A 72,089-nucleotide genomic window follows, 5' to 3' on the forward strand; every position below is an offset into this window, starting at 1 on the left:
GACGAAAAAAGTGAAAACGCTTTTTATCCCCCCACTTTTGGGGGCAAAAAAAAAAGTGTTTATCTATTAAAGAATACTAAACATTAAAAATAATTTCTTCATATGAATTTTCCCCCTTTATTTGAAAAACTTTTATACATTAAAAATATTTTAAACATTTAACTAAAATTTAATGAATTTTAAAATAAAAAAAAATTTTTTGGGCATCATCTTTGCCACTGAAAGTACAGCTTCCTTGTTTCACCACATCGTAAGTCAGCATAGAGACCCTTCAGATCCTTCAACACTGCCTTTCCTCAAATATCTCATCTCTTTTAAAGTATACTATTTCTTAATTGTTACCATACACAAACACTGTACGTTCATTCCACATTATATTCCATTAGGATCACTTATATCAGTCTTATCTTGTAATTTTTCATCGTCAGATACATTGATAAACCGTCAGATAAATTACATTGATAAACCGTCAGATACATTACATTGATAAACCGTCAGATACATTGATAAACCGACTATTTGTAGATGTTGTGGTATATTGTAATTGTGACATGTATGTAATGTTCATTTTACAATTTAATCCCTTTAGTATCAAGTATATGGAGCTTGAGAAACAATTTTTTTATATTGATAGCAACTTATAAGCAACTTTTAACATTGTATTTTATCAGGCGTTCAACACAGTAAAATAAATTTAAAAATTGTATTTTATCAGGCGTTCAACACAGTAAAATAAACTTATTACATCAAGTCTATAATAATAATATTATATACGAATAAAGAATATTGTTGAGAATCATAAGAAACATCAACTTTAATGATAAGTATTCATTTACTTTGAACATCCTCTATTATAAAAAACTATAGTCGAATTGTGTGTACGATCTGTCCGTCATCTTGACCTGAATCAATAATAAAATGTCTCTTGAAAGCTGAATCTTCCTTTTCTGTGACGTTTGGTCAATTCTAATCAAGATTTAATGTAAATAGAGGATATTGAATGAGGGTTAGTTCAATATTGAATCAGTTGAATATATTGCGAGCTTCTGGCGAGCATTATTCAACACTTTCAATAAATTCATTAATGAACCTCCACGAATATAATATTGTTTTTATCACATACCAAAAAATAAAGTTTGTTTAATGTGAAAAAAGTAACATTTTTTCATTGACGCCCCTATAGTGTAACGAGATGTTTGTATAACGCAAGTAACGTCCCATCAAAATATATGCACGGAGTCGCAAAAGCGGCTCGGGTATGTGATAAAAGTACCTAATGCAATTAACATACGTTTTTAAATCCTCAATTTTAATAAGCAGCTTGAACTTTTAGTCCAAGAAATTTGTGAAAAAATTGTGCACCTTCTGTGAAAAGCATGAAACTTGGCATGGTGTCAAGGAATGGTATTTCAAGTTATTTCAGCCTGGGATCCACTTTTAAAAAATCCAAGATGGCCGCCAAAATCCAAGATGGCCGCCAAAAGGTAAAATCTGCAAAGGGCATGCCAAAATGAAGTTATTTATGATTAGAAAATGATATAAATTGACATTATAGGTCAAAAATAGTAATTTCTTGGAAAATGCTTAAGTAGCATTGGTAGAAAATTCAATATGGCTTCAAAATCCAATATGGCTGCCATTAAATGATGTTATTTTGACAAATTTCTATAATAAAGGTAATTTGTATCTTCAACACTTTTCATACATGTAACAAACTAAAAAAGTGGCATTCCTGCATAAAAACTGCATACACAGATGTACATTTACAGACAAAAAAACTTGCATTTATGGATAAAACCATGCGAGCACATTATTTAGCTTGATATTTCAAAGAATAGGGAGCAAGTGATAGTGTGCACCAAAGGCGTCAGCTTTACAAGTTTTTCATGCAAGTTGTTTTTGTATTAAAATACATGATGGATACGTTAAACGCTAATACACTTATTTTTTAGCATAATAGAAGGTAACCGTTAAATGTCAATAACTCTTTCATGGATTTTGACAGAATTATGTCCCTTTTAAATATAGAGAATTCTTCATAATCTAGGTTCTTGTTTAGCTATAAAGCACCAAGAACAGTCTAACACTTTATGATATCCTACCAATAGCTCTTGTCAATGTGCATGATTCTGATACCATGCAAAACCGCTGATTTTTATAATGATCCCCAGTAACCTTATTACCAAAAAATAATACACAAAAATTAAAGTTAAAATCAATACAAAACTAGTTCCTTTATGCGAAAATAACATATCGTAGAATCACCAAAACAAAATGACTAATACATTTTTTTGCGCATCAACATCTACAGCCAATAGAATGAGGGCTCAGAATGCGTCCACGCGCTTCTGTAGATGTTAATGCATGAAAAGTGTGAATTAATCCTCTGTTGTATTGTATATTTTAGTGCACACAATTCCTTTGCTTATTTGAACCAAATGTTCAGTATGATTTATACTAGTAAGTGTCGGAGACAGAAGGGTTTCTTCTGTCAATTATTTTTAATAAATTTAGTTTGCATCATCCTTGTGATCGTCTTACTGCAGCTGTGAGTTCTTTTTCATTAGTAAATTCAGCAGCATATTTTGTGTCATAGATAACAGAATCAGACTCTTTTTATGTCATTATTTTGGCAAGGTCTTGTGAATAAACAAGAAAACAGAATGATATTGAACGCAAATATCTTTGGTTTTTCTGTAATCAAACTTAAGTGTTTGGCATTATTAAGATTAGTAATTCGTGACTTTATATGAGATCAAGTTTAGACTTTTGCAGCTCTTTCTGTTTGATAATTTTGATACGAGATTCCAATTGTAAGATTGAGATACTAACTTACTGCGAATTTCGGGGGTGCATTCCAGGGGCAACGCTCTTAAATTTCTTGTTAAGTTCTCCCTTTTATATTTTAAAGCAGTTGAAATGTACATAATAATATGTATTTTCCACAACTGTCATAAAAGGACTGTACACAAGAACTAGTGAAATCATGACTCACTTAGCTTAATTCATGAGGTTGTCATTTCTTCAGTTTTTGTTTTTGTTTTTTTATTTACTCTTACAAGAATCACAATAACAATGAACAATTGACCTTAACTTGACAGACATTCAGTACTAAATAAATAGGTGTTAATTATAAGTAATTGACTAAAGTTTTCTTGTTTATACTGATTAGTATTAGTTGATAACACTTTAAACATTACCTTGCTTAAGTTAGTATAAAGTACGCTGATGTACAACTGTTGAAATATCATTATTTCTAACATCTTCAGCAATTTACTAGCCTTATTCTCATAATTTCATTATCTGCCCGTGAATAAAAATTTCTTTGCTAATTTTGGGTAATTTCAAGTTCAAGCAACTTGCAATCAAACTAAACTGAGCCTTATTCCAATGATATGATATGTAGCTGACCTCCTATTGGGTCATTGTGCAAGACTGGTTTAACTTCCATTTTTTGTTTTAAATATTCTTTTGTTTCTTTTGAATTTTCGTAAATCAAGTAAAAATGCTTCTAAAAACATAAATCTGAGCAATTCAATTATGAGCATGTTTCAATATGAATCGGATTCTTTAAAACAGTTTCATAACTAAATGGGTTTTAGTCACAAAAACATATTTCTTCCAAAACTATGCATGGTCACCCATGTGAAGTTTCATTGAAATCCCACCAGTAACTTGACCTATGGAAGCCGGACAATATTTTTTCATTTATAGCTCTGGTGACCATTATTTGCAGCAAAGAAACGAATGTGCTGGTGATGTGTGGTGCACAACTAGGGATAGTTCTGCCTCTCTCCTGTAAAGTTTGGTTGATATTCAACCAGTAGTTTGACCAGTGAAGGCCGGGTCAGAGATATTTTCTGCTTTTTAGCTCTGGCGGCCATTTTGTGCATCGAAGCGGAATGTGACGGTGATGTCCACAACTTGGGGATAAGTACTGATAACTCCTGTAACTCCCACATGCAGTTTGACCTGTGAAGGATGGACAAGCTAAATCCGGACGAACAGAACAGACAGACGGCAAAGGCAAATACAATACGTCTCCAAAATTTTCTTCAAATTGTTTGGTTAAAAAACCTGTAATATAATGTATTTGTGCTATTTTTATACTAATTTGAAAATGATTACAGCCGGTAAGCTAACATATTCTGAAAAAATTCACATATGGTGGCCATCTTGGATTTCGGCAAGCATGTTGGATATGCAAAACCCAGATCCAAGACTTGGTTATAAATAAATATGCAATACCATAATTTTTTAAAATTGGTCTTATTTTATACTGTTTCTGTAATGACGACAACAGCTTGAAAACTATTAAATTCTGAAATTTTAATATGGCGGCCATTATGGATTTTGGCAGCCATCTTGGATCTGCACAACCTGGATCCGAGGCTTTAAATATATATAAATGTGTAATATAATAAAGTGGTGATATTTCATACTGACATGTAAAGAATACAAGTAAAAACTTTAATAATTTTTGAAAAAAAAATAAATAAATGGCGGCCATCTTGGATTTTGGCGGCCATTTTTGAATTTGCACAACCTGGATCAAAGGCTCTGAATATAAATTAATCTGTAATATAATGAACTGATGCTTTTTTATATTAATCTAGGCATGCCTACAGCTGAAATACCCAAATATTCTGAAAATTTTAATATATGGCGGCCATCTTGGATTTTGGCGGCCATATTGGATTTTAAAAAAGTGGATCCCAGGCTAAAATGAATTGAAATACTATTTCCTGCCACCATGCCAAGTTTCATGCTTTTCACAAAAGGTGCACAATTCACCCTTTTTATGCACGGATTTCTTGGACTATTTGGAGTTAACCCATGAAGATTATGTTACAGTAAATTCTTTGTCCGCCGAGTCATGTAACATAATAAACTATTCCTAATGACGTCAATTAGACAAGTAAAGTGCTGACAAAGTTGACAAACTAGATACAATGTACATAGAATAGCAATGCCAGTGTAATCAGAGAGTTTCTTTTTATAATATACACAAAGGAGACAGAAATATATACCTCTATCAGAGCAGTTAATAAAAGAGCTATGTTATAATTCAATGGACTAGACACAACAGTCTGTCAAAAGGAAAATGTCATAAGATCAATTTTCAGCTTAACTGAGGGCGGGAGATCAAATATTCTTTATATACATTTATTATTCCATATAAATTTAACACGTTTTTGAGTTTGAACGAAGTCAATGAACTTTTACTTCCTGTTTTCGCAAGACTGGTTTTAGTTTAGATAAAAAAGTTTTCAAAAATGGTTTAAGTTTAGATAAATAAGCTCCCGGTCGAAATAATTTTAATCGCAATCCAATTGCACACCAAATCTTCACATTTCTACTAATAAAACAGTTTTTTGTTGCTGATGTGCCTTGTAATATTTGGTATCCTACTGGGCTCCTTGTCGGTGGTCCTGTGTTGGGGGATGCGTTCGTTGACTGCCGCCCTTCCTAGTTTGGCATATCTTATTATTCATATTTAATACACTGAATTAGTTGGCTTTAATGGCAATTAATGGTGACGTTCTTAATTTTATAAAGGTAGACCTTGCTTTCTTTACCGGTAATTCTTCTTGTTTCGCAATTAACATGTCATTTTTTTATCTGTGATTTTACAAAAGTTTATAATATATGTCTAAACATCACATACTGATCTTTATATCAATCTATGGAATGTATGTTTCTTTATTTGTTTATTTGCAACCCGTTTTATGCACAACATTGTTTACTTTAGTGATCATTGATGTTACAAAATAAGCAAACTGGAATTTATTTTGAATAAGCTTGTATCTTTTGCCATATGCATGCCATAAGTAAAATATGCCAAATTTGATCCAATAATAATCTAGTTTTTAATATCATCATCATGCACATTTACGTACTTTTCTCATAGTCTATTTATTGATCCGCCGGTCACGACAATGAATATTGTAGACTATTTTAGTCAATAAAATGTGAATCTATTTTATCTCAGCAAACAAAATTGTAGTTATTGCAAAAGTGACACAACAAAAACAAACGAAATGTTTGTAGGCTTTGATAATATTATTATTTATGCTACTTTGTACGGAATTCCATAAACGACAGCCTACTGTTTACTGTCAACTGCCTACTGCCAACTGCTTACTGTCAACTGCCTACTGTCAACTGCTTACTTTCAACTGCTTAATGCTTACAGCGACTGTTTAATGCTTTCTGTTCATTGATGAATGCCAACTGTTACACCTGTCAAATATCCGATTATCTGCCTGAAAGTAAATGTTGGCTTTTACGTACTTCTTCCAATGTGTTTATATGTTACAATGAGGCCGTTTGAAACAGTATTGGTCAAGGAATTACAGTACACTGTATCATTTATGAAGACTTTGACTGAAACCTTGGAACTCGTTACATTTATACATGTACATGTATAATTCTCGTTATACTAAGCAGAAATATAAGTATATATCTTTTGCAGGCATCTGGAACTTTTTCCAAATCATAGACCTGTAAACTTTATAAAAATGTTATCAAACCAAATATTACAAGTTTTTTCTGTCATTAAATCTTGTTCGGTAATTTTGAGCTACCAAATATAACTGCTTGCTTAATTATTTATACATGTATATCCCTGTTCAAGCTTGTAAAAGACAGTCATTTAGATACATCTACCATATAACATGTATTTGTTCATTAAATGATATTGACCCTACTCTATAACTATAGTGCTTAATGATATTTTTAAACGGAGGCCTTGTAATTTCAAGAACGTCGTTGTTTTTACATTTAAATTACAACGGTCAGTTTTATGTTCGCATTTTTAAAATAATGCTATCATGTTTTGTTAAAAAATTATCTAGATAATGGTGCTCAAAACATAGATATATAGATTTTCTGACAAAATTATTTTATATACCAGTCACATCTCGGATTACCAGTAGTTTATTCTGATAATCGTTAAACGTACTGGGAGAGTAATCACACTTCATGATTCAAATCATACATGGAACCGTTTAGTTCTATCTAAAAAAGTTAATACTTGTTCTGGTGATTGTAGACCGTACATTTAAACCTTAATTCTACAAAGCCTTAGATTTGACTCAAGAAAATGTTTCTTTAGTAGATGTTAAAAAAATATTCGACAGAAGCATGCTGACTAACATGTAAATTATTGTGTTATAATTGGAAAGTCGATGCATAATAAAATCATTGAAAGATCTTTGAGTTACGTGGGCATTACTATCCAGCTAGCTTACGGAACGTCGGTGGTTCTACTCGGGTGCCCGCTCGTGCCTGAAATAATGCACGGAAGGGCACCTGAGGTCTTCCTCCACCAGTAAAGCTGGAAAGTCGCGATATGACCTATACTGTGTCGATGTGACGTAAAACCCAAAACAAACAAACAACAACGTGGGCATTATTATTTAATACAAAGGAATGTTAGTATTTGTTTAACGATATGATGAACTGCGGTATCCTAAATTTGAGGCATGTAATGCCTTCCGCATGAAATTCTTAAGTTTTTGCAGCATTGCCTGTGTTACATTCTGATTTTTATAACTTGTGATAAAGGCATTAAAACCACAGAAAAGAAAACAGACTAATCAATATAATATTATTGCTGGACGGCCGTCATTTTATTTCATTGTCTTAAGAAAAGAGAGTTTAGGTTAACTTGTAAAGTTGTTTTGAAGAAAAATATTCAGTTAACTTTCCAGATGTTGGAGCTTCAGATGTATTTCTTATGGAACTAATAATAAAACGTAATCTTCATCTTCCTAATACATACTTTTCGCGATCCTGATGGACTAAGACACTATTTAAATGTGGACAATGTTGAATATTGTTTTTTCCAACTTGGTCATATTACAACATTCAACAAACAAACTTTGCTTTATGGTTAACGCATGTCATAATTTTGTTTTCCGGGGAGCTAAACATAAACAAAATTACAAGAAAATTATGATATTTTATTTTTAAAGAACTTTTTTTATTTACAATTAAAATGAAAAACAAAATACACTTAAACACCACAAAAAAGTATGTTTAGTTCCAATAATGATCCTAGTAAGCTAATATTTTCTTGTATACATCGTTAAAAATAAAAATTATGACACGCTTGTAAAAAATCAAAATCTATATTAAATATTTGTAAAGTTTCGGGGAAAGTAATTAATATAAAAGCAGAATTATAATTAAAAGTTCTGTTATGAATTATATAATTGTTATGAGATTAATCATATTAATGTAAATATACTCTGCAATATAAATTGATATACACATTGTAATAAAGGTAACTTAAAAATGCTTCATATTATACAATAAAAGCTCCACACTATCACGATGTCTTAGAACTGTTTACCTAAGTTGTCAAACTTCTAGAACCCTGATAGAAATAGTAATGAATTTCATTAGATGATTCTGGCAAATACGAAGGCAGATTTGCTCATTGGTTTTACTTGCGGTAATTGCAAAAAGAAATAGAAAATATAACCAACCTTAAAGTTCACTTTTAAGTGTGTTTGTTAACAAGATAATTATAAAAATTATATAAAAGATGGATTTTAAACAAACACGTCAAAAAATATATTGTAACATTAACATGATCATTTTGTCTATCAGAAATTTTTTAAGTAAATTTAAATAGTTAAGAATCTATTATTTTTCAGAATTTTTCAATAGCACAATGGCTTTTCATAACAGTAAAATAAGCTGATAAACTGTAATTTATCACGTTATGTTTGCACTCTTTATGTCATCGAAATATTGAACGTTTTTGAAACAATTTGAATACAGTCAAGTTTGTCTTTGTTTATGCTTTCAGAAGGAAGCCGAGTTAAACTGGTCTATAAGAACCAATATATTTATGTAGTCCTTTTCCTCTTCCATTGTAATTTCAATATTTTCATACAGGTGTATTGGTTCTGTTGCTTGTCTGTGAAATCAATGAAAGTATAGGCTGTTCCTCCATTGAAATATTTGTCAGATTTATCATCCTCTGTACTGGAATAAAATTGATTCTATAATTAACGTTCAAAGCACATATCTTTGCAACATAAACTATCAAGAGAGCAATCAACTTAACAAAAATGCATAACATAACATCTAATACGGAATTACACATTTATAAGCTATAACTAACAGCCAATGAAAACTGAACCAAAATGATCTCGTAAATGAACTCACACATGTTTGATTATGAGAGAATGTTGAGCCTAAATTTCGCCAGTGATTTCACCAGAATATTTCAGATATTCTTCTAGAAATGTTGTCAAATGAAAGTTTAATAAACTATGAAATTCTAAATAAAATAAGGGAGTGTTGACATAATGGTCCAGATCTCCGCCTCTCAACCGAGGAATAGTGGGCTCAGGCCCGTCCATGTTGATTGTTGAACACAGATTCTTTGTGAATAATTTATTATTAAGTTGATTTACCCTAAAATGAATCCTATATTTGACAATTTATGAATCACCTGTGCAAGAGGCACGTGGAACCATTTCATAACATAATCAAAGCAGTGTGCAATGGTGGGACGTACACAAGTCATTGCAATGAATTCGAAATTACAAATTATTAGGCTATAAAATAATCCTTTTTAATTTACTTACCATTGTTTTCCGCAAAGTTTTCCTTCAACAAAATGGCGGGCGCACATGTGTGTACATTCGGAATCCTTCTATTTGATCCATACATAGACTTAGACTGTCAATAAGCAGTAAGCAGTCGGCAGTGAGCAGCAGGCTGTCCAGTTAGCAGTAGGCAGTGAGCAGTAGGCTGTCGTTTATGGAATTCCGTAACTTTGAGACCTTAAATACAGTTTATGCAGGCGTCAATCAAGATACAAAAGAATTGGCTAAAACTTATTTCATGTTTATTGTTGACATTTGTAGAAAAAAAGAAGAAAAATATAAACATAATTATAGAAAAATACATTAAATGTTATTTTCATGTAACAAAACATAAGACAATGACTGTTACCAAAAAGACATCATCCTGCTACTCGAAGAAAACATGTTATTAAAACTGCAATGTAGACAGTAAGACAGTCATACGGAAAACACACGTATGGATTATCTACAGCTTGTTCGTGTATTTTTACCTATTACATGTGTTAAAAGTCAGTAAAGTTTGTTTATTTTTTGACATTTTAAAATGTGAACTTGAAATATTTCCGGAGTGAAATAATGTTCTGATTAAATAAGAAAACCCAATCACTAGTTTTATGGATGAAGATGAAACATCAAAGATTTGATACAAGTAAGACTAAAACAATTATATTTCTTCTGGTGTAGATACATACATAATTATGTGTTCAAATTCGCACACAATAGTTAAAATATGAATAATGAAAGTCAAACATGCATTATGCCACACATAATAACACATATTAACATTATAATATAGCACTAATGATACCGATGATACATTTTTTTAAATGTTGGATATTTTGGTGAATAGTTATACAAATTATAATGTACATTTCTTTGTGTTTCTTGCAGGTTATACATGCTTGGCAACGTTTATTGTTAATATTCTTTGAATATTAATATTAAATATTTAAACAAGTATATAGTTTGGCATTTATATATTCAAAGGCTGCGTTGACAGTGTTCCACCAATATAACGGTTTCAACAGAATTGTTTTTGCTTTTTACCTTGCAAAGATTCATATTTTCCCTGGCACTTTGAATATTTTAAGGACATTGTCAACTTTGAAATCCCCACTATGACAGCTATAGTATAGCTTCCTTGTTTTACTACAAAAACATACAGCAAATGGATATTTCAGATCCTTCCGCACAACTTCTCCTGCTGAACAATCTCCTGACATCTCTTCTATAACATTTCTCACTCCATCACTCACAAAGACCGTACCATCATCCGACAGTGAAATTCCTTTAGGGTCATCCATACTAGTATTGTTTGCAATCTCTTCATACTGCCAATTTAATATTGTTACTGTTTTCATTTTCCAGTCAGATACATATATAAACTGATTGTTTGTTGTGATATATAAGGGGGACCTGAATAGTTCGTTTTCAATGGTGTTCAGTACAGTCCCATTTCTCTGAAAGATTTGGACTTTCACGGGATTATTGAATGAAACAACAAGTTTACGTTGATAACAACTGATTCCACGACAATCTCCATCAACCTTCAACTGCCGCTTCTTTAATAGTGTGTTTGTTGAGATTGATAGAAACTGTATCACTTGTTTATGAGGAAGGGTAACAGCAAGTTCTATATTGGTAACTGCGGTGATATCCCATGGTTCAACATCTAGTTGTAGTTGAACAGACACAGATTGGCTGCTAGTATCTACCACCTTTACAGCACTGTTTAAGAAGTCAGTGATGATAAGAAGTTCGGGAGTCAGCAGAGTCATCCCGGTAATCCAGCAGCTAAATTTGTCTTGTGAAGTTTTCACACATATATCTCCATTTTCTTTGCCAGGAAATTGATTTGACTCTATTTGTGATGCTGGTGCTGTACATTCTGTGTTTAGAGCTGTCAGTGCTAATCTTCCAAGGAAAGTTTCTTGTTTGAGCAATGTGAATATCGTTTCATTGGGTTTAAAGTTATACTCCTTGATATCAAAGTTCGATAAATCTGCAAAAGTTTTATCATACTCTTTTAGCATTTGCTCTGCACACTTTAGTTCAATGAAAAGTTCGTCTGCTTGTTTTGATATGTTATATTGTTTGATTTTGTCAGCTGATTTCTGAATACTGCTGGTGGTTTCATTACAAGCTGTTTCTATTTTGTTAAGATTTTTGAAATTTTCACGCAGTGTTTCATGTGCTCTTCTTTCTGCTTGCACCTCAAGCTCATCTAGCCTTTGATTGATTTCTTTACGGAATTCTTTTATGTCTAATAAAACATGATTCAAAGAACTGTTTGATTTCATAAATGCTTTATCCGCATGATCTTTAAGTTCGCGATATTGAATTGAAATAGCAGTCATGGTTTTCAATATTTCTCGATATTCTATGCCGTCGATGGTATTCTTAGAAATGCTGGGTATGTAATTGACTCTGCAATAAGTAGGTTGATGTTCAAGAGTAACACAAACACTGCATAAAAGTGTTTTATGGTCTTCACAAAAATATTTGATAGTTTCCTTTTTGTGCTGAGGACAAGATTTAGTATAATAATCATGTTGCCGAAAACGAACAGTTGAAGGACGTGGCATTGTATGTGGCATGTTGGTTTTGTTCAGTAGTTTGTGATCTCTAGAAAGAGTATGTTTCTTATGGAATTTGTAACACGACTTACATAAGTGCTCATGACAATTCTTGCAGAAGCCATGAGCGGCCAATCTCTCGCCATCTCTGTCACAGGGCAGGCAAAATACTTTAAGACCGTCACCAGAACTCTTTAATGTTGGTGATTTGAAATGCATACCAGCCTTCCTCCCGGAAACAGCCATTACAGCACTAGAATTAAAACAATTACTGAATTCAATGTTTTAATATGTAATAAGATTGCTTTGTATAATTTTTGATATTCTCAGCTTAGCTTTAATGCTTCACAAGTTTATATACATCAAAACAAATGATCTAAAATACATTGTGATTTTTCCTTTTAACTGAGTTACTTACCAGAGTCTTTTAATGGTTTATAGTATCTTTAATAAATAAGATGTAAAGTTCCATTCACGTACACAAATGTTTATACTCAACTACACACTACTATTATTTATTGTTTTGAAATATAATAAGATGTCTTTGTATTCTTTGAGTGATACTTGTTTTACAAACTATAACTCAATAAAGTTGCATTTATAAAAGGAATATGTCATTATATTGTATATGATGATGCATTACACATCACTTGAAAGTTTTTTCTGTTATGTTCTTTGTTCATAATTTCATTCCTAGATAAAACTTATCTAATAAAGAGAAGTAAAGAATCCCTAAAGCATGCACGAAACGACAAAATTGACAATTTGCAGGCTTGGCTTGAGTGAGCCTAATCATGGACGGTACTGGAAAGTGCAACAAACCGTCCACGCCCTCTGGTATCGGCTTAAGCAGTATTCAACATTTAACATGATATGGTAAAATTAAGAATTTTCAAACATTCGCAGATGTGTTCATACGGTGGTTATTATGGAACCTTCAATGCGACAATGTGTGTCATTCAATGAAAAGCGGCGTATGGTCCCCAAGTAAACGAATGCGTGAGCCCTAAACGAGAAAACAATTGGCGGGACTAAATAAAATGGAATTTTGAAAGGGGATCGGTGGTTATGAAGCCTGCATATCACGGATATAACAAACCGTGGAGTAAGTATATATTGATGTTGTTGGTAACTGAAATACATGGTCCGAATCGACATATATTTTAATAAAATGTGCTATAACAAAATATTATTCTCTATCATATAAATGTCCATACTAAACCATTTAATACTTGATCAACATTATTCAAAAAAAATATTTTATAAGAACACCCAAACTGTACATTTCTTTTGTTTTGGTCAAAATTTAAAACACTTAAGGAAAATATGCCCATTGCAGACCAATTCACTTCATCACTAAGTTTAGATATTACAAATTTAAGCAATTTTATTATTTTTCTGTATAGAAGTACTTTAACATTTACCTTATGCTATTTAATCCTTAACTTTGATGTTCGAACTTTTACTTGTCCGCCGAGTCAATCGACACAATCAGAAAATTAATATGTAACGCTTTGACAAAGTATAATTAATATATGGACAAAGGTATAGAATATCAGCGATAGCGTAATCAGAGATTCCCTTTTATTTATCTACAAAAGAAACAAAACACAAAAATCTCAACTGGGTCTTCCTGTTTGAAAGGCATTGCTTTTAGGTGAAAAAATCACTGAAACGATTAGAATAATTGACTAGATTAGATAAAAGTTAGAGAAAAGAAAAATACCCGATATACGTAATCATATAGAAGTATGATAAAAAGGTTACTCTAAGCAGGCCATATAAAGGAAAATTTTCTGTTATGAGACTTAGCTATTCTTTGAATATATCGTTTTATTATAATATTACTATATTTTCCCCTAAAATAAACAGATGAGCCACACAAACACGAACATTTAGTAATTATTTATTGCATACGTTTCGGCTATATGCCTTCATCAGTGCAAAACGTAATAAACTTACCGGAAGCGACGTCATAACGGAACACGCGTAAAACGCGCGAAAAACGTTATGGCGTTTAGCGGCAAAAATATGGTAACATGTAAAAACAAATATTTATGTTATAAATAAAGCTGGTACATGAATTAAAATGGATCAATAGTGATACAGATGTCTAGCTATTAGACAGTGTTTTAAAAAAGTAAGATAATAGACAAACATAGTAATATTCATGTAACACATAATAAATCAAACAATACTTTATTATTTGGTCCATTTGAAATCATAGTATTTAATTTATGAATCCAAAAGGATTCTTTACATAAACGGTCCATGTTGTTATCTATAATTTCTATCTGCAAAAATGAAAAATCCTACAATGAACACTTATTTGCGGGTGATCCGAAATGGATCGCAACATGTGAAACTGGTTTTACGTCACAATTTCTTATATCAAATCTATGTTTATTCACTCTGTATGATACATTTTGATTATTTTGACCTACGTATTGCTTATTACAGCCTTTACATGTAATGAGGTGAATTACATTACGTGTAGTACAGGTAACATCATTGTGTAAATAAAAAAAAAAACGACCTGTAATGCTGCTTTTTTTTATATATTTTCCCCCTAAGATACACGCAGCTCTTGAAGTGTTCATACGATTTAACGGAAAGAAAAATAATGTATAATGCTCGTGACAAATACGGTGCCAAAATGCGTCTTTTGCAAACTTCACGTTTCCATCCGTTATTCATGACCTTATTTTTTTACAGCTATATTTAAAACTTAAGTATATTAAAACTTTTTTGTTAAAATGTATTAGTATATAATAAAAGGAAAATTATACTGTAGCAGGTTTCTGGGGCCATGTACTAGTATTGTGCTTTTCTCAAAGCGTTGGGAAAATTTTCCATCATTGCTCGTAACGACATATAAAGTCTTATAATATTCCGTATTAAACAGTCTCAATGTTCATTTCATGTATGTTATAATATTGAAACAGATCTTATCTTGAGCTAAGTATTTTTTTATACGTGTATACGAGGATATGCATATTTATTAATATGTAAAAAATATTCCTCATAATGGTACATTTTTAAATTCAGATTTTTTTTAAATCAGACAGCATCAACCATACTACAGATGTTGATTTAACGGTCTTATATCTTATTATTTACAATATTATTATAATATCAAGTTAAATAACACAACGCGTGTAAGTTATCACTATATTCATGATTAAAACGTAAGTCACAAATAATGTCTTTTTCTTCACTTTCAAATACAGTCCGACCCCGGTTATTCGACAACCCTTTATTCGAATACCCGGCATTATCCGAAGTAGATCGGCGGTCCCGTTTTTATCTCTATATAAATCAATATAAATACGAGCGTATTATTCGAAATGCATTATCCGAATACCTCCTATTTTTCGAAGTAAAATTTCGGTCCCGACTATACAATTATGAAAGAATTTCACACCTATTATTCGAAGCCAGCCTAATTATTATTCGAAGTCAGACTAATTGGCGCAGATCCACTCGCTGACTGGTCGACTTGTGAAAAACATCAATAGTCATGCATGTATTTAGACAATCGTGATAATAGCACTTTTTGTGTTCTTTAATCAACTTTAATTAACGAAAAAGAAAAGCAATGCACCGTGTCCGATTTTGTAACTTTTATTGCTTGAAGATGACGCTACATAAGAGCCTTTTTCCTAATCGAAAATACCAGAGTTTAGCTGTAAATACCGTAGTGACAACACGGCCATTATCAAGGTTTTGCGCGAAACGAAGCGATACATAATGTAGAATAAAATGCAAGTATTTATGTCTTCAATGTCAATACAATAATTTTTACGCATCTTTTCTTTAATATTTATTTTTCTCAATTGATTACAGGAAGTAAATGTGTTTTAAACGGTAGTTTTACTACAATTCGTCAAAGTGGAGTAGTTTTCGTCTATCACAATATTCGGATTTCGATTATTCGAACCCATCGATTATTCGAAGTAAATATTCAGTCCCAGGCACTTCGAATAAACGGGGTTGGACTGTAATTCGAAAATTGCTTTCATTTACAATTTTTGTTTTTAAAGTTTTTGATTTTGTTAAAAGTATGTATCGCATCTTGGCTTAATGTCTTTATTTTCATTGTTTTACAAACGCGCATATGAGTTTAATTGCATCAATGAATTTGCTTTTTTATTATAATTTTGACCAATAAATTATGAACAGCACGAGCTCTGTGGGGACGCGCATTATCGTCTATTCAAATGAACCGATCGCCCACTTACGCGACATACAGCCTAACCTTGGTGTTTAACATCTCAATGATTTACCGCTGGCCAGTCTTTGTTCTCCTATTTAGCACAACGAAGTCAGTCCATCCTATCTGATGCCTTTCCTCATCATAACTGACCTTACCCCGTACCGGTCGTTCTTAGCATTATATCAGGCTTGAACTTTTCTCAAGGTCCTCTCTCGCAAGTCTGTCACAGTAAAGTCAAGAAAAAATCTAGACTCGTCAATGGAGAGAACATGTCTCCAATTTTGTCTCCAAACTGGCCTGGGATTGACGAAGAATTCTTATACAGGGTATTCTAGATCACAAATTATCATCGTTCAATCTTTTACGTGACGTCTTTGTACTGACATTGATTCCATAAACATTAAGATGGTTTTTACGAAGATCTATTGCTGTTGTAAGCAGTCCTGGACGTACCTGGATAATCAATAATCGGTCTTCGCTACTGTCGCCACCATTTGTGTGTCTCCGCCATTCCTCCTGACGGTTGTACCATATTGCTGGTACCTAACCCATGTTCTGCTGACAATGGCGTGATGTACAGCAAGCGCCACATCAACCTCACGGTGTGTGCCCTCCCCCAACGCTCTACCTCCCCTAAGGCCTGTAACCGTCTTATAGCGTTTGCCATGTCAAAGTGACCAATGAATGTGTAATATCGGTGTTTAAGGACGTTTGCTTTGCAACTTCTTATGATTCAGACGAATCAGCCATTGATATTCTTATTATAATTTTGCTTATTTTAACAAAAATATCGTTGTTGTATTGACAGCCTGTTATTATATCTTTTAATTGTCAATGTAAGGTGGACTTGATTTTGAAACTTACCAAATGATAAATGGGGAACGGCTTATGAAAAGGAAATACTATTACTAGGATAAATAGGGTAAAATAAATCCACCTTAGATATAAACCGATTGCGAAAATGAACAGTGTATCTTATTTTTCATTTGCGTTTAAGTGTCAAAGAATGCAAGAGACAAAATAAATGCAAAATATCCTTTGATGACTTGAAAAAAAGAGAAAATTTGAATTGCTGCAAGGTAGGTTTCTGAGAAATTTTTAAAACAAGAATTTCATTTGCAATACCTCACAACAACGGAATTTTACATTACATGTACTTATTTTTTGTTTACTAAGTACTTAAGTTTTAGATTATGTGTCGTCAATTTATAAAATTGTCAATAAATAATTGTTTTCATAATGACCTTATTATTATGGCTTTAGACTGTCATATTAGCCTTTGGCCTTGACCTCAGGCTAATATGACAGTCTTCAGCCCAATTACAAGGCCATTATGAAAACACTTAATTATTAACATTATAATATTATTCATGGCACTGGAAATATATATCATATTTGATATATTGTTTATATTTCAGAAATGTCTCAGTATACAAAATACAAAAAAGTAAGCACATTTTCATAAACAATACACAGTATTTGTTCTTCTCCTGTTGAAACGAATACGACTAATAACCAAAAACTAATGCCAATGTATGCATTCTTGTTTCACTACAAAGCCGCAAATTACAAAATTCATAACTGAAAATAATATTTTTGCAGAAGGTAACACACGCATGCATCTTGAACTGATTATCCATCTGTCTATCTATTGAACATTTTGAAAGTTCTGAAAGTCCAAATAAGGTTTTAAAAATCCAGTACAGTTTCTTTATATATAACTCTTGTACATTATCTAAACTATGTTCACATACATGACATATTTCAGGAGTATATCTAATTAGAGTTCTCATCTAATAAAGTCAATTTAGTCATCAGTTATAGATAAAATGTGATGAAACAATAAAGATATGAGTCAACTAAAACATTTTTACATTTGTTATGGAATTCAATGCGCTATAATGTCGAAGACAGGATCAAGTTTTTAAAACTATTCACACAACGCTTTAATGTTGAAGACAGGATCACATTTCGGAAGCTATTCACATTGCGCTATTATGTCAAAGATATGATAAAGTTTTGGAAGCTATTCACATTGCGCTATTATGTCAAAGATATGATAAAGTTTTCAAAACTATTCACATTACGCTATAATGACGAAGACATGATAACGTTTTGGAAGCTATTCACAATGGGCTATCATGTCAAAGATATGATAAAGTTTTTAAAACTATTCACATTGCGCTATAATGTCGTAGACAAGATAAAGTTTTCAAATCTATTCATATCGCGCGATGATGTGAAAGATATGATAAAGTTTTCAAGACTTTTCACATTGAAATATTTTCTGACTATACGTTTTGTGAAACCTAATGTATATTGTAACGCCACGTTAAACAGCGTTTGGCTTTGTTTGCTACTGCAGTTCACAAATTTATGGAAAAAGCGGATTGTTTATATTCCAAAAAAAAATATTTCTATTTTCATCTTGCGAACGTTTTTACGTCTTTATGGCTGTATTGGTTGATAGCAGTTTCCGCACTAATGTAACAGTTTCAACAGAGTTGTTTTTGTTTTATACTCTCTGTCACCTTAGTCATTTTAACGACATTGTCATCTTTGTCATATCCAGTAAAGGAACTGTTGTACAACGTCCTTGTTTTTCCACACCAAGACACAGCATATGGTTCCTGCCGATCCTTCAATACAATTCTTCCCGTGGAGCAATCTCCTGATATCTCTTCTATAACGTTTCTCTTCTCATCACACACAAATACTGTGCCATCATCCGTCAGTGATATTCCCTTAGGCGCTTCCATATCACTGTTATTTCCATAGCTACCAATCGAACAACCCTGCCAATTAAATATTGTTACTGTTTTCATTTCCCAGTCAGATACATAGATAAACCGACTATTTGCTGTGATGTATAATGGAGACCTGACTTGTTCATCTTCAAAGATTTTCAATACAGTCCCGTTTATATCAAGAATCTGTAATTTCGCAGGATTGGTGAACGAAACAATAAGTTTATCTTGAAAACAACTTATACCACGACATTCTCCATCAACCTTCATCTTTTGCTTCCTATTTAGTTTGTTTGATAAAATTGATACAAACTGAATTGATTGTTCGTACGGAAGGGTGACAGTAAGTTCCAAACTGTTGACTGTGGTAATATCACGTGGTGAAGTTTCTAGTTGTAGTTGATTTGTCACAGATTGACTTACAATATCCAACATTTTTACAGACTTGTTGTTGTAGTCAGTGATGATAAGAAGATCTGGAGTAAGGAGAGCCATTCCTGTTATCCAGCATCTTTTTCTATCTTGTGTTGTTATCACACTGAAGTCGCCCTTGCAAACAAACTGCCTAGACGATTTGAGCTGCGAGGCTGCTGATGTGCATTTTGTTTTGGTTGTTGGTTTCTCTAATAATGTACCTAATGATGTTTGTCTTGTGAGAAAAGTTGATATTGTTTCATCCGGTGTGAAGTTGTACTGCTTGATGTCAAAGTTGACTAAATCTGCAAGCGTTTTCTTATAATCTTTAAGCATCTGTTCTGCGTTTTTTATTTCAAAGAAAAGTACATCTGCTGTCTGTGATGCGTTTAGTTGTTTGAATGTATCGGTTGTTGTCTGAAAAACGTTGATGGCATCATCACAAGCTGTTTCTACTTTGTTTAGATTTTCAGTATTTTCATGGAGCATGTCGTTGGCTGTACTCTCTGCTTGTATTTCCAGTTCATCTAGCCTTTGATTGATTTCTTTTCGAAAGTCTTTTATGTCTTTTAACACAATACTTAAAGAATTGTTGGATTTTGAAATTGCTTTTTTCACATGATTTTTAATTTTATGAAATTGATTTGAAATTGTATCCATGGTTTTCAAGATTTCTGAATACTCCTTTCCGTTAATGACATTTGTAGAAATGTCTGGTATATAGCTGACTTCGCAAGAAGTAGGTTGATGTCCAAGAGTAACACAAACACTGCAAAGTAGTGCATTATGGTCTTGGCAGAAGAATTTAACGACTTCCCTCTTATGTTCAGAGCAAGGTTTCGTAAGGTTATCAGGCTTTTTAGCATCAATTGAAGAATGCTGTAAGATCTTTGGCATGTTGGTTTTGTTTTGAAGTATGTGATCTCGGGAAAGAGTGTGCTTTTTGTGAAAGTTGAAACAGGGCTCACATAAGTGTTCACAGCAATTCTTGCAAAAACCATGAGCAGGCAATCTTGGTCCATCTCTGTCACATGGCTGGCAGTAAACCTTAAGTTCTTCATCAGAATCCTTAATTTGTTGTGATGCTGTAAGTTTCTGACCAGCCTTTTTTCCTGGAACAGCCATCTCAATACTAAAATAGAGGAACAAGAGTGATCAATCAGTAAATTACGGTAAGAATTATTTCACAAGTGCTTAAGTCGATTTTGTATTAATTATTATTAGTTAACTTTTACACTTCTGATTTATATAAAGCAAATGCAAATGTTACTCTGTATACTTTTTATAGAACAAATTTACAATTTTGATAACTGATTGATTCTTTACAGTATCAACTTTAAGACAAATCTTTCAGAAAATACCGGTATTCAAATTTTACCTAATATTATAATATAGCAAAATATAAATATATTAAGCATCGCAGGCTTTTAGATCTAAACATTGCTAGACATGGGTAATATTGTATCAACGAGAAAGTCTCGCATTAATGGACTTTATTCAACTTAATTCTCAGCCCGGTGATGTTAAGGTGAAACTATTCTTCCAAAGTCATTAAAAGTACAATAAATGTGTAAAGAAATCTAATCTATTTAAACTCTAATCTATCGTTTTTATATTACTCAGTAACCTTACATTTTGTGTGGATTTCTTTTGTTACATGTGTAATTTTATTTTTACAAAAGTATAAAACGTTCACGTTCATGCTTATCATGGCTTATATGCTCTACAGCTTCTAAAAATTATCTGTGAAGGTCAAACATTTATTGGAAATATGATTTTTTTTGCATGTAATCGAAATATATTGAACACAGTTAACACTAGTGCAATATATTAATGTGTGGCGCTGTGACGCAGCTGGAAAAAGGAAGAAAGCTAAATTTATCATTACCATTACACTGTAAGATTAATCAAAAATCAATTACTTCAAAGCATGTAATAGATTTGAAATAAACGACCGGAATTTTTATCAGTAAATTGAAAAAAGATTTGAATACATGTAATCAATGTAAGTCGTAAACAGCTGCAAAACCTATATCAGACGTCGCTAGCGCCTCGTCCAGTACAGATTTTACAGCTATTTTCTCGTCCAATAGAATTCAGTATTGTACTAAACAATTTATAATAACCTCATTATATTAAAGTTATATGATGTGAATAAAAAAAGTACCTGGTGTAATTTTATCCTACCTTGTGATTAGCAGATGAATACTTACGTGCAGTGATTAAGATGCTTGAGTTTTTGTTAGTGTAACATGTTACGTGACATACATGATCAATCTAGATGATAATATATCTGATAACTGTTGGCAATGTTGACCTAAGAGTGAATAAATTGGGGGGGGGGGGGGAGTTAACGTTCCGTGTACATTTAACATATACCATGCCCATCGTTTGATAAAGTACTTTTATGACGGGGCGGAAATTTATTGAAAACTAAGTAATTAATATTGAATTTGTAACAGAATGTTCACATTATGCATAGGAAGCTGCATTCCAAATAACTGTTGAAGTAGTCGATTCTTAAAATAAAACGACCATTATTTTTAATCACACTGTATTCATACTGTTCTTACTTATAGTGTGTAGAGTTTTAAACAAGACATTTCTAGTCTGTATGTAATTTATCATGTTATTTTACAATAACATAGAGACGATGTAGCAATTATCAATATATTTAAGAATCAAAAGAGCATAATATATCTTAAACTGCATTGTAATATTGTTATACAGAACAAGACAATATAGAGATCTTAGGCATATGATATAAACAAATTTCTTAACAACTTCAACATTTATTTTGCAAAGTTTTCAAAACATGTTCGTGAAGTTCGCCAGACAGCCGGAGCAACCATAACATTTATTATAAAAAAAATAGCATTCATAGAGAAGCTACAACAGAAATCGACTGTCATAAAAGGTTGTTTTTTGTCATGTTTTTAACGTTATCGAGAGATTTTATAGGATTTGAAATAAGGTCTTTTAACACCATCTTTAGAAAAAAGCTTCCACACTTTGGATAATAGGGACTCATACTGAGGTTCTGTGACATGATGGGAATGGAAATTTTTCTCCGAGCTATCTAAACCAATTGATGTAGGACTTGATCAATAAATTATGCACAAAGTCTCATCCCGACTGACTAATGAAGCTACAACTTAAAGGAATGAATAGACAAATGTTTAAATATCTAACACTAGTTAGATTTCATGTTTTATAACAGGATAGCGTCTTATTGTTAAGGGCAAACAAAATAAAGAAGAAATACCGACAATTGTTAAAAATGTTAGAGAAAAGACATCATGAGGCACTGTGCTGTGCTGTAACATGCACTCATAGTTATACACACTTCTTCGTGATCTGTTAAAGTTGACATCCCTCAGGAGCAAAATAAACAAACTTAAAAGAATAAAACATCTCACACGTACCCTACCACCGACTTAAGCTGTGTTATTTTTTATACATAGTAGAGTATTGCAATAAATTGTCCCGACGGACCAAAACACTTCTTTGGATTATTCTCGGACATGTTTTGTAAATGTAATGCCTTTAAGTGAATTGGTCTATTATGTATGGTGTGTAGTACAATAAATAATTATGCTGATATTGTTTTGTATTAGACATAATAACAAACCATGAAAGAATTTTGTTGGATGCTGTTGCAAGTGAGAATCTAATATTATGTTTATTTATATAGTAAATAAAATTGTTCAAGAACAATGTATTATTATTTATCATGTAAATGTTCATACTATATAACTTAGAACTTTATAGACAAGCAGTAGTTTTTAAAAATGTTCAAATTTTACAATTTCTATTGATTCTATCAATTTATAAAATACTAACGGAAATGTGCCTATTTTAGTTTAATATAAATGTGCCTACTTTACTTTAAATTTGAGATCGACTTCGCCACTAATAACGTAAATGTCACCATTGCAGCAATATTTCATCACTAGCGCCGGTAATACGGTGAGTTAAACACTATGCCGAAAAGAGACATGCCTTTATGTATAGATTGACATCTCTAAAACCCTAAACTAATTTACGTTTTAGATTTCGAAACAAAATAATGCAGACGAATTATTCTTTTGATCAAATAAAATCATGATTACTAGTATTCAATCGGGTATAATACAATCGATAGCAAAATGGCGTAGTGTAGCATATTTCTATCGTCTGAATGTTAAACTTCATGTAAGATATCAATGATACGTGCTACTTCTTCAGTTGCTATAATTTATTTCATATAAATATACATACAATATTTACCTTATGTTATGTTATTAAATCCTCAATTTCCATATGCAGTTTTAACTTGAGAGTTTACTTGTGAAGGTTACGCGTATTTGGTTACTTCCTTGTTTTACGAGTCATGTGACATACACATTTGTTCCTATTGGTGTTGCTATAATACACTTCTGTTAAACAAGATAAACGATCTATGAAATCGTTAACACACAGTTTAAATGAAGGGCCCGCGTATTTTAAAGAGTGAATAAAAAACAAAATAGAGAAAAACAGAATCCTAAAGAAAGCACAAAACGGCAAAATTGAAAATGATGCAGCTCGGTTTGATTGCGCCTGTTCATTGACGGTACTGGAAAGTGCAAGTTACAGCTATGCCTCCTAGCACCGGCTTAAGTAGAATTCAACATTTAAACACGAAAAAGGTCAAATTTTGAATTTCGAAACATCCGCAGAAGTGTTCATTTGGCGGTTTTCACGGAACCTTCAATTTGACACAGTAGTGCCATTCCACGAAAAGCGGCGTATGGTCCCCAAGTAAAAGAATGCGTGTACCCTAAATGAAAAAACAATGGACGGTGGACAATGGAATTTTGAAAGGGGATCTGAGGTTATAAGCATGTGTATCACAGACAAGACGTCAAGAAAACCGTGCAACTGACAAAACAATCGACGGAAGAAAACACTCAGAACTACAGTACAACAACAAACAACTCATTTTAAAATAAATAAAGTTTGGCATATAAAATACCTTACTCCTATGATGATCCTAAATTTCACTTTCAAATGACAGGGCGCTAGCACGGGATGGTTCTTTATACGAAAACGAATAACGAAACGCGGAATTAACTTTTTTATGCTAGAATAGCGCTAATGCAGAAGCCCTCAGACTCGAGCTTTAAATAGTCCAAGTGGTTCTGCAGATATTAAAAATAGGCATTAATCATTCAATGTGTAAACAAAATTCCAATTAACATGAATTGTACATTGAAAATTAATTAGTTCAAATGAGTAACGATGAGTTTGATAAATAAATTGTGGATTTTGCTCTTAGATTTACTAGTGTGTGTAATTTCAGAACCTAAGTGATGATAACTTTCAATTTTTAGCTACATACAGGCTTTTTCTTTTCAGGTAGTTGAATATATGAAAGGACTCGGTAGTTAAATAAAAGCTTTATATCATAAGGTTTTTTTATTTTGCATTTGTAAATTCAGACTGCCCGACCGTGTATGTGTGTTGGTTTGTTTTTGTTGAATAATTCGGAATTATTATATACTTTGAACGCATCAATCTTACACAATTTATTACAAGTCAAAGAAATTGTATAAATAATACTAATTCAAAATGCACGACAAAATGATACAATATTATATAGTATAAGCATTTACTTTTGAACTGAAAATCATAAGAAAATCATATCGATCATTATCAACTTCTCAATTGATATCAGTATTTTCATCACTCACTCATTCACTCGCTCACTAACGTTTAGTACAATAACATTCTGTACAGAGTTAATTTCTTCACTGCAGCTGCAGAAAGCACATACACTGATAGAATTTACGTAGTTTTATATCAAAGTACATTTTTAATGAAATAAAACAGACTGTTTTGGTCGATATTATTGTTTATAGCGCTGTAACAACATTTACAGGCGACCAATTATTTTTGTTAGTGCATATTATTAAACATTAACCTATTTAATGATCAACATTATTTTTTTCAACTAACAACAAGGCATTTCTCTAAATCACCTATAGCTCCGCCCTTTCGCTCTACAACATGTCTACACCTTGTCAAGTTGCTAACATGGCACATTTAGATAAGCTAATTAAATGGCCCAGGCACACTTTTTTACTGAAATGTCACAGAATTTATACCTTTATCTACAGTAAGACTATCATGTTTATAATATGTCTGGAAAAAACAGCGAGGAAAACGATGCAATTAGGTAAAAACAATGGAGTTAATGAAATGTGTACATCCTTTTAAAATAAATGGAAAATGTGAGAAAAAAATACATTAGAGATTATTCATTGATACAAATTCGTTATTAGCTTCAAGTTATTCACTAACATTTAAAATCCCTTTTGATTTGCTCATTTGAAAAACACTTCATTTTTTCTGTGTGAAGGGGGTCCAATTTCAATGATTTTTCCAGCCAAAAAATGTAATCATTGTATTCTTGATATCAATGATTGTTAATGCAGTTTATTCCTATCAAGTGAAAGAAAATAATGTTTTGGTTACTTTTTCTATAAAATATAAAGTTTAAAACAGTCAGCAATTTATAACAGTCATTTTTCAAAGGATGTAAAAAAGTTAATATGCAATCATTTGTCTCTGCGTACCCAACATGTATTGTCTATGTAATAAATCAGTTGATTGTATCCTCACATTTAGAAACACCTGACCTCGACTAATTTTTATTTATGTTGGCATTGTTTTGCTTACCTTGACATTTTACAAATCAGAGTGTAAACCATACCTCTAACTCCTCCCTAATATAATGCATTATTGAAATTTGTTAGACTGCGGTTAGACAACAGATTAAGTGAATTTTATTTAGTTAGTACACATTAACCAAAGTTAGACAAAGCAGAAATTTGAAAAATACTACAATGTGATTGGACAAAAAATAATGTTGATCATTAAGTCAATTTGTAGATTTGGATGACATTGTCAACATTTGGATCAATCAAAAATGAAATGTCCATCTTCAAATGATTGCAATATTGTGCCATTTATATCAAGAATCTGCAGTTTTGCTGGACTACAAAATGACACAACCAATTTATTTTGATAACAACTAATGCCAAGACAGTCTCCATTTACCTTTATAATAGATTTTTGTGTGAGTTTTTTTTTAAGGATTGATACAATCTGTATTGTTTGTTTGAATGGAAGTGTGACAGCAAGTTTCGTGTTGCTCACTCTGGTAACATCATGTGGTATAGTATCTAGTTGTAATTGATCAGTAACCATTTGGCTGTTAATATCAACCATCTTTACAGCTTTATTTTCACAGTCAGTTATGATAAGAAGATCGGGATTAGTAAGAGTTATTCCGCTTATCCAACATTCATATTTATCTTCTGATGTCTTTACACGGATTTCTCCTTGGCAAGAAAATTGTCCAGACTTTATAGGTAAAGGTTCTGTAGATTCTGTTTTGAGTGGTGCCTTTACTAATGTACCAAGTGACTTTTCTTTTGTGAGCAACGTTGAAACTGCTTCATTAGGTGTAAAGTAATACTCCTTAAAACAAATGTTGGCTAAATCTGAAAGTTCTTCCCCATACTTCCTTATCGTTTGATTTGCGTACTTAAGTTCCATGAAAAGTTCATCTGCTTGCTTTGATGTGTTAAATTGTTTAATATTATCAGATGATGTCTGAAGAATGTTAGTAGCACCATTGCAAGCTGTTTCTACTGTGCTGAAGTTTTCGGAACTTTCTTGTTGAATGTTATTTGCTGCAAGTTCTGTTTGCATCTCAAGCTCATCTAATCGTTTGTTTATTTCTTTACGGAATTTCTTGATGCCCACTAATACATTCTCCAAAGAACTCTTCGATCTTGAAAATGCGTTATCCGCACGATGTTTTATTTCATGATATTGAAGTGAAATAGCGTCCATGGTTTTCAAGATTTCTTGGTACTCTTTGCTATCAATGACATTTTCAGAAATATCAGGTATGTAGCTAATTTTGCAGGTTGTAGGTTGATGTTCAAGAGTAACACAAACACTGCATAAAAACGCGTTATGAATATCACAGAAGTACTTGATTGATTCTTTTTTGTGCTTCGGACAGGGTTTCATAAGATTATCATGCCCACTATAATGAGCAGTTGAAGAAGGTTGTATGGTTTGTGGCATGATTGTTTTGTCTAGCAGAAAGTGATCTCGAGAAAGTGTATGTTTTCTATGGAAGTTGAAACATGACTCACATAAGTGTTCACAACAATTCTTACAGTAGCCATGGGCAGATAATGTAATTCCATCTTTGTCACAAGGCTGGCAATAAACTTTAAGAGTGTCATCAGAATATTTTGATGTTAATGTTGTAAACTGCTGACCGACCTTCTTTCCTGGAACAGCCATTGCAATACTAGAATGATTGCTTCTAATTGTTTCAATTACATTGTATTTGTCAGCAATAACTACAGTGAATGCATTTAACATTGAAATGAAAATATACTGCAAAATAAAAAATTGTGTGATGATGTGTTACAATCAATTTTAATACAATAACTTTCGTTGTGATCATTTTTGCATTCTTTTCCTTACATACAATCAAATTAGCTTATATTTAAAATAAACTCATAAAAATCAAGATTTAAATAACCACATACAGCTCCTATTTCTTTAAACACAAATTAACACTTAACGTTCCTGTGTAAAATTTTAAGCAATAATTTAAACATATCCTTTGTCGATGACAAACGGGCGTTTTGATTACATCTAAACAAAACCAACAATTTAGTAAATATCACGAGAAGTTAGGTCACTGAGATACAATAAATGTTACTATAGTACGATATAGACGATATAATCATCTCAGTCAATTCGATATTTGTAAAAACAGTACAGAGCTACATTACGTTCCAAAATGCACCCGGATATGAAAACGCTAACAAAATGGCGATGAGCACCTTTTTTATCATAAGAATATTTAACTTTATGTATGATCTCAACAATACGCGCTACTTATAATTGCACAATACTTCAGAGATTGTACGTATTTTTACACGAGTCCTGTGACCTACACGTCTAATCATATTGGTGTAGCATTAATCAACTTCAGTTTAACACAATAAACGATATGTTAAACTTTTAAGCGACAGTAAAAGTGTCGAGTGAATAAAATGACAAAACAGTCGTCAGAAAACTACTCTCTGAACTGTAGTCTAAAAACTGGCTATATTAACTGATTTTATCAGAAACTGCAGTTTCAATAGGAAATTCAGTGTTTATTAAAAGCAAAGAATGTAATGTTTACAAGAATACAAAAGCGAAGGGAAAATTCTAACAAATCTTTCATGTATTGAAATGCCAAAGAGAGTCACATTTAACGCTTTGAAACATTTCAGCGATTATATTTGCTATATGCAATTAGCAATTATTTCACCATGCAGTTCTATCGGATTTGTTGAATGGTGAATAAATTTACGATCGCAATTCAAAGATGTTCGTATGTCTGTTGTAAGATTGTTGTCTGTCTAAATTTGCACTTTCATCATGCAGAGTCATGAACGAGTGACGTTGAGAGAATTTGACATGTGCATGGTAACATCGTTGCCGTCGTTTGTGTGTATTAACCTATTGGGTTATGTACACAAGACTTTGCATGACATTTTGTAATAAATTTGTCCATACATATACCGCTTTTCGTTGTTGGGTTATTCCTTCAAATCAATAACAAAACCTTTGAATCACCTCTAGTAAATTTTACTGATGGTTCTTTAAATGAACAGTCCAGTATGAAGATAAAGATTGAAAACAAAATGTCGAAAATAAAAAATAACGTTATTTAATGTCGTTTTTTAATAATACGTGACTAACATTGAATAAGATTTAGGGCTCTAATGTTAAAACATTCCAAATAGCAAAATATGTTTAAAAACATTTAATAATTGTACATTAGGCTTCGAACATTAAGAGTACTTCACTTCGTAGTAAAACTACCTTTTATAAAACAGATCCTTTTTTTACGGAAATCGGTTCAGAGATGCAAAATTCTGGAAGTAACTAAAAACTCATAAATATTTCTTAAATACGAATTAAATTAGTTCAGAATGATTTATATATCTCTGCTACAAACAGATCGTAGTTTTTGCTGTTGGTTTAACGTTAATATTTTCTCAAATTAAGCTACTGCCTGCTAACACAGTCTAATTATCTTGACCACTTTGATATGGGAAAAATCCTGTCTGTCTGAAGTGAACAGCCATGCAGATTTGGAACATATCATTGAACATCACAAGGAAAACCAAAAGATTTGTAAGTATGTCGATAAATATGCAAAATGGACTTGCCAGTCTTTGTCAGTTATTAATTTATAACAAGTGATAGATGAAGTCAAATGAACAAAATCTGTATCGTTTCTATTTGGATTAGATCTTTATCGTTGTTGTTTTTTTAACTTAAGTTTTTACATTTTTGCCCCAGAGTGAGATATGTAGCTGGATTATGTCACGTTATATAAATTTTGATGTTGAAATAATGAGATAAGTTATAAAAAGTTAAATCTATTTTGGTTGATATCAAATGTTTTGGTCTTCAAGTTTCAAACTGAACATGTAACCCAACACAGTCAGTTTTCCCCTATTTTTGTTGATTAAATATGAATTTAATGCCATTGAATAATAAATTAAAATTTAAGTTTCTATTCTTAGTAATGACTAAATGAAAAGGTATGTACTTTGTAAACAAAATTGTTTAGGCTTCTATTTATTTTTATCGGAAAATATTTGGAATTTACACGAAGTGCGGTATGGGCTTGCATTTCAAGGTTTTGATCGAATTTTTCCTGCATTTCTTGATGCCGTAAAGAACTGTTGGATTTTGGAAATGCTTCATTCACTTTTAATTTATCTCCTATTTCATAAAATTAATTTGAAATAGTATTCGTGATCTTTAAGATAAGGTGTATGTATAGCTGACATTGCAAATTAAAGTATGTTTTCAAATAGTTACGCGAACACTATGCGCATAGAAGTGCTTTCTCACAGAAAATCTTAATCGCATCTTTATCTCCTTAGGACAAGGTTTAATGAGACTAGCTTGGGTTTGGTTGAAGACGTTTGTATCATATGGTTATGGTCTTAGTAAAGGTTATTTTTTTAGAAAGTTTAAACAGGCCTGCAAACACTAAGCAGAGCTGACAGTACACCCTCCTATGAACTCATTTTTGATTATGATCTTTATAACAGCTTATAAGCATTGTTTCCTTGATCAGCCAATCATTGGAGACATTTAGTTTACAGAGAAGTAATGATAATTGTTTTCGACGACATGAAATAGTTTCACTTTTGTCATCCATGATTTTTCCGCGCTGAGTAAGCTATTTTAATAATGCAAATGAAACTATTATTTATATGTACCCACACTATTTATATGATAATTTATAAAATATGTTGAATTACTGTCCAGATAGAATGGAATTTATTTGCACTCGTATTTACAATTTTATGTAAAATTGCTTACTAGCTATCTAACTATACATATTCATTTTACAACAATTGATTGTAATCAAATACATTTTTCAAGAAATCAGCAGTAAGCAGTAATCGGTCATTTTTGATAACATATTATCGTTATTTGAACGATGCGATGTCAAGCCTTTTTTGTAATGAAAAATAACATGTCGTTTACTTTTCAATTATAGTATGTACACATTTAAAGTCTTAAGAATATTAGGCATTTAAGTATGTATATGTTTAATTTGTTTATTCTCCCCACCATGAAGTTACAACTGAAAATTGTTCATACATACATACCCATGTTTCATTATACATGTATAAATTTAGCAGTTTGGATGAAGTTTTTTTTTATAAAAGAACGAATTTTAATCACAAACAAAGCTGATGCTATGGTTACGTAAAACACAACCAAGCTACTAAAAATGAATAACACATTAAGGTACATTTATAACTGTTTCCCTATATAATCATATGATATTGAAATCAATGAAGTACACAATATCAATGAAACTTACATTTTAAACATGTGTTTTCCGGGTCACAATATAGTAGATATTGGGTGAAAATATCTATAATCCTATAAATGCAATGCTTAATTATAAATAAATGTCTTATGGTTGCCCATTTATTTTCGGTATCAATGTTATCTATGAATATTTTAAGTGACAGAAACACCATAAAGTACTTTCTTTTCAACTGATTTGAAGTGTCTGAAATGGTCAGAGAAAAAGATCGAGGCCAACCAATTTTGGAAGAAGTAATTCATATACATATTGATTGCGCTGAAGAGTAACGGTTTAACTCATGAATATTCTGAGTCTCAATATCATTTGTAAGTCTGTGTCAATACGATTCGTTATATCATTAGTTTCAAAGACTTTAACTTATAGATTATATCTCTTTCAAAACGATTACGCAACCTCATGGCACAAGTTTCTTAAGTGTTACAATAGTGCGCCGTTTCCGCTCGCGACAATTATTTGTCGATAACTAATTTCAATACTTACCGACCTTTACCGGAACCTTGATGATGCGATCTTTGCACGAAACAGACTATATTATTATCAAGATAAAAGTTTTGAAAACAAAGTCATTATATATTTTGTTCAGAAATTTTTTTATTCTCTTTACGTACACCATTCATGTATGTTAGAAAAAAACATACGTATCTCTTAAGATACTACCATAAGATTAAGAAATTTTTTTTAAAAAATACTGTTTTTTAACTTTTATAAATTATTTCATAAGAACTTTGTTTATTTATAGTTTCCTTTATTCTTTTATTTTGATTTACAATATTTTATATGTGATTTTTTAAAATATTTTTGTCATTATTGCATATGATTAGAAAGTTTATAAAATAAAACGAAAACAAAAATAATAGGAACACAACTTAATATATACTGTAAAACAAAACTTGTCCTCATCTGAAGAGACATCAATATCAATATGCTTATAATTCAATTTCTATGTTTACATAATGTTGTTTTTTTCTTAGCTACAGGAATTTTTATGTCGTTGTTATGCAAGCATTGCTAACATTTTATATGTATCGAAAATTTAGAAATAACTTATGCAAGTTTTCTTTCGGCCAAGCATTTTTTAAAAGATATTTCTTGTTTCAACTGTGAAAAGTTGTGATGTTGTCCTGCTATAAAATGATCTTGAAGTTTTGGAAGAATTCATTTATTTACGAACAAATGGTTTTATGCATAAATATTTTATCGTAAATATTTTTAATAGTTTTAGAAAAACCATTGTTAAACAAATTCAATTGTCATATGCTAAAACATTAACCAGAGGTTTTCTTTGTACATTTTAAGTTTGGTCTACAGACCCATCTATTGTCTTTGAGACAAAAACAAATATAATTATCAACATATATACGGCTTCGTAATGGTTCTTATAATTAACGTAAATAAACATTCATTAAAATCAAAAGTATATAAAACATATATTTCTGAACATACATATAACCCAAAACATATTGCTATTGATATTTTATGTAGCTGAGGTTTTTTATCATTTGAAAAAAGCCTTACTAAAAAGAAATGAAAATTTTAATGTTTCGACAAATGACACAAGAACTGATAAGAATGAGGAAAATGACTCGAAAACGGTAAGTATAAATTGTAATAATCAAGAAATACTAGAAGTCCCTTTCTTTGGTTATTATAACATCCAAAAAATAGTCGTGTTAAAGCAATCATCTTAACAACAGTCAGCACAACAACACCTGATGTTCATTAAATTATATATGTTTCCAGTATACACTGTTTAGGAATATATCCTATAACCAAAACTTCTCTTTGGTAATCAGCCCATTTATTCACATGTTTATTGTTAGGTATCAATACGTCCCGAACATGTTTGTCAGTAAGATCAACATATAAAACACGATTGCCAAGTCGGGCTACATCAATAACGGCAATTCTTTTAGATCCTGGGTGATAGTCTTTTGCATACTTTGCAAACTTTTCTGCTTTCAGTTTGGAGGCTGACGTTGAAATAAACATTGTCCAAAGCTTCCAGTTACCAACATGCTCCTCAACCGAATGAGTTGACCATGGATCTTTAGCTTGTATACCATGCATTCGGTTTTCATCATCTCTCATCACACGGTATAACCGCCTGTACGGTATGAAATCCATGTATTTCTGTTGTAAGAAAAATGAGATATTTAATACGAAATGCAGGAGGGGACATTTCAGCATTATGAGTTTTTATTTCAGCTCCATGAATTTACAATTTCGACCGCAAGCATTTATGATTTCACCATATTGAAGTCACGGATTCACTATTTGAACTTCACTAATTACTATTTCAGCTTGAAGAAATGTTCCAACTTGTCTTTTGTATTTTACATATAACTTACCTAAACGTTGTTTGGTTAGAACTATTAAATTAAATATGACATAAAAGCATGATAAGATCTTATTTATTTTTTGTGTAATAAAGGTATTTTTAACTGAATATAGAGTGTGACGATTAATAAATTAAGAATTTCCTCCTTATTTTACGACTGTAAAACACATGTTCTATTAAAGAACTTCATAATCAAACGAATCTGCAATTTATCATTATAATCATGTAGTATGTTCTATTAAAAGAACTTCCTAATCGAACAAATCTACAATTTATTATTTTAATCAGGTAGTATGTTCTTATAAAGAACTTCCTAATCAAACAAATCTACAATTTATTATTATAATCAGGTAGTATGTTCTTATAAAGAACTTCCTTATCAAACAAATCTACAATTTATTATTATAATCAGTTAGTATGTTCTATTAAAAAACTTCCTTATCGAACAAATCTACAATTCATTTTTGTATCTAATAAAGAACTTCCTTATCAAACATATATCCAATTTATATTTATGATCATTTAGTATGTTCTAGTAAAGAACTTTCTAATCAAACAAATCTACAAATTTATAATTATAATCAGGTAGTATGTTCTAATAATAACTTCTTTATCAAACAAAGGTGTACTTTATATCAGTACCATTACATGTGACCTGGAGGCTTGGACCCTGTTTAAGTTGAAACTTGAACCCAAAAGAATAGACTCTGTCTTGCCAAGATGCAAAGACAATTTATAGTCAATTAACCAATCACTAATAAGACTCATGACATAAGAGATAATTCCTCAGATTTATTTTACCAGATACAAGGATATACTATAATATATATAATAAAAGCTTATTGCTTTGGGTTGCAGACATGTCATTGACATATATATTAGACATAAAAGAGGACCTAAACTGAACCCCTTGGGGACACCATAGGTACCAGCCACATCTACCAGCTAATGTCTATCAGAGATAAGTAAGTATCTGGTAGTACTTTCATTCACAATTTTGATATATTAACTTGTTATATCCACGACTTGTAAGTCGAATATCAAACATATTTCACCTAGTTTATTTTGATACCGGTATTGTATAAAGACAATTATTCTTACCTGATTGCGATCCCCAATTATAATACAACAGTTCATGCAAAAAAAAATTGTACTAGAAACATACGTATGGACATCTGCACACTTTATTCTGCATTTTAAATAAGTCTTATCTTTATGTTAATGTATAAACATTTTTAACTTAAGAATAATACATAATGTGGTTGATATCAGATAACGTTTAGTATAACGCACTGAAAGTAAAAACTAGTATGTCCAATAAGTATTTAAACACGAAAAAACGATTATAAATATACATAAATGCATAAATTAATTTTAAACCAAGCACATACTAGATAGATATTATAACAAATGTTTTAAACTGAAGAAATTTTCAGAAAATACAAGATACGCTACGACTACGTAATCTATTTGAGCCGTGTCACGACAAAACCAACATAATGGGTTTGCGACCAGCACCATGCTGTTCGCTTACAGACCCTATAACAAGTAAAGAAACTGATAGCGAACAGCATGGATCCTGATCAGACTGCGCGGATGCGCAGGCTGGTCTGGATCCATGCTGGTCGCAAACCCATTATGTTGGTTTTGTCTTGGCGTGGCTCATTTTTTAAAGACGTTGGTAGTGTTGCTGAGAAAAGATTCTTTAAATTCCTTAAGAAACGAAATGAAACGCATTAAAGCAATCGATAACATATCGTTTATTTATAACAACTTAAAAAAGGTTTCCTGCCGGGAAAAGTTTTAATAATTTAAAAATATTTCATTTAAGTGTTTTCAAAATTGTTTGACAAAGACCGGAGAGGATCGATTAGTAGGACACCCGTCTGTACCATCCAGACGTTTGAGGTTTCTCTCGCAAATGTCTTGATGATACAGACTACACTACTATGTTTACATGTAATCTTTTTTAATTGCAATTGAATATTCTTTCATATACCTATTTTTATCTACTATATGTGCATAAAGTATAGATTTTATTAATTCATTAAAAACAAATACAACGTTAATTAACCAGTCAAGTACGGTATTCAGATCTGGTGCTCCTACATTTACCGAAAACAGGTTTATACTCCTCCATGCCTCAAAAATTAATCGCATATCAATACTCTGCGGGCTGGAGCCCGCAGGGAACAACCTCGGACTTAATACGGATTGAAAGTAGTTCTACCACGTGGTTTGAGATGTAAAAATATTACAGAGGGTGTATAAATCTTTGACAATGTGTAACGAATGTTTATATTAGACATCCAAAGGAAAATTAAGTATATTTCGGTCAAAATTATGAATGAAAATATGTCTGACAAGCATTATCAATACTGGTGTACAAATATAACCAAATCCGAACAATTGTCAATAGGTAGACATTTTGTTTTCTTTATCCATAATAATAAGTTAATTTACTTTTATATTTATGAATTTACTTAATTTAGGAAGACTTTTACTTGATATATTGAAATTACGTACTAGTTAACTATGACACATTCAGTTGCTAATTTGCTAAATTAGTTTCACGGCGCCTTCTATCGAAATGTGACACATGTTTGTGATCTGTTCATATTATGTATCGTTTTAAATAGTTTAGTTTTCTTTCCAATTTAGTTTTTGTACATGAATGTATGTTAAAATATTACCTTATGTTTTAAATCCTCAGTTTTGATTACAAACATAAACAAGGAAGTTACTTGTAATGATAAAATGTATCTTTATTGTAAAGAGAGGCATGTGACCGGACGCGACAGCTGCTGAAGGCGTTTAAATCAATTTTACTGAGACGAGTATAAATGAATGATATACCTCTTGGATTTTTTTCTTTTTTAATGTCTGATTAGCTATGATCTGATTAAAGTACAGAATTTGTAGGAATCATTTTGAAACTATGCTGTATATTTAAAATAGAATGTTTAGAAAATTTACAGAGTAAGTTAAAAACTTATCGCAAAATTCTAAGATGAAAGGGCAGATAATTCTTGAAATAAAAATGACAGAATTATGACAGCGCCCCTTTATTGTCCCACAGATTTATGTTTTGCTTTTGCGCTACATGCTATTGCGGTGACACCTTTGTGCTGTGTTCCTTCTTGTTGTTTTTTATCTCGTCTAAGGTAAGTATATATCTTCCTTTTCCTCCCAGTTTTTTTTTTCAATGTTGCCCCCACTTAAGTCCCATTCTTTCTTTGTATTGGTGTCCTATTTTGTTACATGTTGCGAGTCGTGCTGGGAATTGCGTTCATGGAATGCCACCTTTCTTTTCTTCTTGATCGTGTGTTTTATATTTGGTACTTTGAATTTGTATCAAAATCGTATCGTCTACATTATCAATTCCCTCGAGTTGGTGGTGATTTTCATTCTTAGCAGAGAAAATGGTTTAAATTATGTTCTTTTATATTTTTAGATTTTGATATTTTCGGAAAATATTTAATAAAAAAATGTAATTTTTATCTTTTTTATTTAAAAAATTGTTTAAAAATATACCTTAAAAGTTTTACTAAAAAAATAATTAAACCCCCAAAATCTTTAAAAACAGCATTATATTTTGGATTATTTGAAATAATATGAAAAATAAAATGCATAATAACAAAAATAAGCCTTTTTCTGGCAAAATTTTAAAAATCCTTAAATTGTAAAATTTTTAATTTTTTTCTGAAATGAGATTTTTTTATTAATGGGAGCATTACAATTTTATTAAAATTTCAAGTAGAAAAATTCCAATTAGCATAAAATTTTGAATGCGTAGGAAAATAAAAACGGTTGCAATCGTTTGAAATCAACATTTACGTTATGAACATTTTATTCACAAAATCTTTAAGTTAAAAAAAAGTGAAATTGACAAACCTCATGTTGTTTCTTACAAAATACAAAATTACGAATCAAATTTATTACTTAAATTTTAAAACATTAAATGAATAAGTTGAATACATGACTTTTAGAAGGTGGAAAATATACCATTAAAAATAATAGTATAATATAAGATATTTAAAAAAGGATTTAAAAAAGCAAACAAAAAACACTCAACCATCAAAACAACAACAAATATTTAAGTTATCATAAGCATTCGGCTACACATTTCATACTTACATGACAAATGTGGTTAGGACAATGTTAGTAGAGAGAGAGTCTCTTTAAATATATACAAATGTACAATGTAAATATAATTATCATAATATTATTACATAATAAATAACAAAGGTAATTGTACTGATCATTTCCTATTGCTAAGACAAAACTTTCAGTTGATACCCAAGGTTTTTCAGTTTATTTTACCAGAAATTTATTTTTTAAACATTTTGATTTTTCCCACCTGGATCTTAACCCTTATGTTATTAAACCATTAAACCCCAAATATTAAAGGGAAAACCGAAAAAGGGGGATTTTTCACTTTTAATGTTTGACTTTTAAATTTTTTTATTTTAAGAAATAACTTTTACTGATTTAAAACTCATCAAAAAAAAAATCATCAAAAACATATTGTTTATAAAAGCAACATTTCTCGTAGAAAATAGTGACAATTTTGGTAGTCATGTTGATTATGAGTGTTTTGTAAAATCTTTTAAAATAATATAAAGTATCTGATATATTCACTTTCTTTCTTTACATGGTAAAAGCTATTCAATATAGAACCTAAATTCTGGGTATAATAGTTTCATTCAAGAAGATGTCGTAACCAATCTAGGCTCCTGAGACATGATTTGTAGAGGAACTCAAGGTGATGCCACGTGCCAAATATTTAAGGTCAGTGTAATGCAGTTCCTGGGAAAGAGTTTTTATGACATTTTCATTGTAATACATGTAATACAAGTCTAAGCAATTAAAGTGAGCCACAGGATGAGGTCATTTTTTACGAAGTGGTGCATAATGCTTAATATTTAGCGCTAGGCATTGTAGTTTATGAAATGAAAGTTTACAGACATCTTTTACTATACAAATCTATGTTAAAGAAGTTGCCCGAAGGCGGGGCTACTTCCTTTATAAGAGAGATGGTTTATATAACTTTGGTAGAGGTCTTCTAGGCATAACATAATATCTTGGCTTTGAGCATTGCAGTATCACAAAGGAAGACTTAAATTTATTTTCATATGTAAGTTATTATAAAACCAAGTGAACCGAGGAACAGCCAATGTTGAACAGGGGGACACGATTTTTAAAAATTTTGTCCCAATAATCCAAACCCGAAAATGTTGACAAATTGTGAAACCCTTTAAAATGAAAATTATAAAGGCCATATGTTTTCATGCGTTTTGTAACCGCCAGTGTCAGATGAAAGCCTCAATCCTTCTCCTCACATCGTGTATTTTGTCTCAATTTTGACATGATCACAACTGATATTTTAAATTTGTATTTGGACAGTGGAACAACCACCTGTAGTCAACCTACAACTTAATTTACATCAAACGCCTTACTTGTAGTATGAGGAGAAGGGTTGAGGCTATCATCCGGGCAAATTAAAGCAACACTTTGGTAGAGGAATAGAGAAATAGAGAAAAACAGATATCTAAAGAAAGTTCAACACGGCAAAATTGAAACTGTTGCAGACCCAGTTTGATTGACGATAGTGGTAATTGCAAGCTACCGTCCACGTCCCCAAGCACCGGCATAAGCATAATTTAACATAAACTGGTAATGTTTTGAATTTGAAACGTCCGCAGGGTGTTTATATGGCAGTTATCATGGAACCTTCAACGTTAGTGTCATGTAAAAGCGGCATAATTATGGTTTCCAAGTAAAAAAAAATGCGCGTATCCTAAACGAGAAAATAATTGGCAAAGCTAAATAAAAAACTTAAAATAAAAAAAAAAATGGGGATTTTTGGGAAAGGGGGAAAAAATTTTCAGGGGGGATTTATTGGAAAAGGGCCCTGCATATAACAGAGAAGCTGTAAAAAAGATTATAATTTTAAAAATGCAAAATCGGCCAGCGGAAAAACTTTTGCCTTCGTTGGTCCAATTCCTTTACGCATCCCAAAAACTCAAAACCCGTTTGTTTAAGAATAGTGCCTGTTAAAACACCGCTTGAGACCCCAAATTATCTTTTAATTTCTTAAACAAAAAATTAGAGCGCTTGATAGTGTTGTAAAAAATATACTCTGTTTGTGATTTATCTTGTTCAATATGTTGACTCTTTTTTTTAAAAATTTCATGTTTATTAATTTAGAATTTTTAATAAATAGAGGATTTTTTTAAACACAAGAATTCCTTTGTTATTTGGGGGATTGGTTAAATAGAATTAACCTTCTGTGACTTTTTAAATGATTTTCTCATAGAATTTTGAATTTTCCTCCAAGACCTAAAAATTTTACAGCCGTTTTGTGTGAGTACTAAACTTATCTTTAAAACTTTCAACTTTTAAACGTGCTTATATTTTACTAATAATTAATTATTCTTTATCAGCGTGAAAAATTTTATAACGATTGTAAATGTTGTATAAAATGGATTAATTCTTTGAATTTTCTAGTCTAAACTTTTTTGTACCATATTAAGAAAAAAACCCCTTCATACTAACGGAACATTCTACCATGTACATTATTCCCAAAATCATAAAGAAAGCTGTATCTGACAATATAAATCGGAAAAAGGGGGGATAAAAATGAACATTTGTTCTGTGGCTGAAAAATTAAAGCCTTTTGTTATCTAAGGTAAAAACATTGTAGAATTTTCGTATAGATTCGTTCCATAGTACATTGACCTAACAATTTAATTCGTTTCATATTTCTTTTTTATTTTTTATTCGCTTATTGTATTTTTTTATTATTAAAAATTGAAAAGAAGCTTAAAAATTCAAATTCGTTTGAAAGTTTAATTTTGAATGAAAGAAACCCTTCAAAGGAAAGTCAAAATGATAACACCAAATAAAATATGTTTATTTGTAACACGCGCCTGGTAAAATTTTAAAAAAGCTCTGATATTAAATATTCAGAGGTGTACCCTTCATTTTTATAATCCATTACCACTTAATTTTGTCTTGTTTTTCTTTTTTAATTTCAAAAAAACTGGGATTAGTTTAAATATACCAACAAGGAAATGTCTTGTTTTTTCTATTTCTAAATGGATTATTTAAAACTTATTGTTATTTGATTCTATAGGAATTTAAGCATCTCCTTTACATCGGCAATAACCCCTTTACATTCAATTTTTTTATCGAGGAGTAAAGGTACCACTAAGGGTTTCCTTTTTCGAGGCCTGAAAATAATTCCCACGGCCACAGACGGGCACCCTGAGGGTCTTTCCCCACCAGATTAGTGGAACGTTCCCATATGACCAAAACACTGTGTCGCGGTCTGTTACGGTGAAACCCCGAACAGACAACAAAACAACAATATAACAACATTGTACCACATATTTAGGACCCAATTTTAGTTTTGAAGATTGTGCCTTAAAACTAGCTTAAAAATCAGCTTGTATAAATTTTAAACAATATTATGAAGGGTATTTCTTCATAAAAGCTATGCTAAAACGTTAGTTCGGTTTAAATGACTTCAAAATTCGAAATTATTAAAAAATCCCCGGTGAAAATTTCAACCCGTACAGCACTGACGTACTTCTATCTGTTTAAATAAACTTTTTCCCTTAGACCCTTTTACTCATCTGATTCTAGTCATTTATTTTTATTTTTTTCTTAAAACTTCTTATTCATTGCTTATCTTTCAAAAAATTTTTAAATTTTTTTTCCACTCAAGAAGAGAAAGAAGGAGAAAGAAGAATTCATTGATTATGACATTCTTTTTAAAAGTTTCGTCGGCAAAACAAACCAAAAATGTCCAGCCACGCCCAATTAATGGAAAAAACAAAGGATTCTTTATAATTTATCTTGTCCACCGGTTAAACCGGGCAACAATTTTAATTTCTCGACTAATTTATAGGACTCTATTTTTAACTCTTGCATCTTTTAATGGTTTTGTTTTCCCCTTTCTTGCTTTTCGCTTTTCTCATTAAAAATTTTTCAACCAACAAAAAAGATTGTTACTTTAAAAAGTTTTAACATTTAAAATTTCATTCATGCAAGTGTCAGAAAGATACAAAAGGTTTATTTGTTTTCTTTTTGTTTGGATTTTAAATCACATGAGGTATATTTACGATATTTCAAAATTTTAACTTTCCCATGTGCAAATTCATTTTTTTTCAGACCTGAGAGGTACATGCGTTACAACTAGCACCTTTCCCTGATAAAGCGAAATGGAAATTAGGTTCTTTCCACATGCTAGGACGGAACCTTTGGAACTTTCAGCGGGTGAAGAAGAAGTTAGCAATGGTTTTTTTAAAATCAGCAAAACCTAATTCACCCAGCCCGAAGACTCAATTTGGCATTGTTTTAAGAGAATATATATATTGATATAAAAAATTTCGTAACTTTTAAAGTTTTTTTTATTAAAATTTGTTAATACAATAAATAAACATTAATCTTTTATATATTTATTCATATATTTAAAAACATTTTAATATTATTTAATAAAATGTTTTTTAACAATGCAACTTAGGTTTTTAAGATTTAAATTTTCCCCAAACTTTAAAAGTTTTTTTACCCGGGAAATTTTCCCAACTCTATGAAAGTTTTCCAATTTTGGGAAATTTTATAAAATTTAAAAAATCAAATTTTTGTTTTTTTTCAATTCTGAAACAGAACAGAATCTTTTCGAAGTTTTAGTTTTTGATCTTTTCCATAAACTGAAAATTTTTCCCTGTAGCTAATTGTTGGGATTTCCCTATAACATTTTCCCCCCCGTTTACAAATGTCCTTAATTTTTCCCGAAAGGGATAAGATAATATTTCCAAAGGGGCTTTCAATTTTTGTTTTTTTCTCCTAGTTGGCATTTTAAAAAAACAGATGCCCATTTCCAAATTTTAAAAATTCAGTGGTAGCTAGAATAAGGAAAAAAAACATATCAATTGAAATGTCAAATAATAGACCTTAAATGAATAGTCTAACACTGGGTATTTGTTCATGCAAAGAATTATTAATTATAACGTACACCTGCTATTAAAAACTTAATTATTTTTGTAGTGTACTATGGTACAATAATTTTAATCTAGTTTTATAGAAACAAATAGTTGTTTTAAAAAAAATACCCAAAATTTGAATAACCAAAAACTTGGTTTTAAAATTTTTTAAAACCTTTGCTATTCTCTACATTGAAAAAAAAAAAGAAAAACTCGTACCCCGCCCTTTAAGAGCTTTGGCTCTTTTTTCTTTTACACTCGCCCCATTTTAATTTTTGTCTGTTTTGTTTCAGCACTTCATTGACATCTCCCTGTAACTGTAGCGTCTTCTTCAAAACTTTCCCATTATGAATTTCATGATTAAGTTTTGATTCTAAGTCTCTCACTTTCTCCAGAGATTTTCTTAGCTCCGGATTTAAATTGTCTTTTGTAATATCTTTTATCTCTGTATTGCTTTTAAGAATGACCTGATTATCATCGTATGTGCTGTTGCAAGACTCCAGGTTTTTGTCTAACAGTTTCTTCAGTTTCCCCCTGCTCTCTTTTTCGCAATGCATTTTTATTTGTAAAAAATAGAATTTGTTTTTGGGCTAAAATTTTTTACTTTGGGGTTTTTCAACTGCTACAGCTTGGGGGGAAAACCCGACCAACCCGTTGCAAAAATTTTTCATCGTCTTTCCCTTTTTCCCCTAAAACATTTTAAAAAGGGGTTTTGAGTAATAAACGCAGCTTTTGCTTTTTTTCTTTCCCCCTTTTTAAATGTCCTGCAATCAGTCAAAAAGGTTTTTTAAGCGTTTTTAAAAATTTTCAAACCCAAAAACTACAAAAAAAAAGTAAAAATTTATAAAAAGCCAAAAAAGTTTGGGCATTTAAAGGTTTTGGGGCTATTTTTAACTTTTACTAAAAAAAAACAGTTTAATCCTGTAGCTTCTGTCAGTCTATTTTGTTCATCACGCGATCCTAAGACTTTTTCAATGTTTGTTGGAAGACTTTTACTTCTATTTACATCGCCATCAGCTTTTGTTGTTTGACTCATGTTCATTGTTGGAAGTGGCAATTTCTCTCGATTTGCCAGAGCAAGTTCTAAAATGATTAAACTTTTCATTAAATTAAATACATATGACCTACATTTAACTTTAAAATTTCGACAGTTATTTGATAAAAGATATGAAAATATGTTTGCGGAACCTTTAACTAAACATTGTCCTAAAACAAACAAAATATGGTCAAACACATATATCGGTAGCATAAATGTACTCTAATAATACTCTAAATACTCTAGATAATTCATTAGAACATTAGAAGATTTATCCACTTAAAATGCCTCTCAAAGCAAATATCAAACTGGTTACTCTGAACCTTCTTGAAAAAAAAATTGATTTCCCTCGTGTAAAAATATTTTTAAGCGTATTAAAAAAACCATTTAACATCCCACAGTTTAATATCTCCCCCAAAAAATCTATTCTTATGAACTTTAAGAAAATTCTTTGATAATAAAAAGTGTTTACTTTTCCTTTGATTCTTGCATATGACACCGATATGGGTTTGAAGAACAGGGGCTGAAGAAATTTTCAGAGGTTTTCGTCGGCTATTTAATTTGGGTCTCCTGAAAAATTTGAATCTGTTCTTTCTTTTTCTAATTGTTGGCTTTGTCTTTGACCTCATGCATCTCTTCTGATCTATAAAAACAAAATCGTTAAACAATCACATATGAAAAGTATCATCGCCTTAGCACAATGGTTCACTACTTGGATCTACCTCTTCAACGAAAATTATTTACAATGTACAATTAAAACTTGCGTGCAAAAGAAACAGTTAGTTCTCCCATAGAGTAATTTCTACTTGTGTTGCAAAATTCTCTAAAACATTAAAAACACTTGCTCTGTTCTTCAGTTCATCTCTCATATAAGCCATGTATGCTACTTACAATTGAATAATGAAATGTGAAAAGGTAACTCTATCAAGGGGAAACAACGTTCATTGTCGTAGCCCCGCTTTCTACAAAAAATATAACCATTAGTCAGTATAAATATACATGTTATTCTTGAAATACTTATTAATTGCCCACCCCGAAATTTATTTGAATTTTGTTTCTTCAAAAGGGCTTTTTTATGTGACTTATATTTTGGTGTTTTGGAATTTTCAAAATACTACAGTACTTTGTTAACATTTTTTATGATTAAAATAATTTTGCATTCAGTGCTATTTTCTTTAGATAATCAGCAGGTAACATGCTATGAAAGCAGTATTAAACATTATAACATTCACATTTTAAGACTCAATTAAACCTAGTCAACAATTGTCATGTTATCTTGTTATTGTTATTGTTTCCGAGGGATCACTTTTCCTCCAGATTTTTTTATGCTTTCCTTTTCTAAAGAAGAAAAAAATGTATCCGTTTATGAGGCATAATGTTCCTTTAACTAGAACAAATCAGATCGGATTTCATTTTAACCTTTATCCAATTTAGATTCTTCCTCAAAAATATTCTCCTCTCCCCCTACACATTCCCCTTCTTCGTTCTCCTTTTTCTTCTTCTGTTAAGAGTCATCCTAAACTAAATTTTAAGGTAGAAAATATCTTTTTGGCTTCATTCTGGTTCTAAAAAATTATTTAATGTGGCTTTTAACATTTAACTTTCCAGTTACAAAAGATTAACTGATAATTCGAAATTCAAAAAATAATTTTCACATAACAATTAATAACATATTTTATCTATCTATCAAATATGATATTTAAATATAAATTTAACCGTTCTTCGCGGGTTTAGATATTGCCGGTATGATACGGACATTTTGGACTCTGGAAATGAAAACAAGGCTATGTTGGCTTTGATATGGATTGTATATGAATAATTTGCTCTCGGGAAATGAAAACGACGTCACTGGGGGTTCGATGTGAGCCTTTTGTGCTGAAAATAATAAATAGGCTAAAATGATAAGATTTGATCCAACAATTATATATTGAAACAACGCGTGGTACAAATGCTGAAAGTAAATTTTATTTCATTTCATAAGATGTGAAAATTATAATTTTATACTCTTTATGTGTGCATATTACAATTAACCTGGATGAAATATTTTTACATGACAAAGACACCTTTACCCGAATAATCTGCCGATGTTTCAGAAGGTTTTGAAGGTATTGATTTAGGAGTGCCAGACTTGTCCGTTCCAGATTGCTGAACTTTACTGCAGGTTTGTAGCGACTTTGTCGTGCCTTCGCTGTAACTGATTCGTTTTCTGGGAGAGGGAACTGGTGGTTTATTCAGTATTTTAACTGAAAGAAATATGTTTTCATACAAGATTAAGTGCCTTCATTATAACGTTTTGAAATACACTGACTTTATAGAATTGATACAATAAAAATAATAAATTCATTTCAAAATGCACAAGGAAAATGAAAATTTGTAAAATTAAGGCAGAATATGGTTATAAGATAATATGAAAAGAATTACACAAACATGGTTATAAGAGAATATGAAAAGAAGTACACAGTCAGCTATATAAAAAGAATTACACAATGAACATCTGTGACACCGAAATCACTCGACAATAATAGTCAGATAAAAGCTAGAAGCCGATTTAATTATCAGTTTTAGGACAGTTTATTTAAACAAGAATATTCGTGGAATTATATCTCACCTTTGTTTGAATGCAAAGGTGTATGGTCGGGAAAATAACACCTTGTTGGTTCTGGGGTGGTCAATTTTATTACTTCGACGCTGTTTGTATCGCTTGAATTGTCTTTGATATCTTTGATATCTATTTCAAGCGAATTTCCTACTTTCAAGCTATTTATATCTGCATAATACAAGATTAAGCAATTATATCAGGTATTAATAACTAGAAGCTTAGAGAGGCAATAAGTTACAATAGTAAACAAAACAGACAGCACACTATTATGTTATTGAATGAACAGTTTTAGCTGGAAAATATTAAGTGCTCAAATTATTTTAAAATTGTTTCCATTTTGGGTTTAATGTGTACAGAAATATTATGCAGAATATAATGACAATGTACTGCTCTAATGTTTGAATTACATGTTCATCACATACATGTAATTCTAACATGCGTAGTATTAATAATTTTAACATAAGCAACATAAAAATATCACATCCAACTGAGGGTGATGATATAGAAAGTTAACCTAGGCGTCGAAGAATCTCGTTCTTCGATTCACCCTCAGTGAAATGTGATATTTATTTTTATATCGAAAAAGTGCCTCTAGCGTCTAAGCGAGGGAGCTTACTAATACGAAACAAAATACCGAAAACATGTCATACGATATGCCCGTGAAGGCAGTTTGGTAATGATAGCAGGCCATAAGATGAAATTTACAACTAGTACCTTTTGTTAACTAAACGAATTAATAAATGTCAGAATGACAAAATTCCCTGTCTTTTGGAGAGAAATACAGAGTTATTACCTGTTTTAGAATACTGCTTATTCCACCTCCTTTGTGGAATTTGTGGTGGTTCACTGATAGACATACTATCTTCTGATGTCATGTCAGTCAGTGACCTGTATTCTCCGCTCAAATCTCTAGGCTGATATTCCTCATACCGTTCTGTTTCTTCAATCTCAAATGAATGTTTAGAAAAGTTGTCAAAATTTACTATTTCCGGTTTGTTTTCAGGTTTGCGCATTTTCATATACAATTCGTCTATTTCGTCCCTTCCATTGTCGCTATACTCTTTGGAGCAATCGAAATTCTTATAGCGTTCAGTAAAATGTAGCTTATTACTTTGGTGATCTTCCATCATTTCTAAGTAGTCATTTGTTCTCAAAGTTGTTGAAATTTCCTTTCTGCAAATATACTCATTGTCGTCGATATTGTCGTCAGTGTCTGAACATTTCTGTACTTTTTCACCTGTAGTAAAATATGTTGACAATGAAAGATGAGACATTTTTACTTTTAACCATTTCTTGAACACAATAATTATGAAATTAAGAATGTAAAATTCAACAAAGAAAGAAAATGCAATTCCAGCAGCTGGCTCCCTCAACCAGATTAATAAAACAAGCAAATTGGATGTTAAAATAGCCAATCGTAATTGTTAACTTTGATAACGGAATGTGTTCTGCTGACCTTCAGAATCAAGTATCTCTGGTATTGCCAGCAAATCTGCAGCTTCGTACCGTCCAGCGTTTGTAAGTGCATCAACGAAATGAGAGTACCAAAATTCGTGTCGCCTTGGGACCATATCAAGTAATTTATCTGTCGCGGCTAGAGAACCAAACATCCGTTCTGTTTGTATAATTTCTTCTTTATCTTCTGAGGAAATGACGTTATAAGCCCAGAGTATTTGCACCACCTCTTGTGGTACAATTAACTCACGAAGAACAGGTGTTATTATTTTCAAATATTGTCTTTGGTATGTATGGTCAACAGGCTCTTCTCCTCTTAAAGTGTCGACAATGCATTTATATCCTGCAAACACATATAGATGTAAATGTATACAATTATACATTTACACACAGACAATCTAGAAAAATTAAATCGTTCGAGATCTATGAATATGGAAATTACAGACTGTTCATGGGCAATTGTAAAAGTTGGAATCACCGGTGCCTCTAGCATAGACTTAACTAGCATTCATTCTTCAATCCTATCAATTTTTGAATAAATGACCAGAAGAAAACAAGATTATTTATACAGTTCACATCGATAAAAAACAAGTATCGTGTAAATGATAAACATATATCTGTTTGTGGTAATGATATGATGGCAGACTCAATCATTCGAGTGTTTTAATTATTATATTATGTTGGTTTTAATATGTTTTATTCAGAAATTTAAAAATGAATAAATTAGCAACATTAAGGAAACTGAAAAGAAAGCCTTATAAAAAAGCACCATCTACATTTATTCATATCAGTTCTTATTGTCAGTGGTGGTTCAATTAAGTAAATTACAGTAGTTTAGAATATTAAATTAAAAAATATATATTCGTAATTATTAGAAAATTATTTTTAAAACACTTAGAACTAGATCAAAAAGAAAATTTAGAAAGATGAAATGGATTGAAGAACTTCATATGTGATTGTCAGACATACAACTAACATTTTTATCATTTTATATTATGTTGAGTTGCAGGTGAGTTACAGTAACATTTTTTCTTCATCTAAGCGTACATTTTCTATAGAAAGCTAAACGACACCAACATTTGCTGTTAGTAATCAGGCAATATGAAAAATACCTGATCATCAGTTTTAATAATAAACTTGACATTATACTATATCATGGCATTGTTATAAGGCATAGTGATTTAGTCTCAAGATCATTGGGCATAATATGAATTAAGTCTGAAATTGGAATTACCACATGCTTCCAATGCTTGCATGAATTGTCTCCAGCGTCCAGGCTCTGTGTTGCTTCCTGAACATAACTCATCAATGAGGTATATTATAGCAGCATGTGGATCTCTTTCTTCAATGGCACGGATTTTACATTCAACATTGTCTGAAAATAGAGACAGTTATTATTGATCTATTGACAAATATAAAAATGCCATGAGTTTTAGTGTTAAAAATAAATAAACAACAAAGAGCAAAAATGAATATTAATTCTTGAACATGTCATTGTTTTATAAGCATTCAAACATATGAAATACTTGAAAATTCTGCGATATTGAATTTGGCTGCAAAGCACTTTGAGCGAGTACGAGATATTATTGATATATGTATATTCCATTAAATTGCACCAAAAACTCGAATTATGACCTCAGGAATTTCAAACAAATAACATAACTTAGTTCTATTGTTTTTTTGTTTTTTTCAATATGAAATGGTTTCCACAATGAAAACATACTGTCTTACAGATCTCTTTCTTCTATCAGATTACAGCATTATAGTGATAAACTGTAAATGATTTTTTTTTTCAATTTTTACTTTAAGTAAAAGAAGAATTTGTACTATGTGCTTACACAAAAATGGTAAATGAGGTAGCAGTCTCTTCACGTTGACGTTTTTAACAATGAGTGGCTTGAATATCTTGACCATCTGTTCATAATTAGCTCGGCGTTTAGGAAACCCATGATAAACATTAGCATGATCATTCTGAAATTAATAATAAACTAAGAATAGTAATTATAAGACATATACACAAGAATAACATAGGTTTAAAATATCAAATCACAAGAATCTGGACGTAAAATCATCATGTTATCTTGAAATTCAAATAAAGCCTGACTCTCTCAGTTAAAATAAACTTTTTTCAACATACATTTTTATGAACTGACATTGGTTGTTTCTGTTCCGTGTCTGACAGGTCCATCTCGAGATCTAAAAAGGAAATAACGTCATGAATATCCTGTGTGCAATAGGCTTTGAATTAAAGTTTACACAAACACATCGATTGCCCATTTAGTTAAATGTATGTGCACTGTGCAAGCTTAACATTTGTCAATAAAAAAAATGCTGTTATATAATATACATGTATTTGTTGTGTATTTTAAACGTTCCAGGAAGTTTTGTGGTTTAACTCAGTCGCTATTTGAAATTCTGCTACAGGTAATATAATACAGGTGGTTTACAGAGGTTAGTTGTTGCACCCGCGACTTGATATAATGCTCATGCTAGGAAAGCCACATTCGACAAAACAATTGAGTCATTTAAAACTTAATTAAAAGACTATAACATAATGCAAAATAAAACTAACCATTAATCACGTCATAATGATCTGGTTGCTCGGGAGTCTTTGGTTTTGTTTCATCTTGAATATTTTCGGGGTTAACGGGCAATTTTGGTAATGTCTCTTGTAAAACAGTTTCATGATAGAAAAATTGACCGGAATCATATCCACATGCATCATCATCCACACCATATGTTGTTCCCGTACTCTCATTGACTCTTGGAAGCCACACGTCAAGATCGGGATTACGTATTTCCCCGTTGTTTTCATCCGGTTCACCTTGCAAATGGTATGTAGGATCATGCATCGGATCATCTTGATTTATGGGTAACTGAGGATGTTATTAAGCACATGTTAAATGTTATGATAATGAGTGAGTCAAGATAAATCGATAAGTCTAAACCAGTATTTAATTATAATCGGCAAAATTAAAGCTTCTGGCAAACAAACGGTTATTGATGTTTTTAGAAAAAAATACATTCTAAATGATAAACTTTATTTCACAAATGAATACTGTGGAATTATACATATTCCATTACATTTGTTTGTAAAACGATGTTGATTTTTTTTCTCTCATTTTTTTCTTTTGTTTTTGTTTCTTATGTTTTTTATGTTTTGTGTTCTACTGAAATAAACACGCAAAACTGTTGTTAAAAAGGGATTTTCCCGTTTTCAAAATCCATTTAGGGCAACATAGAAAATCACATGATCCGAATAAGATAATAAATTTTCTCTTCAGCAGAAAAGGAAGAAATGAATGATAACAAGCATTAATACGGTAAAAGATAAATACGTTTAGAAAACAAAATATGCTTAGTAATGTCAAAAACAAATTACTCATTAACAATGATGACAAAGCTGTGTTATCAAATTATAAATTGACAAATAACGCAAATTCAAATATTAAGCTAGTTCATACAAAAAGTACTAATGTAAAAAAAGAAAGTAATTAACTAACCAAATAAAACAATGAAAAGACAAAAAATAACGACAAAATATATATAAAGACAACAAAAATGAGAGTTGCGGAAATTTCAAAACGAAGTGACTTCAAGCGAAAAGCTCGAGAAAGCGTCACATAACAATAAAAAAGAAAAATAACTGTTGAAAACCATAATACTGTCCTACTAAAAATATTAAATGAACCAACATGAATTCAAAAACATATACATACAGGTCCAAAGCTTCCTAAAATATAATTCAATCAACAAAAATGTATCTGCCTTAATAATCGACAAGTAAACATTTTAGTAACATACTTCTTTATTGTGTTGTATCGGATAATGGTCTCTAACCATAAGTTATTATATCATTGCTTACGGATCAAATTTTATAAGATCGATGTTTACAAATATGGTTTAAAATCATTGCTGGTAAAAGTGTCAAAACATTTTTATGCTGGTATTTCTGGCAGAAACATATGTATTATTCTCTAGTTTTATGTAGATAGTATTAACCCGTGCTGTTTTCAACTTTTGATGACAGATGCTTTTAGAAACCTCCAGTCACTGTTTGCGGAGAGTACCTTCAAGTCACTTTTGATTACATAATATCAACGTCTGTTTTAAAAATGAATGGAATGACAACACAGACAGACTCGGTGCGTAATTTTGATTTTCGAAATATAAGATCAAATATGAGATAAGGGAGCTATCCAGCTAGCTAACGGAGATCTTATTTATTCAGATCCATTCTGCACCTGATAAATAAACCTGTTTTGAACAACGTGTTCTTATCTGTTACGCACGTTAAATATTTTTCGCATGACGGATTAAGAGTCATATCTCAAATGATACAAATTCTTTCTTTATATCGTTTATGTCAACAAGAGGTAGTAATTCAGCTAAAATTGATGAATTTCACGCTTTTCAGATTTTATGATATCTTTAAGTAAACACTATCGTTTTTTAAAAAAAATCGTCGTGGTCGTGAATAAACTAAACTGCATTATTTCTGCTTGTACTTCCTGTTAAACAATAAGAGTTCAATAAATGACTCATTCAAGTACAGACTCTAGTACTTTGATAGGCAAGTATACCGACATCTAGCAACTTAAAAAATCATTTAAATCAAACGGTGAAGTTAAAAAATCAGACAGTTCATATTTTGAGCAAAATTACAAACACTTTTCAGGGCATGTTCAGCATTAATGTAGAGAAGGCACCAAAGGTTAGGAGCTTCCCTGCCAGACTGAGCACATAGGAAACGGCTGCTAGATATTTACTTTATCATCAGCGATTTTAGGGGACTCGAAAAACCAAGTAACGATCACTGGACCAATCAAGATGACGAACAACTTCATCTAGGGATTAGACAATGCTTAAAATGTCTCCAATGTATCATTGAACATTCATTACCCGAAGTATCATTATGAGCACTAGATGTCATGTAAGTAACCCTAAAGCTCAAAGATGTCTAAGTAAAATTGCTCTCTTGTGTGATCAACCTTGCAAGAAATTTTTCAATATTAGCAATAGATTGATGTATATTCTGGGAACTTATTGAATATATCATATTTTATATGACTAATACTTCTTTGGAGAAAATATCGGTTACTATTGATAAAAGTGATATGGTAGTAATTGTTACTTACGTCATCAAAATAATTCCACCTGACAGGCTTAAAGTTATCCCTGACCCGGTATCTCTGGAAAAAAGAAATTGGTCATTAAATGTTGATGGGGTATACATAGTGTCGAACTCGACATAGAAACTTACTCCTACAAAAAAAAACAACCGAGGCAGCCTATTCGTACAGACATAATCCTTCACCATTATTGTACATAATTCAATAAAAATATGAAGTTCTGCAACTAACTAAAAAGTCGTCCTCTAAAATACTTCTTTTTTTATACATTTAGAATGTTACACGACAGGGTATCTCTGCTTATCTCTTACAGTTATATTTCAATTATCGCCTTTCTTGCATAAACGTTTAAAAGAATATTTTTAAAGTCTTCAACTCGTCAACAATTTGCCCGGGAGTTTTATGTGAAACATAAAAAATAATCAGCCAGATATTTGAGATTTACGATCTTTACAAGCCATATTTACTTTTTAAAACTGTTTCTGCCCAAAGGTTTTACAAGACTTATAAGATGTTCCAAATATTTGAGATGTCTGTGTATTATTATGCATTTTAAACGTCTATCTTCGTCTTACATGGACAGGACCAGTCAAACTTGAAATAACTATTTCTCAAAAAATCTTTCTATTAGGCGTTATCCAAGAGATTTAATAGAAACAGCAAATATTTTTAGTACCAGATATATGAATTTCAATATGCCGGTAAATATAATACTGCTCTGATCTTCAGACTTCAAAATGTAAGTTACTAAATTTAGAACGTCTTCGTCACACGAATTTTGGTAGTCCATATTTTTAATGGCGATATCATGTACCATTTCAGCATTGATAATAAACCCTTTGCATAATTCTCTGTCTGCTTAACTTGCCTTGTTTGAAGAATTAATGGCTCAACCGATTTATAAGATGTCTTGTTCCAGACAACAAAAACGGTTCCTCCTAAGGGTCAAAGATGAATATAAAAATCAATATGATAACCAATATGAAGTAACAAAAAATTAGGTCAAATCTAAAATTTATATGATTGATTGGAAGTGATATTCAAACAAAACAAATCTTTGGCAAAAAGCAAAGCATTATAATTAACATTAACCTTTCTCATGTGGAAAATGGTTTTTGAAAACACAGTGATGAATATGGTACTTATTTATGACAAAAAACTATATCGTTTTAGAATTACAGTACCCGTAGTCGGAAAGTACGTTGATTTAAACATAATTCGTTTTAAACATTACCTTATTATCATGCTTCGATATTTTACCACCCATGATAAAAAAAACTTTAAAACAATCCAAAATGTGTGTTATGTCACAATGTCTAATTCATCCATTTAACTGATTGAAATAGGAAGTTATAAAAAATATTATATAGGGTGTATTTTGGTTAAAAAAGGGTTTTTCCAATGAGTTCATACACTCACGGGTAGAATGTTTACATATGATAATGATAGTCTATTTCACAATAACTTTTTCGGTAAGGGTCACGTCCTTAATGATATGACATCTCAGCTATATGGAACGTTACAATCATATAGTTTGTAAGAAAAGCTGTTAATACCTGTAATACCTTTTTAAAAGTCACTCCATTTCAATGTGAAAAATAAACAATGAAAAAGACTATAAACTCAAATATCATATTTCAAAATGTTTAAGTCGCTTTGTTATATTTAGCCTACTATATGCTACGTCATGTATTCTATAAATGCTACGTTCATAGATGTCGTTATAGTTACGTCAACTAAATTGTACAGTATTTCTTAATATATTTTATCAACTTGCTTGGGTTTTTTTTACATTTTTTTAATTTATATTTTTTCGTGAGAAGTATTTAAATGGTAATAGATGTTTTATTTTTAGAAACATCGACCAATAAATATTGTTTTGTTTTATTAGGACAAAGACAAAGATTATCGAGCATTAGGGTACATTTTTATACTAGAACTCACGCCACTTGAGCAACTTAATTCTCAAAAAGTTTAATTACACTTATTAACCATTTCCCTCATGAGCATATTGTGAAAAAATGGACGTTTTCATTGAAAGGCCTCCTGTTACAAGTTCAAACTGCTATGAAACTATGAAAAATGCTTCAATACTAATCAAAGTTGGCACAAATATTGGCCATTGCCTTTGTAACGACATGCTCAGTCTTAAATTCCCTGTTACCATGGCAACGAGGGGACATCTGAAAATTGCCAAAAATCGCTATTTTGCGTTGATTTTTTCCAACAAGTTTGATTTCAAAGTACTGCAACTTCTCAATGGATTGAGATAGAGTCAACGTCTGTTCAGCGTTGGTTACACATAACCCTATGACCGTCAAAACACGTGTATATGAAGTAAAGGGTTAAGTAGAGAAATTTTAAATAATGTTTTCATATTGCGTAAACATGATCATACAATTAAAACAGCAAAAGCCATACTTTACATCAACATATTTTTTTCCTTTTCTATTCTGGTTCCAAATAGTTTTTACATTTTTCCTTCATGGGAATATGTATTTTGTTTGTGAATGTATCTAGTGACAAAAATAATGCTCTGTGTGTTCATGTCAACGATGGGAGAGAACCTATGAAGAAAGTTTTGCCATGGAAAACTTTGTAAAATAAAGTTATGAAAATATTTGCCATGGGAAACTTTTCTTTCCAAGGCAAAATACCGAAAATGGTGCATGCATTTCTCAAATAAAAAAGAACATAAAGTGAAATAAAAGGAATCAAATTGAGTGTGATACCTATTTGTTTATTTAACAATTCAAGAAAATTTTCATATTTTGAAATCGCTTATTTGTTGAATTTGTTAATAATACAAAACAAAAAACTAAACTAAAGAGAAAGCCGCTGCTATTATAATTATTACGTAATCTATTTTCGTGGTATCTCTATATCTTTATATCTCTGTACATTTTTATATTTTTATATATCCAGATGTATGTTTTTCAAAAGTTTTAACCTTTTCCCTGCTTTTTTCTGGAACCAAAAGTGACTGGCCTTTGTCACCATTATAGAGTATGGCCACCCTGCACGTTCCAAAATTTCCCTCTCTTTTTAAATCAATTTTAAAATTAAATACAATACATGTTGTTCTCGTTTCGTTACACAATTAATCAATTTTACCTGTACCTTTCAAGACTTGTTCGGTTGTTTTTTCATGCAAGATCATTGTGCAATTACTTGTGGAGACACATAACACCATGAATATGAAGAAAATAAAGTTCTTAATGCGTTATTGTACTTATTTATATCGACGAAACACAAAGTCCCCTCAAAAACTATAGACAGATTGTCATTTCAAGAATTTTCTTAAAAAGTAAACATATTCCTGGAAATATATGTAGAATTGTCGGTTAAAGTATATACTGTCAAAGTAAGCGCTTTTTTTTGTTTCTTTTAATTTGGCCAACGATTAACTATTTTGGTCCGTTTCCATACAGTGTAACTCGTTTTAATCATAGCATTGTACAGAGAAGGCGTTACTACATTCCTGCAATAATGGATATCTGCATATACTCGGTGTACTTGAAGAAGTCAAATGACGTGACTCAAAAGTATAGCTCCCTAAAATGGCGTTTGACAATAAATGTGCTCCACAGGGGTGCAGAAACCTATAAACATAAAATTCGGAACAAAACTTACATAGATCAAATATGGCACTTTAAACGTTAGAAATTTAAAAAGATCATAAAGAAATATATCCAGAATTAAATTAAACATCGATGTTAAGAGAGATTTTAGCCTAGTTTGATTGAAAATCTTTTGAACGCTTTTTATTCTAGATTTATAAACGCAATAAGAATTATTATTCTTGAAAAACAGAATAAACAAAATGAACTAATGGTGTGGAATTAAGCAAACAAACAAATTGTATAAACCTCCATCAAATGATATATCAAACCTCGAAAAAAATATTTGCAGTCATGTAAAGCATACTCTGAGTTTGAGTTTCTTTAAAATGACACTATGCTCATATTTTTATTGTCAAGTTGAGCTGAATTGATTTCATATTTCAAAAGATTGACTGTTAAAATGGTGTTTGACCAACAGGTGATATTTAAAAATGTTTAGGATACAATTATTGCCTTAAATATAAAAAGACTGCCCACACTTTTTATAAACTGAACGTTACACGTAACTTCTACTGTAATGGATATTTACAGAAAAAGTCCTTAGGACCCGTGTGTTATTTATTGTTTTTGCGAAGTCAATTATTAAATCAAAAGGAATTATTGCAAAATGAAAACTTATTTATATATTCACATGTTCACTCACTATATACCCTTGTATGGGCATAATGTCACTTAATTAGGGAAAGGAGAAAAAACGGAGAATATGTATACAGTTTAGAACAAACGGTGATTTACTTAGTATTCGTTTTCAATAATAGGGGAGATGATAAAAATCTATGATGAAGGTTCCGCACTGCATTGTTTTATACTAAGAAGCTAATTTAATACATTATTTGACCATCAGTTCTACAGCTATTGTGATTTCAGATGCGCCTGCAATAACTGTTTCCATATTGCCATTTACAGTAGCCTTAAAATAAAGTAGGACTCCAAACAATTAATCCTAAATTACAATTTTTTTCCAGAACTTACAAATACAAGCTATTTTCAAAACTTGAAAAAGAGGTGGTTTTTTTTTTTTGGGGGGGGGGGGGTTGGGGTGGTGTTGTTGTTGTTTATATTTTTCTTTTTATTTATTTATTTATTTTGTTGTTTATTAACACGCTTTTGAACTATATATGTTGTTAATCATATGTGATTATCTAAATAGTGTAATTATGCATACATGTATATTGTTAAAATGAAAATTTATGTTACAGCTTTTCCTTGAAGTTGAAATATCTTTTCTGTATGACTTTATCCTAGCGTTTAATCATGTTCTTATGCAAGTTGCGTATCTAAAAAAATGTTATAATTTATTTATAGACATGTGTGCTGACAATCTTGTTATATGTACATGTATACAATTTGAAGAATGTCAATCGACAATCTTCTATTTCTCATAATAACTTGATGCTAATGTTTTAAGGAGTTTGAAAGCTATTAGTCAGACACTCTTTTCAAACGTTAAAGCTTGACTTTTGTACATACATTACCGTAACATCCATTTGCAACACCATTATCCTAAGTTTGGCGTAATATGCCGAAAAGTTGTGATTGCTTCACGAGGAATAAAGCTTCAATTTTCATCAAGTAAATTAAATCGCGTACTCTGTAGTTAAAATGTATATATCGGTATCCGTTTATTTTGGACTATTTTTTTCTCACCTTAAAATACCTAAGTGTAATGACTTTGAAAATGTCAATTCGAAATGATCTTTTTGAGAGTTAAATGAAGAGTGGGTGTAACGTTCATCTGTAAAAAAAGTAATCAGTCATTCTTTATGCATACGAATTTCAAAATGGTTGTTAAAATTTCCCATAAAACGATTTAAAAACCCCTCTTTTGTATGGCATTATGATGATATGAATAAAATCATATTTCCCTAAGTCGATATCATTAAATGGTTAAACCAATCAGAATGTATCTAGACGATGTTCACGAATTCGTGACGTATCATTTACCACTAAAAACAAAACAATTAATTTCCTTATAATTCGTATTTTACAATACAGGAAGTCACTATACAGCACACAATTTAGGTCAGACTACCCTTTTGATTTCCCATATACTTACATTGTGTAAAATAGCCCCTTAACATACTTTAAATCAAGTTTGACACATGGAACTCATCTTTCTATATATGACGGGGGAAAACCAATTATTTCACAAGATCCCTTCACAGTGGATTACCGTTTCTCTCCATTGACTAAAACAGGACTGACATATATATTTCACGGGAATGGAACCCCATATGTATTTCAAAACTTTTGGTAAAATGTAAACATTCATGTGAACATTTATTTCCCTTGGACATTTAAAGGTTGTTGTTTTTTCAATTTCTTAAAAAAAATCGAGGTACTGTTTAGAAATAATTTTTATACTTATCAATATCATATTTTCATCTAATCGCCTGGAGTACTATTGCATAAATAATGCAGTTCTCCCTGCATATTTAAGCCAATCGTTAGTCGCGAAACAAAGAAGTAGTCTGGCCAAAAGCTTTGTATGTGGTGAGAAAAAAGAACATATAAGCTTAAGTAAATGTGAAAGAATAAGCAAATACTTAAAATATCCTAAATATAGGATAAATAGGCTACATATATAGGCTACATATATATGTAATCTAAGAAACATAGTTCTTTGACAACCTTTAATTCTTTAATTTTCATTTTTTTTGCGGTTTTCTTTCAATATTTATAGAAAAACAAATCAACAAATAAACTCTGTAACCGTTAATTAAAACTTACAGAAAGATTTTGTGAATATATGTTCTTTTTTAATGTTGTTGTTTCATTTTTGTTGTTGTTTCTTTTTATTTTTTTGTTTTTGTTGTTTCTCTTTTTTGTTGTTATTTTGTTGTTATAACTGATTTTTCGTATTTGTGTTGTTCTTGTTGGTGGTGGTGTTTTCATGCTGCTGCTGCTGTTGTTGTTGTTGTTGTTTCTCTTTCATTTCTGTTGTTGTTGTTGTTACTGATTTGTTGTTTTGTTGCTGTTTCTTTTGTTTTTATCGTTTCTTTTCTTTAAGTTATTGTTTGTTGTTGTTTTTTATAAGACATTCCTAATGTATGCACAATTACATTTACATTTATGTTACTGTTTGAAACTGTGACTTTACTCTACATTAAAATTTTACGAAGCGTTTACGTTAAGTTTAAGTTCAGTAAAGTGCATATTTCATTTGACTTGCAAATAAATACACGTGTTTTTACATAAACGATAATAAAAGTCCGCTGTACCCGACATTCTATCATAAAGGACCAATATTTATATTCTAATTTAATCTTTTACTTCAAACATAGACGGTCTCTTTAAACTTTTGAAATACCTGTTGCGTTAAAGTGTTCAATACAAATACAGAAATACAAATTTCTATCGATTATATATATGTAAATATATCAAAAGCAAACAATTCAAATAAGGACAATTTACATTTACCAATAATAATCCGACATGATGGTTTAGAAATTGGTTAATCAAACGGCATTTTACTATATGATTTTTAAATTCAAACACCGTTTTACAAGGAGCCATTTTATCTTCGTATACATTAAGTGTAACTTTGGATATTAGTGTATTATTTATAGCTATGTTCATTTTAGTATAATTTTGATATAATTTTAGTTACAATACAAAATGTGTCGAATGGATTAGTATGTTTAATAAAGCAAAATACATTGCCCAATCATGTATAGGAAATATAAAAAGGTAAATATACATGTTTATATACTGTTATTCTATTACTTATGTTTATTTTAAGCGCTAAATCCATTAAATGTATGGTCTTAATGGATTATAGAGCCGAAAATCACTATAATACTAGCCGATGTTTATCATATGTTTTGTGTCTTCAAATAAATAAATGAATGAATTGAATGAAAAAAGCTTTATTTAAAGCACGCTGTGTGTAGGGGTTGTGGCGTGGGATTGGTACAGTATAACGTAACCCTAAGATAGACACGCATTTTGAAGTTATATTCACAACTTTTGATATAACTTTGTAAATATATACATGGAAATATATCATAATACGTTTTAAGGTCGGTTTTGAAGCACATTAAGAAACTTTCAAGATATGCTCCTCCGACGCAAACGGGCACTTGAATAAACCTTAAGACACACCTTAAGCTGAAATATTCATATTAAAAGGTATCGTAAGCGGGATTCGAACCAGTGTGTTTTTGCTTGTTTAACACCACCTTGTGGGTCCATTAAGCAATTTATTACCAGCTTATTGTACAGCTTACAATAATAACAATAATGAAAATAGAACTTATTTTAAGTGAAAAACAACGTTTGTTAAAATATTTAAATACCATTTATGCATCGAGATATTGATTACAAATACATGTATGAACCAAATTTAAACTGCCTGGTCAGGTTTAATTTATTGAACGAACGTGCATAAACAAATTTTTGGGGAAATATACGAAACGTATACCATAAAAATTCCACTTAATTCCCATAAATCTGACACACAACGAACTCAAGATGTAACCCTTATATCGCTTAATATCTTAAATGGACTTGTCCATCTTTTAATCTGGACAAAACCATTAATCGTTTAAAGGGAAAATTTCACAAAGCATTTTGATTTAGTAGCGAACAGTGCAAATTATGATCGAACAGCACGGGTATACCGGCTGATCTTAGTCGGCACTGACTGCATGGGTAAAATATTTTACCGCCAATATACAAAACAGGATAACAAGTAGAATGATAAAAAAAGAGAACGGCTCAATGTTTAGTTGACATTGATATGGCAGATGGATTTATCTGGAAGTACGAGGGGGTTGTCCCAATATTTTGTGACAAGATTGTTTAAAAGCTAAAATAAAACAGGTACGAATTTGATATTTTAATATGTTATAAACCCATATAATTTAAACATTTTCACAAATTTCATAGATAAATATCAAAAAACAAAAAAACATGCCATAAACACCATGGCAACTAACTGAATGCGCGGCGCACGTCCCAACGTCAAAAGACGGCGGTTAAATCTATTTAAGGCGCCTTTCCCAAATACTCTCAATGGCTTTCAACGCTAATAATGGTACCCATAAATCGTCAATTTCTGACTTAAATCATGTGGTTGTTAATGTCTGTTGAATTTTTGGATGGCATACATTAATTTTTGCTATACGCGAACTTCCGGTCTCGTTACTCCTGTTTTTAGCTGTAGGAAATAGGCGACGAAGATTGGTCTTCCTATCCGTGTTTTCCTTATTTTCGCTTTTTGTAGCGCAAAACTCTGGTTCCGTTCATGCCTTTTGTACACAAATGCTCAGAATATGTTGCTAAACTGTTATATTTGGTATATTTGTTGAAAATCGTTGCATGTGTCATCTAGAAATAGTCATGAAACCTGAGTGACATGTTCACTGCGCCGCAAATTCTTCGAACGTCGCCATTTTAACTTTCCTATTTTATATGAGATATTTTCATTTATTCGTATCTTTTTCGTTTTTTAAGTTATTTAACTAAAATTTTCAGAGATGATTTAAACATAGCAGCAGAGGAAGTCAACGTGACATTGTGCAGACACATCATCAGATATTTGAAATATACGTAATTAATTTCAGCCTATTCATAACAAAATGTAAATTATTTGACGTGCGCCGGCAACTCAAACCAATGTCGTTTATACTGAAAATTTCTAAGTAAATAGGGTAAATTTTTTGTAAATGATTTGTTGTAATGTTAAATAATAAACTTAATGGTTACATGTGTGAATTATTTTCTATTGGCGTTAAAAATGAACCGGCTATAAAATTTGTCACGGACTTTTGGGACAACCCTCGTATTGTATATTCGTATAAAACCAAAATTAAGTCCTTAACGCTTGTACTCAGCTTCTCAGAACCGTGCCACTCTATATCAAAGCGGACATATTTAGATTGCAAAAAAATTCGGACTGAAAAACAAAAAGGGGGGACAAATGCATTTATAACACTGTATGTCTAAATGTGTCGTAGAAAAAGAAGTTGTCTCCCGTTGAATGCACGTTGATGCAAATAATTTACAGAATAGTAAATTGGCAAGAAAATAAGATACGTTTTTTTTGTGAAGTACAAACATATGTATTTTTGTAACTTTAAATGGGAATAATTTTCTTTTTGAGATAAAAGGGTTCCATAAAAATATTTTTCGCTACTTTTAGTGGAATAATTTGAAATTGTAAATGGTCAATAGAATTGTTGTTTATTGTGTTTCATTTCAAAGAATAAAACTGAAATTAAATTGATTAAGTGATCCATAAAAGATCAAATTTAAGCTCTATAACTAAAACGAAAAGCAATCTTATTTTTATAGTACGTAAATTAAATCGGACACAGAAAGATGGGCGGGGTTTATCAAGAATTTACAATTGTATGTATAGCAACGTTTACACGCCATTGCTATATATTTCTTTGATTTGGAACATTTAACCGCATTGTTGCACCGGGAGATGAAGGACATGTTCTAATAAAACATTAATGACTGAAAGGAAAGGACATATGAGCCGCGTCACGACAAAATGGGTTTGCGACCATCATGGATCCAGACCAGTCTGCGCATCCGCGCAGTCTGATCAGGATCCATGCTGTTCGCTTACAAACCCTATAGCATGTAGAGAAACTGATAGCGAACAGCATGGATCCTGATCAGACTGCGCGGATGCGCAGGCTGGTCTGGATCCATGATGGTCGCAAACGCACTATGTTGGTTTTGTCATAACGCGGCTCATATTCGAGAAGAAGAAGAAGTTCAAATAAAATATAAATGAGTTTAATAAAAACAGAAGTATGAATTTAAACGAGTTTCATTTGCAAATGTTCGTTTAAATGCACATTCTAACATAAAAAAAGATTTTTTTTCCCAATGAATAATATAAAGAATTAATGACAAAAAAATCAACAGAAAAACGTTTCAAAATTGCACTTGTTATCTTTCTGTAATTCCATTTCAATGTTCATTTTTATTCTATATTTTATCATAATTTTTAGCTCGACTATTCAAAGAATAGGGAGAGTTTTAGTAAAATTCAACATTATTCATGCTCTTGCTTTACTATCAAAAACTGAGAATGGTCGAGCATGCTGTCCTATTGATAGTTCTTGTTATGTGTTTTGTTTTGTTGTTTGGATCTATGTTGGGCCTTGTCATATTAACAATGAGAAAATTTGGACTTTTATTTCAACATGAACACAGAATCAAGACAAAGCATATCATACTATCTTTCATATGAAACTTGTTTGTACTCATTCCTTACGGTCATCTAAATTATATGTAGTGGTCAGATTTAAAGCTGCATGCCCCCCAGATGAGCCAAAATATTTCCATAAATTTTAAACTTGACAAAAATGTACAAAGTTTTTAAGAAAGGTAAAAAGAATCAGGATACAAGTAATAATTTACATGTTATGTGCGACTAAAGACTGATTTTGCTGTATGTATCATCACAATACTGCGTGACTAACGCAGTAATGGGTATTTTTGCGTATTTTGACATCTTTTGGTAGTTTACGTGGATTGCAAGTGATGTGCAATTATTTTAAATGGCTTTCTTTGTTCACTTTACAATATTATAATTTTAGATACAAGTATCTGATTTTCATTTTTTTTAAAGAAAATTAGCATAAATCTGGGAGAAATGCTGCTTGAAGAGCAGGGTGGGTCCAACAATCTTTGCACATCCATATTATAATTACGGGTTTGTTCTCCAACTATGTTGACATATGCAATAACATGGTTGGGTGTAGATGTCGTTAAAATACAAGATCAAAGATAAAACTAGTTTTATAAACGTTTTAGTTGAGTGAAAATCATTATCCTAGTGTATTATTATTCGATTTATTAAAGTAAACAACTTGAAAACAAGATAAAACTACGTAGAAGGCTTTAATCACATGTACTTTATACAACTTTTGTAGCCATTAATATAGGTATGAAAGATGTTTTTATAAAAATGTAAATATTTGCAACACATAAACAAAAGCATCTTAGTTTGTCTTAATATCATAAAAGTCATTATAAATCTATGGGGCTATGTATCAATTGATAACATTGCAAATGAGGTACATTTTCTTGCTATCGAAAATCCTTTTTTATTTAAAAAAGCTATTCTTTTTAGTTTCAAAATCTGAAACTAGCCTAGGGCCGGTATATGTTATAATTTGTAGTCTGGGGTTTTCAAAATGCAATTTTTACTGAGACACTTATTATTACCAAGGAACACTTCTGAAAGTCTTCAAAACAATCTATTTTAATTTTTTTTTAAAAACGTGCAAAAAGTTCAATTCTAAGTCTAATTTAAGATTTAAGCTATTGACAAGCATTGCACGGCAAAAACGAATTTAATTAAAATCGCACAAACCCTCAAAATAATGTACAGGGAGGGTGGGGACAGGGAGTGAGGGGTGATCAGGGCTTTTTAGTTTAGTAATGCACTGTATAATTATAGTAGCACAAAAACATAATCATAAAAAAGTGCTGGACCATGCAAAGGTTATACCAACATTATATATGATGCCCTTCCCCTAAAGTCTCCCTTTCAAAACGTCTGCTGCAACCTCTGTAAACCGGCCGCACAATTCTTGACACTGTCATTTTAATGATAAAATTAGCCAATAAACGAAAAGAAAATATCGCAACAATTTCCAACACACAGACATTTGTCTAACATCATTATCTGATTTACCAGTAAACCTTTTGTCTATAAAGCACATAATTATTTTGGCTTTTATGTCTGTATTTTTTGTCCATCTGCCAGGAATTCTCTTGTTTATTGCATTTTACATGATAAATATTCGCTCCTCAAAATGGACGCAAGAAAGAACGTCGAAGAACAAATTGCCAAATATTTTTGCATCGTACTAATCGACAATATAAACATATCGATAAATCATTGAAAGTGTGAAGACTTCAATACACATATAAATTCAAACGATATGTGTGAAGTGTTACTTTTTATATAACTATTCCTTACCTGCTGAATTTCTTAAATGGACTTGTCAAGTGTTTAGTCTTGGAATTCCCCATTATCAATTATAGGGTTAACTAGAGGAAAATTTTAAGTTGGTCCGTCAGCAGTAAAGGGCCTGCTGGTCAGACTGGCGCATGGATGACCATGCTGCCTGGCTCTATACTGGTGGCAAAGGCTAACAGCAGATTAATGATTAATCTATATGTAAGAATCGCCGGATCGCTTCTTGTGCATCAACTTTTTATTACTTATTATCAGTGCCCAAAATATTGGTCAATAAGAGACAATCTATTAAACGACTTAGCCTATTTTACGGACACCTGTCATTTTCGACGATATCAGGCTTCAAGCAAAGGTTAAACAAATGCTTGGTATAGGTTCTAAACTGAAAATATTTACTTTACTTAATGATAAGAAATAAATTAATTTTTACATCCACAAAACGTGCCCTGCTTTGACTTAGGAACTTTTCATCCGGATTTCAACACAAAAATGATAAAATTGAGCACATTGGCGGACCTGGCTAAGTACATGCGGCACCTGCAAGTCCTTGTAGATAAAAGCATTAAAATGCAATCAATTTTCATTGTTAAACAAGTTGTTAAATTTTTAATTGTATTTGAGAATTTATAAGGTTAATTTGATTAAATATCTTGAAATTATGTCATTTTCGCATTATGGACATAACTTTGTCCAAATAATAGGCCTACAAATACTTTCTAATGGTATATAATATTATACATGCACAATTTATTTCATACAAATAATTATATCCCGTCTTAAAATATGAAAGGATCTTCTATATATTTTTATCACCCTAATTCGGACTTATAATGGAAATTCTACTATAAGATTGTAAATATTTGTACAGTGCACGAATTCCTATTCTGTTGAAGTTAACTAGCAAAGAAAATATTTGTCTGACATCTTACAAGGGGCATTTGTACTCCTAAACACTAAGATCTATCAATATTATATACCATATTTATTTAGGATACTTAAAGTCTCCATATGAGCCGTGTCACGACAAAACCAACATAATGGGTTTGCGACCAGCATGGATCCAGACCAGCCTGCGCATCCGCGCAGTTTGATCAGGATCCATGCTGTTCTCTTACCAACCCTTTTACAAGTAGATAAACTGATAGCGAACAGCACGTATCCTGATCAGACTGCGCGGATGCGCAGGCTGGTCTGGATCCATGCTGGTCGCAAACCCATTATGTTGGTTATGTCGTGACACGGCTCATATATACGTCATAATATGCCCAATTCTCATAGCGATATCAATAATTGTGAATATTGTTAAAGGCCCATTATGCCTTAGAAATTCATGTTTTTTTAATTCGTTAGAAATGTCAATTATGCTTTAAATGTTTTCAAAATTGATTTATAGCATGTATACTGTAAAACAACTGAAGAAAGTAGTATTAAACAATGTCATAAAGGTAGCAAAATGTAAACAAATTGGTAAATTGACTTCTTTACAAAATACTAATTCACTAAAAGTATACCAATTGCCAACAGAGCTTAAGAATAGGATTATCTAAGTGTCAGATTAAATGAGTAATTTTTGGAAACTGTAATAATATACCAAAAATATAAAGGTTTTAAGATATAAAAATGATAGCATTTCTGAGGCATAATGGGCTATTAACGCCTTTTTCGGCTAGGGTTTGTTTCTTCGCAAATTTGATTTGAAAACAAATAAACTTTTATGCTATTTTGGCAAAGTTAGAATTTTAATTGGGATCTCGTCAATTTTGAAAAAGAAATGAGAAATTCATATTGAAAGGAAATAGATGAAATAACGAAATAACGAAGAAAAAAAAACACGTCTATTCTGTGAAATAATTTTAATCATAATATTTGCGGATGTCATTAATTTACAATTATATATGTACACGTGCAATGAACCGTGAATAATGAGGCGTTTTCATATCATTTAATCATGAATATTCAATTATTGCATATTTGAATGACATAATTTTACCAGTTGAATGACATATTTCTACCTATTTGAACATTTAAAAGGCGGTTTTCACTCTGATAGTGTTCAAATGAAATTTATATAAAAAAACATAATTGCATTTAAGTGCAGAGATGGCTTATACCGTGAATGTAAAGCGTTTGGGACAAATGAAGCATCCCGGACGTTTATGAATCCCCGGATAGGCTATAAACTGTCATGATCCGTCGCTCTATTGACTGCTCTCGTGGTCTACGTTTTGTTAAGTCGATTCTGTTCTTAAAATTACATATGTTTATGTATTTTGCCTATCTCACGTTAAAAAGCGCATTGATAAGCGCGTTCTTTATATATTTGTAGCATTGAAATAAAGTTCAATATATTCCTAATGTGCATTATTTAATTCAAATCTATTTTACTGGAAAATTAATAGGTTTTTTTTCGTATGGAATGATTCGATTTTATATTATTGGTGTTTTGCAAACTATATCGTTTTTGTCAACTGTTTGAATGGAAAACCGATCTATGAAATAAATCTAAAACATTGATTTTTTCACTAACTGGGATATTAATAATTGAAAAGAAGCACGGGAACATCACTGCAACGTTGTGTGGATGAATAGACATTACCGTGCGAAATAGTAAACGATTTTCTTTCGGATTAAGCTACGAGCAACAATATGGAAAATTTAAAGGTAACCGTTAAATTATCTTTTTTACTCAACCGATTTCTGAAATTCGATTTGGCATTTAGGCCATTATTTTTTGATATTTCGGTTTACTGACCCGCCGACTCTGTATTTTGGGAAAATGAAAAAAAAAAAAAAATCTGCCCCCAAAAAAATTCTGTGTTGTCTTGAAATACGCTGCTAATAACGACTTGTCAAAGAAATGTCACGGTAAGTATTTTAATTAACTGTTAAACCTACCATATGCCAGACTATTTAACATACGATTTATACAGTGAGATACGCAACCGGTTATCTTTACTCGAGAATAGCCTGTCGTCTGCTAGTTGGGGAAAGTGTTTTTTTGGTGTATTATGAAAGGGAGACGCTCAAAATCCCCTTGATCATAATCCCCTTGGTTGATAAACGACATAGTGATCGAAATCCCCTCAACAGAAATGACAGGGTTATCATAATCCCCTTGGCAAAAATAAAGGGGTGGTCATAATCCCCTCAGTGGGTAGTCAAAATCCCCTCAAATAATGTGAAATGGTTGGGAAATTTCTTTTCTTATTTTTCTTTTTAGTTCAATGAATTTAAGAACCAACTGCTTCAAGAATTGCTGAAAAAAAAGAGAAAAGCATACAAACAATTAAAAGGTGTATGTTTGTCACAGCCAGTTAATAATGACACCCTTTATTGATGTTATTATTGCTGAGAAAATTGTAAAATACAAACAAATAAATGATAGTTGATTATAACTAATCATTGCAATTATAGTTATATGTAACAAACAATCAATTAATCTTTGCAATGATAAACACCTTTAAAGGCAAATTTGTTGCACACTAGCTTTAGATCTTTCCAGATAATAACTTAAAATGAGGCTATTAATTGCAGTTTGCTATCTAAAATTACTTCATCTTTGTTTTACTTAACTGCAAACTGTTATTTTGTTGGGTATATAATATGATGGCTCTCTGCAATAGACATGAATACCCAAAATGGAATTCATTACAAGTAACAAAGGTTCTCGTAAGCTTCTGTATGAAGGTTATGCCTACACAAAGAAAAATGAAAATAAGTCCTCAATGCGGTGGGAATGCTCTCAGAGAATTGGTTAAACAATCAATTAATCTTTGCAATGATAAACACCTTTAAAGACAAATTTGTTGCACACTAGCTTTAGATCTTTCCAGATAATAACTTAAAATGAGGCTATTAATTGCAGTTTGCTATCTAAAATTACTTCATCTTTGTTTTACTTAACTGCAAACTGTTATTTTGTTGGGTATATAATATGATGGCTCTCTGCAATAGACATGAATACCCAAAATGGAATTCATTACAAGTAACAAAGGTTCTCGTAAGCTTCTGTATGAAGGTTATGCCTACACAAAGAAAAATGAAAATAAGTCCTCAATGCGGTGGGAATGCTCTCAGAGAATTGGTCTGAACTGTAAAGGTGCACTGACTACTGATTTACATGTAAGTATATAATCAATAATAATCATTTGGTACATTGAACATGAGATAAACTAATATGTATCAATTGTGCAAGTTATGCCTGAATTAATTTTTTTCGTCTTATTATTTTTTTTAACCTTTGTATAGCACTCTTTTTAAGTAAAGCAAAAGAGATTACATGAAAATATTAATGGAGACATAAAGCACATCATAATAAAAGTATGCATAAATCTGAATTATAATAGGTAAAATATTAATTTCAGCATGCTAACTTTATGTTCTATTTCTAGGTGTCTTCTGTCAAATCTGAAACCGCGCACAGTCATGCTCCTGACAAATTTGCAATGCAGGCACTTAAAGTCCGCAGTGAGATAAAAGCATCTGCTGAAGCTAACCGTGGTAAACCCGGACAGATAGTAACAGATAAATTATCGCTGCAGCCTACAGAGGTGAGTTAATAAATAAGACTCATAGAAATCCTGTAAATTTCAAAATTGTTCTTTTTTAAATTTCAACATGCTCTGTAAAATGCACATGGGTCTTCTCATGAAATAAACCACTTTGAAAATTTATATTAGTAAGATTACTTTTAATGATGATATTAATGATATAATGACAATACTGATGAATATGTTAAATGCCCAGAATGTACAGACACAAAGGCCAGACAAACAACTGTGAAATAGGAAAATGAAATAATTGAATTGAGTGCATGAAAACTGTTGCTTTATTTTTACTTCAGGTTATTGCTGCCAGTTCCGTAAAGAGTTTGAAGCAAACTGTGAGACGCGCCAAGAGAGGAACAGCACCTAAGAACCCATCAACAATCAGAGATGTTCCTGTTCCTTTCCCTATTGAGTTTGCAAGTAATGTCATCTACGACAACGAGTCTCCAGACAACCGTATCCTCATCTTCGCCACTAATGACTGTCTTCGCCTCCTAGATAGTGCATCCAGATGGTTTATGGATGGCACCCACTCTACAGCGCCCTCTCAGTTCAAACAACTTTTTGTCATCCGTGTACCTTTAGGTGAATCCTGTGTCTCAGTTGTCTACGCACTCCTTCCGTCAAAGCAACAGCTGGTGTATGAAGAAATGCTGACTGCCCTACTAGATGCCTGTCTGCAGCGAGGTATCCGACCTAACCCAGAGCAAATTATGGCAGACTATGAGATAGCTATACACAATGCTGTGAGAACTGTATTGGCCAGCAACATTCATATCCAGGTAATAAAAAATAAGATCATTTGAAATAATTTATTTCAATGTTAAATGAAATAAAATAAAAAAAATTAAATGAAACCATTTATTTCATTGCTAAATGAAAAAAAATAAAAAAAATTAAATGAAACCATTTATTTCATTAAATAAAAAAAATAAATGAAACCAAATTTCTGTTAATAATTATACAAGCCTTTAACATGTCTGACGTTGAATCAGGATAAAAGCTGAAAATGAATCATTCAATACAACACATGATCAGGCTTTGTATGTATATATATATCATTCATATTCTTGTTTAATTGTATTATAATATGTAAAAGACTATTTAAACAGCATATTAAAACCTTTTTTTTTACACCATCTAGGGATGTTTTTACCATCTAACCCAAGCTACTTGGAGAAGAGTGCAAGCAGAGGGTCTTCAGTCTGACTACAACAATGATGATGATGTGAAATCCTTCTGCGGAAAGCTTGACGGTCTGACGTTTCTTCCATGCAGCGATGTGCAAGAAGGCTTGACGTTACTACGTGAACAGGCCCCAGATCATCTACAGTGTCTGGTTGAGTATTTTGACTCCAACTATGTAAATGGATCCTTTCGCGCAGTCATCACTGCTAATGGAAATATGAGGTTCCGACGCTCCTCTCCAAGATTTCCTCCACCAATTTGGAATGTGCACAGTGCCACAATGACTGACCAGGATAGAACAAATAACCAGTGTGAATCTTGGAACAATGGGTTTAAGCACCTTGTTGGACATTCAAATCCTTCACTTTGGACAGTTGTGCAATGTGTTGAAAAGGATGCAAAAATGGTGGGAGCTGAAATTCTGAGATGTAATCGTGGTGAACTTCTACAGAAACGAGTGAAGAAGGCCACTAAAGCTCACCAGCAGAGACTGAAAGTTTTGTGCTCACAGTACGCAAGTGGCATTAAATCCCTTGAAGACTTCTTGGGTGCTCTGGGACAGATTATCAGAATAAAATAATGTCGGTGCTATGTAAATTCTGTGAATGTGCTAACATATGTAAAATGTGCTGTCAGAAAATAAATAAGAGTGAAATATTATGTCTGGTTTTATATTTTATATTAACATGA

The 72,089-nt window shown here is 31.4% G+C and overlaps 6 protein-coding genes across 8 annotated transcripts; 1 reads left to right on the plus strand and 5 right to left on the minus strand.

Annotated features, from left to right (window-relative positions):
- Nucleotides 1-10,666: 10,666 nt before the first annotated feature.
- LOC132757389 (uncharacterized) lies at nucleotides 10,667-17,067 on the minus strand. Its single transcript, XM_060748659.1, has 3 exons — nucleotides 16,883-17,067; nucleotides 12,277-12,437; nucleotides 10,667-11,871 (listed from the first exon to the last, which is right to left on the minus strand). The coding sequence occupies exons 1-3, from the start codon at nucleotides 17,065-17,067 to the stop codon at nucleotides 10,667-10,669; spliced, it is 1,551 nt and encodes a 516-aa protein (XP_060604642.1).
- Nucleotides 17,068-18,864: 1,797 nt separating this feature from the next.
- LOC132757390 (uncharacterized) lies at nucleotides 18,865-27,919 on the minus strand. The gene is made up of 2 exons (XM_060748660.1): nucleotides 26,517-27,919; nucleotides 18,865-20,693 (listed from the first exon to the last, which is right to left on the minus strand). The coding sequence occupies exons 1-2, from the start codon at nucleotides 27,908-27,910 to the stop codon at nucleotides 18,896-18,898; spliced, it is 3,192 nt and encodes a 1,063-aa protein (XP_060604643.1). The 5' UTR covers nucleotides 27,911-27,919; the 3' UTR covers nucleotides 18,865-18,895.
- Nucleotides 27,920-32,357: 4,438 nt separating this feature from the next.
- LOC132757396 (uncharacterized) lies at nucleotides 32,358-36,680 on the minus strand. Its single transcript, XM_060748668.1, has 2 exons — nucleotides 36,570-36,680; nucleotides 32,358-33,668 (listed from the first exon to the last, which is right to left on the minus strand). Exons 1-2 carry the CDS (start codon nucleotides 36,603-36,605, stop codon nucleotides 33,258-33,260), a joined length of 447 nt encoding a protein of 148 aa, XP_060604651.1. The 5' UTR covers nucleotides 36,606-36,680; the 3' UTR covers nucleotides 32,358-33,257.
- A 6,413-nt stretch (nucleotides 36,681-43,093) lies between these two features.
- Nucleotides 43,094-45,382, minus strand: LOC132757391 (uncharacterized). The gene is made up of 4 exons (XM_060748661.1): nucleotides 45,322-45,382; nucleotides 44,375-44,545; nucleotides 43,768-43,949; nucleotides 43,094-43,405 (listed from the first exon to the last, which is right to left on the minus strand). The coding sequence occupies exons 2-4, from the start codon at nucleotides 44,529-44,531 to the stop codon at nucleotides 43,094-43,096; spliced, it is 651 nt and encodes a 216-aa protein (XP_060604644.1). The 5' UTR covers nucleotides 44,532-44,545; nucleotides 45,322-45,382.
- A 145-nt stretch (nucleotides 45,383-45,527) lies between these two features.
- On the minus strand, nucleotides 45,528-54,460 carry LOC132757392 (uncharacterized). Of its 3 annotated transcripts, XM_060748663.1 has the most exons (11): nucleotides 54,323-54,442; nucleotides 53,765-54,026; nucleotides 53,095-53,148; nucleotides 50,529-50,832; nucleotides 50,094-50,152; nucleotides 49,795-49,927; nucleotides 49,191-49,331; nucleotides 47,958-48,299; nucleotides 47,295-47,738; nucleotides 46,511-46,669; nucleotides 45,528-46,145 (listed from the first exon to the last, which is right to left on the minus strand). In XM_060748663.1, exons 2-11 carry the CDS (start codon nucleotides 53,903-53,905, stop codon nucleotides 45,949-45,951), a joined length of 1,974 nt encoding a protein of 657 aa, XP_060604646.1. In that variant the 5' UTR covers nucleotides 53,906-54,026; nucleotides 54,323-54,442; the 3' UTR covers nucleotides 45,528-45,948. The 3 variants fall into 3 exon arrangements, with proteins under 3 accessions (XP_060604646.1, XP_060604647.1, XP_060604648.1); XM_060748664.1 differs by lacking the exon at nucleotides 53,765-54,026 and having other exon boundaries at nucleotides 54,323-54,460; XM_060748665.1 differs by lacking the exon at nucleotides 46,511-46,669.
- A 14,999-nt stretch (nucleotides 54,461-69,459) lies between these two features.
- LOC132757393 (uncharacterized) lies at nucleotides 69,460-71,979 on the plus strand. Its single transcript, XM_060748666.1, has 4 exons — nucleotides 69,460-69,786; nucleotides 70,056-70,214; nucleotides 70,508-70,993; nucleotides 71,356-71,979. The coding sequence occupies exons 1-4, from the start codon at nucleotides 69,634-69,636 to the stop codon at nucleotides 71,977-71,979; spliced, it is 1,422 nt and encodes a 473-aa protein (XP_060604649.1). The 5' UTR covers nucleotides 69,460-69,633.
- The last annotated feature ends 110 nt before the right edge of the window (nucleotides 71,980-72,089 follow it).

The sequence above is a fragment of the Ruditapes philippinarum genome, unplaced genomic scaffold (genome assembly GCF_026571515.1).
Source record: "Ruditapes philippinarum isolate M1 unplaced genomic scaffold, ASM2657151v2 ctg2966_1_1_1_1, whole genome shotgun sequence".
NCBI classification, from domain to species: Eukaryota; Metazoa; Mollusca; class Bivalvia; order Venerida; family Veneridae; genus Ruditapes; species Ruditapes philippinarum.

Bases quoted from the DNA above. Each gene is read 5' to 3' on its own strand.
- LOC132757389 (XM_060748659.1), bottom strand. From the start codon at position 17,067: ATGGCAAACGCTATAAGACGGTTACAGGCCTTAGGGGAGGTAGAGCGT. The intron at 12,438-16,882 runs GTAGCGAAGACC...TTTTAATTCTAG, and splicing joins ACACACAAATGGTGGCGACA to TGCTGTAATGGCTGTTTCCG. The intron at 11,872-12,276 runs GTAAGTCGTGTT...ATGTTTTATTAG, and splicing joins GAATTGTCATGAGCACTTAT to ACATAAAAGAATTCCGTAAA.
- LOC132757390 (XM_060748660.1), bottom strand. From the start codon at position 27,910: ATGGCTGTTCCAGGAAAGAAGGTCGGTCAGCAGTTTACAACATTAACA. The intron at 20,694-26,516 runs CATTTTTGATTG...CCTCTATTTTAG, and splicing joins TCATTTGAAGATGGACATTT to TATTGAGATGGCTGTTCCAG.
- LOC132757396 (XM_060748668.1), bottom strand. From the start codon at position 36,605: ATGTTTGTAATCAAAACTGAGGATTTAAAACATAAG. The intron at 33,669-36,569 runs GTAATATTTTAA...TTCTTACAACAG, and splicing joins CTGAGGATTTAAAACATAAG to AAATACATGGATTTCATACC.
- LOC132757391 (XM_060748661.1), bottom strand. From the start codon at position 44,531: ATGAGGTCAAAGACAAAGCCAACAATTAGAAAAAGAAAGAACAGATTC. The intron at 43,950-44,374 runs GTAAACACTTTT...TAATCATTTTAG, and splicing joins ATGCAAGAATCAAAGGAAAA to AACTTGCTCTGGCAAATCGA. The intron at 43,406-43,767 runs GTAAAAGTTAAA...TGCGAAAAAGAG, and splicing joins GATTAAACTGTTTTTTTTTA to AGCAGGGGGAAACTGAAGAA.
- LOC132757392 (XM_060748663.1), bottom strand. From the start codon at position 53,905: ATGGTACATGATATCGCCATTAAAAATATGGACTACCAAAATTCGTGT. The intron at 48,300-49,190 runs GTAATTCCAATT...ATGTGTTTGCAG, and splicing joins GCAAGCATTGGAAGCATGTG to GATATAAATGCATTGTCGAC. The intron at 47,739-47,957 runs GTCAGCAGAACA...ATTTTACTACAG, and splicing joins AGAGATACTTGATTCTGAAG to GTGAAAAAGTACAGAAATGT.
- LOC132757393 (XM_060748666.1), top strand. From the start codon at position 69,634: ATGGAATTCATTACAAGTAACAAAGGTTCTCGTAAGCTTCTGTATGAA. The intron at 69,787-70,055 runs GTAAGTATATAA...TTCTATTTCTAG, and splicing joins CACTGACTACTGATTTACAT to GTGTCTTCTGTCAAATCTGA. The intron at 70,215-70,507 runs GTGAGTTAATAA...TTTTTACTTCAG, and splicing joins TATCGCTGCAGCCTACAGAG to GTTATTGCTGCCAGTTCCGT.